Consider the following 72,089-nt stretch of genomic DNA (forward strand, 5'->3'; position numbering starts at 1 on the left):
TATAACTACACAGTTAAAGTGTTATTAATGCAGTATTAAATTAGTATTATTGCAGTGTTACATTAGTAGTTTTGCACTGTGTTGGTACCCTGCAGATATTAGGATAGTAGTACTTTAGTGCAAGTCAGATGTTATTGTAACATATTAGTAGTATCAGTATTAATGCAGCACGGTGGTTAGCACTGTTGCCGCACAGCAAGAAGGTCCTGAGTTCAATTCCACCATCAGGCCGGGGTCTTTCTGTGTGGAGTTTGCATGTTCTCCCCGTGTTTGCGTGGGTTCCCTCCGGGTACTCCAGCTTCCTCCCACCGTCCAAAGACATGCAACTTGTGGGGATAGGTTAATTGGATAATCCAAATTGCCACTAGGTGTGAATGTGCGAGTGAAAGTGAGTGCGAATGGTTGTCTGTCTCTGTGTGTTGGCCCTGTGACAGACTGGCGACCTGTCCAGGGTGTACCCCGCCTCTCGCCCTATGACAGCTGGGATAGGCTCCAGCGCCCCCTGCGACCCTGAAAAGGATAAGCGGAAGTGAATGGATGGACAGTATTAATGTAGTATTATGGTGGTAGTATTGTAGTTTTTACAGCCCACTAAACTGAGTGTGTTAACTGAAACAGTCAAATGTAATTGGACGTCTGCAGAGATGCTCTTTATTTCAGGCGACGTTCAGGATAAAAGTGTTGAAGGACTGACTTACACTGTCTTTGTGTCTTTGTTTAGAAGCAGAGCGACACAGATGGATCCAGTTCTCAACCCTGTCATCACTGTGGTGGTGGGAAAAACTTCCTCTGTGACCTTTGTGGAAAAACTTTCAGCCATAGAAAAAACCTAAAAACACATCAACGTAAACACACTGGAGACAAACTGGAACACTGCAAAGAATGTGGGGGAAGTTTCACCACATCAAGTAGATTAAAACGCCATGAACTCATTCACAGTGGGGTTAAAGAGCACCTCTGTGATCAGTGTGGGTCATCCTTCATCACTGCAGTCAACCTTAAAGAACACAAACGAGTCCACACAGGAGAGAAACCATACAAGTGCAGACACTGTGACAAAAGCTTTTCACGCTCATGTCATTGTAACAAGCATGAACGTACACACATGGAAGGAAACTACAGCTGTGACCAGTGTGACAAGAGCTTCAGGAATCTCAGTTCATACACCACACACAAACGATCCCACGTTACTAAAAAACAGTTTCACTGTTATCAATGTCCCAAAACATTCACTAAATTATCTGCTCTGTGCAAACATCAGCGTGATCACTCAGGGCTGAAATCACTCCCATCACAGTGAATCTGCAGAGACAGAAAGATCCTCTTCTGCTTTCAGGGTCAGACTCAAAACTCCTGAGATCAGGCTCCACAGAGTTCAGATGGAATCTCCTGTAAAGATCTGATGAGGCAACTATGAATGAAAATGGTTCCCTAGTTCCATTTTAAGCTTTCTAAACTGTTCTACTTCAGTGTTCATGTTGAGTGGTTTGCTTTGCTTCAGCAGTTGGATGAAAAAATCTGTTTTCATGTTATCAGTGACCTCCTGACCCAGTATGAACCTTCCAGATCCCTCAGGTCATCTGGATCCGGTCTTTTATCAGTTCCCAGAGTCAGAACCAGATACGGAGAAGCTGCATTCAGCTTTTATGCTCCATATATCTGGAACAAACTCCCAGAAAGCCTCACATCAGCTGAAACACTGAGTTTATTTAAATCCAGGTTGAAGATTCACCTGTTCTCAGCTGCATTTGAATAAAACACCAAATCCACACTTTTAAGCTTAAATTTCAAAACTTACATTTTAACTACTGATTTTATCTATTGTTCTGATTTTATCTACTGTTTTTTTTAAATCCATTTTAAATCATGCTTTTCATTTTATTTTATTTTTTTAATGTCTCTGTAAAGCACTTTGAATCACCTTGTTGTTGAATTGTGCTATATAAATAATCTTACCTTATCAAGTTTTTATTGAATGTATTTTGATCCATGAGATCTGCAGATGTTATTTTGTTCATGTTGTTTGTGAACAACGTGAAGTCTTGAAAATGTTAAATAAACATTTAAAATGTTAAACAAAGAAATAGTTTGAGCTGTGATTTCGCTTCCTGTTTTTCAGAGTAAAGACTGAAGTGACAAATGGAAACATGTTTACAGTCACAGTCAGATGAACTGTTTTCAGTGGCACAGATGGAGGTTTATCAGAGGAGGAGACTTGGCTGTTCTCCACTCACACTGAACAGGGTTCCTGCAGCTTATTAAAAATCTGACCTGAAATGTAAGAAAAAAAAAAAATTCAAAACCTTTTTTTCCTAATCTTTTTATTTAGTGTTAGACAATAAAACATAAAAGGTAATGCACATACACACCCAACACATACACAAAACTCGTTTGGCTCTCGGCGAAGGCGGTCGCACTTTTTCTCCTCTCCTCTCCCTTATCTTCCCTGCTTAGCTTCTTATGTCCTTTTCTTGTCTGGTGTTTTTACTTTTCCCTGGAACACTCTCTCACAGTCTATTTCTAAACTCAAGGCTGGAGCTGAACAACAACACTCTGATAATGGACTGTGTTTAGACTGTTCTTCCCATTCCATGCAAGGCCACCTGGGTTGTCTGGTAGACTGTTTACTTGGTCTAGCAGGGTGAAGGACACTATCTTAGCTGAACTGTGGACACGCACACACATACATATACACTGATAAGCACACACTCATCCCCCCTCCCTTTCCAAACGCCTTCAATGCTTGTTCCCTCCTGGGGAACACAGCCAGCGGTGAGCCCGCGCTGGAATGGTAGCGCTGGGCAGGATGGCTGCTGTGTTTGCTTCGGATTACTCCTCACCCCCTACCCAACCCTGTGGCTTGTCACGTGTTCCATAATGTTGTGCTGTGGACATTTATGTGCTTTTCTGTGCAGAGGATTTTTTTTCCTGTTCTCATGCTGTCCCCCCAGGAGCCCAGCATGAGTAGAGGTCTCTGCTTTTCCTCTTATACCCTCCCATTGTAGTGTATATTTCAGTGTTTTTTCTGTAACGCTACCGATCTCCAACCTGTATCCCTATGTGATGGGGGGGTGTCCCATTTCACTGCAGGGCAACCTGCACGTGTCGAATTGATTGATTGATCGACTGACAAAGAAGAAAAACTAAAGCAGACAAACTTTCAGTAAGTCACATAGTTAATCCCTCATATAACGGCTACACATACGTATATATATATGGAAGCCCGTTTCCGCCACTAAATAAAAACCAAAAAAATAGTATCCATAACTCAAAATTTTGAGAAATATAACTCAAAATTTCGAGTTACTTTTCTCAAAATTTCAAGTTACTTTTCTCAAAATTTCAAGTTACTTTTCTCAAAATTTCGAGTTAGCTCTGCCAATCAAAAATCTACGTGAATGAGGTCGCTTCCTTGTTACCCGGAAGCATATGGCGCAGAGGAACGCGCACTCAAAAACGGATCCCAACAAATTGGTGCTTTCGCGAGTACGTTTGCTGATAGTAACACCATGTGATTCAGCTAATAACACAGGGATTTTATCATTTGTGAAGCCAGGCTGAAAACACTCAGCAATCTGTGCATTCACGACTGGATGTAATACTGGTAGCTTAGCTGTAGCATTTGTAGCTGAGGGCTTCAGCTTCCGGGTAACAAGGAAATGACGTCATTCACGTAGATTACTGATTGGCAGCGCTTTATTGTTTTTGCAACTGACCTGTAATGTTGTAAAGTATAGGAAAGTAAAATTTAATTTATAGCACCTTTCAAGATAAAAATCACAAAGTGCTTCACAGAAGCAGAAATGGACATACAACCTCAAACAAAATCAACCAAAAGCAAGTATAAACAGATACATTTTTAACTGCTTTTTAAAAGAAATGACTGAGTCCACAGATCTCAAACTCAAAGGGAGCGAGTTCCAGTGTCTGGGAGCCACTGATACAAACGCTCGGTCACCTTTTGTTTTTAAACTTGTATGCTGGACAACCAGCAAGCCCTGATCACAAGACCTCAGGGACCTGCTGGGGCAATAAGGAAGAAGAAGATAACTGATGTAAGTTGGAGCTACACCGTGCCAGGCCCTATAGGCCATGATTATAATCAGTACCAGTACCAGTAACAATGATTTATCTTTACTTTATTTTATTTTTTGCGGGGGAGATGAATACCTAAAAAGAAAATCACACATGGTATGTTAGTGGCCAGAAAGGCAATTTAATGACCAAATAACCATTGAAATGACCACTAAAATGATCAAAATTTATATTCCAGTGTGTGCTTCTGTGTGTATGCTCATTAGCAGCATGATGTGCTAACCACAGTAGAGTGGTTTTTGTAGGCACACTTTCTACACCTGGTGCATGGGGCTGCTGTTCCAATCCTGGAGGTGCGCCTTTTGCACCTTCTTCTCATTTCGTTGGTGGGGTGTGGATCACACTCTGGTTCAGACTACTGTATCTTGAGATCAATGGCAGAAGTGGCTGAGAATCAGGGACAATGTTGTCTTGCAGTTGTTGAGGTCACCAGCATGTGTCCCAGCTCTCCCAGGATCACTCTTCATTTGTAGGCTGTAGAGGACTCCCCCACTTCAGTGAAGTTGTTTCCAGCTGGACAAAGGCATCGTATCCCAAGACATCCAGGAGATTGGAGAAAAGAGCCATCAGCCATCAGTTAGTTTTCCTTCTACAACTCGGGGTGCCAACATCCTCTCTAAGTTATCCAATGTGTATTTGTGCCTATTGTAATCCAGGATTGCTTCTTGCTTTCACGCATCCTTTATTCCCCATCACTGACTGGTTCCTTGTGTGCTGCTGTCAAAAGAAGCACATTCCTCCGTTGCTTTGGCATGTGGGATATCGCCGTGGCAGTTTCGGTGAAGCCAAAGACAGACAACAAAATCTTCCTCTGTTGCAACTGGAGGAGCTGGGGAGGAAGCTCTGGGTTGTTTCCCCTGTGCCAGTTTTCATGTAAAGAGTTCCTCTTCCAAAGTGACCGAAGTAAAGACATTGTCCTCAGAGCTCCTCCGTCAGTTGGAGTCTGAACCCTATGCCATTTGTTACTTCCTGAGAACTTCCAGTGTTGTCATCCAACATGCTATGTATTGGTTTCTTCTGGTGTAGTCTCCACTTCATCTATAATCCTCCAATCCTCGCACCTTCGCCCCCTGTGCAGGTTTGTGAGGGTGCACAGCAGCTAAATCTCCTTTATTATAAAAAGTTCAAAAGTAGATCTCAGGTGATCCACTCAGTCACCGGCTCCTCGGTCTCAGAAAATGCTCCTATGTTCTTTTCCATCAGCTGCTCAGCCTCCACCTCCATGCCCCCCAACCCCAATCCTCCCCCAAAGAAGAGGATTCGGGCACTGGCTAGTACTCATCATCAGTGGTGAATGATGCAGTCAGCCTCTTTGCAGATTCTCCCCTCATCTTCTGGAGAGGAAGTTTCTTCATCTTGGGCAGATGTCTTTTCTTCAAGGGCAGAGGACTGCTTGCTGTCCTTGCTCTCTGACCAGCTCATATAGGCAGTGCTTGAAGCAGTGATGACCTTCTTGCTGTATTGTCAGAATAAATGATCTGGAAGCTGTTAGGCTTATAAAAAGTGTTTGCTGTCATTTGCGCTGCAGCTGCACATTTGAACTCTGTAAAATGTCCTGTGATTGTTGTTTTTTGAGAGTTAATATTTTGGGTATGGTCTCCTTTTTTGAAAAATACACAAGTAGAAGTGCTTTTAGCATGTGCTTCAAAGCTAGGTTTGACTGGGATCCTCAAAGCTCAATACCCTGCACCAACAGAAATTCACTGCAGCCTATGTAATATTTGATGCATCATTATTTATTCCAGTCTATCTTGCAAAAACATGTGCCGCAATGTCATGCACAAACACAAACAATTAGATCCTTAAGATCAAACCTATATCAAAATTGTTTCATTATTTTGGTCCATTGGAGTGTGGTAAGCCATCAAATGCTGCTACTAGAAATTTTCATGTGTTGAGTTTAGAATGAAAGCATGATAGAATGATAGAGTGTTAAAACATTCCTTACTGCAAAAGGACTCAAGAAGTGAAAGTTATCAGGCCTTATTCTGGGTTTTAAAAGAGAGTAAATTGTTTGTGAGGATTTGAGCAGGTGGTGGCGGTAATGCACCATTTTGTTGTTTGACAACTGCCAATAAAACCTAGAAGGCAAGGCAAGGCAAATTTATTTGTATAGCACAATTCAACAACAAGGTGATTCAAAGTGCTTTACAGAGACATTAGAAACAAAAACAAATAAAAAGCATGATTTAAAATTGATTAAAACAAGCAAACAAACAAACTAACTAAACACACACATTTCACACCTGTTCGCGCGATCTGAACCCTTATCGTAAGGGGAGCTACCAGTCCAGAAGTAAAAGAAGAAGAAGGGCGGAGCAAAGTGTGGACACTTCAAGAGAGGTGTTTGCGCAAAAGGAGCTGGATTTTCATTCAAAGCGAATAAAGTAGTACCAACGTTTGGATCGATATCTGCATCGATCTGCCCACCCTTGTCTCCTGCATCGTAGCTGAGATCAGCGTGAACCACGTGGGTCTCTGCTCCCTGATCTGTTTCCTGTGTTTGGAAAGAGTTCCAGCTTCATCGCGATTCAGCTTCATACATGATTCAAAGGAGAGGAGGAGAAATGAGAAGCACAAGAAGGAGAGGAAAAGAGAGGAGGTGGTCATATCTAGAATAAGATTTGGATATACTGGTTTGAACTCTACACTATTCATGACAGGGAAATATAATACAGGTAAATGTGATTCCTGTGGAGAAAAGGAAACTATAGAACATGATATATTATACGGATCCAAAAACTCAGTAACATAAAAATGGAACTGGATCTTATTGATTTACTGCAAAAAGACTCAAGAAGTGAAAGTGATCAGGCCTTATTCCAGGTTTTAAAAGAGAGTAAACTGTTGCTAGTCGACGTTTCAATTCAATCTCCATACCAGTTGGTGGCGGTAATGCACCATTTTGTTATTTGCCAACCATATAAAGAAGAAGAAGCATGCTCGGTGGTGACATGCCGTGCGCAGTTTGCACAGACGGAGCTACTTTTTCATCCAAAGCGAGTAAAGTAGTGAACTTAGAGGAGAAAACAAACCAAAGTATCGATCATAAACCACTACCAACGTTTGGATCGATATCTGCATCGATCTGCCCACCCTTGTCTCCTGGATCGTAGCTGAGATCAGCGTGAACCACGTGGGTCTCTGCTCCCTGATCTGTTTCCTGTGTTTGGAAAGAGTTGCAGCTTCATCGCGGAGTTTCTCTCGGTTTGTGGGCTCATCTAAAGGTAAGCACCGAGCTAACTTTACTGTGAGTTCAGTTCATGTTGAGTTTAGCTCCTGAATGAGGTCTTCTGCTGCTCTCCTCGGTGTCTGTTCACAGTTTATTGTGAACACGTTGAGAGAAGAGTGAGAGAGTGTTTGGAGAAAAACACCAACTAATCATTAGCTCAGCATGCTGGGAGAAGTTGGAGCAGAAAAGTCTTTTCATTGTCCCTGCAGCTGTTTTTCTGCCTGCACCAAACCTCTACAGCCTCGTTTCTATTTGAAGTGATAACAGGAAATGGATGAGAGCGATCTGCTGCAGTATCAGGGTCACAATAAACTTTATTGTCCAGCTGCTGTGGATGAACACATGAGAGGAAGTGAATTCCTACAAAGTCTCATTTTAATGAGTGTGGCTGCTGTAAAGTGATGCACAGGAAGATGTTAACAAAAACTAATGAAACAGAGATGAAAGTAAACAGTGTTTATATTTGAAAGCACAGAGAATAAAAATATATTGTGGTGGTGTTAATTTCTCCCAATTCTTTCGATCTTTGGGCTGAAGGAAAGACAATACTCGGTGTATAAATGCTCAATCAACAATTACTTCATTTCATACAATTCAACACCTTTGAGCACAAACCATCCGGATGGGGAGACATGCATGCAGAGGGTCACAGCAAATCTCCAACTGGTGGAGGGTTACTCAAGCTCATATAGCCTCTAGTGGCCCCCACCAAGTCGTAAAAGCCTAAACATTCACATTCCTTCTCTCTCTCAGTGAGTTATGACCTGGTTATCTGCTTCCAACAAGGGGTGAAGCTCCTGTGGAATGTGCTTTGTGCTCTCTGCACACAGTATTCTCTTCTTAACTCAGCAGTATGAAATGTCATGAGACAGTGTAACTCATTCACAGTAAATCAACAGTATAGGATAATACAAACCTATCTGATAAATCTAGTGATTCTAACATTATTTTTGATTCACCAGTATAATGCAAACTAGAACTACAGCTACATACTAATTATACTCTCTATAATAAGAAGTATGATGCGGCTTACAGCAGTATAATGATTCACTCATTTAGATTACAGGCATAGGATAACATATGATAGAATAATAATCTCACAGTGGTTAATGTGCAGCTCTTGGTGATTTGGAAGAATCATGTTTTTAATCATGTTGTGGATTGAATGTTGGTTTTTATTTTATTTTGTCTACAGAAGTTTTTCTCACCTGTGATCGTTCAGATTGATTTGTTGGGTTGACTTGAATCATGTGAAGGTTTAAAGCTGCACTTCCCCCAGAAAGAATAAAGTATAATCGTGAAGAATGTAATAATGTCTTCCTGTGTCAAACACAGCTGCAGTCAAAGCAGGAAGGAAACCACTGATTAAAGCTCATTAATCAATGGCCATGATTACCGTTCACAGTGAGTGAGTCGCTGCAATCACAGCATTTGATCAATGAGCTTTAATCATTGGTTGTCGGGGAATAGTGGAAGTGGTGGGACTGGGGGGCTGAAGGTGTGGAAAGTGTGGGGTGGGGGAGTAACAGGTCTGTCCCTGTTTGTGGAAACCACAGGAGGAGCTGTTCAGGCTGTTGCTGGGTGTGAATTGTTGATGGAGTCTTTAAACTTGTAGTTGCTGTTTTCCAGACTGAAGCAGAGTCGTTAGCTGAAAACTGGTTTTAGAGGTTCATTCAGGACACCTTCTCAGGCTCTTACAGCCTCACAAGATTTCTACAAGCAATCAGAGTGAAATTTGTACTTTGTGTTGTCAGATGAACATATGAGACACTTTGACTCTTCAGTGCAGTGTGGAGCCTAACAAAGATCTGTTTTGTGTCCCAGCTGATCAGCAGGAGGAGAAGAGTCTGACGGAGCAGCAGAGGAACATTTTCAGCCATCTGGACTCAGCTGAGTCACTACAGAGGAAACGATGAGCTCAACACAGGAGGTGAGGAAAATATCACAGTTTCACCAAATAATCAGTCACGTCTAAAACTCTCATCCTCCCAACCTGTTATATGACTGTGTTGCATATTATGTTGTTTTTTAGAGACCACAGCACATGTGTAAGGCTCATTCATCGAAATTATTTATTAATCAAATGGACATAACATTTTGTTCTTCACCCCAAAAATACACATTCAAAGCATCACAACAGCAGCCCGAATGAAGGAAAATGAAGGAAAATAAAACATGTGTGTATTTTCTGTTGCCTACATTGTAGAGGGTGACTTTGCCTCTAAACAGGAACATGAGCAGGGAAGAGGTTAAAGTGGGATTGAGCAGGTGGGAACCCTAAAATCAGCTGTAGTGGCTCAGCGTGGGGAAAAGAATCACAGCTCACAATAATTTCTGTTGAGAGCTCCAGTAGATTTTCTTAAAATACAGGCTGTGATCAGCTGACCTGCTGCTCTCTGTGGATGTACACAACTGAATTCAACCAGATGTCAGCAGATGTTTCATGAGCTGTCCTGGCTGGTTTCCATCCTCTACACTGACAGTACACTGTCTTTATATTAGACACTATACTGTTGGTATGAAGGTGGAACTCAGTGAATGAATGTCAGCATCATGAGCTTCAGTTTAAATGAATCTCTGCTACACTTGATGTAATCTAACTGTGACATGAGCACCACAGTCACTGTGCACCAGTCACACACTGTTCTTTACTTTAAATCCATCACAGTTCAGCAAACGAACCTGTTTATCCTGCACTAACCTGCAGAGGATCTTCATGCAGTCTTTAAATAACACAGTTAATCTGCCTCAGATTGTTTTGCAGCATCTTTCACAACCTGAAAAAACATAATGTCACATGTACAGACCCAATATCTGATTTCAACACATGAGGACTTACATGTAAGCTTTAATCTCCAGTTGATCAAATCCCACTGAGCAGTCCTTCCCTTTAAATCTAACCTCTCTTCTTCCTCTCCTGTCCTGTGTGTCTTATCTTTCTCCATCTCTGAGTGAAGTTAGCTCTCTTTCTTTTCTCTCCCTGTGATGTACAGCAGCTGGACCTTTAGCCAGCAACACACTGTGAGACAAACTGCACACAAACAGTTTGTGTGTTTGCTGATGTTTGTTGATAGAAACGCTGCATTTGAAATTACCTGTTTGTTCAGGTGCTGTGCAAAAAAGAAAGAAGAACAACGTCTCACTTTAACTCCTGACTATGACTCACAGTTTTGCCTCTTTCATCTCTTTTTATGTTTCATACCCTGGTGATTAGTACACGATCAGGATTGTCTTTCATGTGTTACTTTTCAGGCTCAGATCAGTTTGATGTTTGATGCCCTTAGTAATGAAATGACTCCTCTCAAATTTCTCAAACCAAAAGTAAAAAATCTGTTTTGTAAATACAATGAGTAGAAAGTCCTTTTTTTCTGTGGGGAGTAAAAGTAAAGAAAATAAGGAAAAAAAGGAAAAATATTTTAGAGTGTTTGAACAGTCATGAATTATTTTTAAGACCAGGTTGGATGTAATGTGTTAGAACTGCCAGCAGGTGGGGATAAGATGACCTTTAAGGTGTTTGGTGCCACACTCCACCTTCAGGTTTAAAACTAGTGTTAATGGAGGGAGTTTGAAGGTTGAGTTTGTTCCACGACTGCATTTCACTCACTGCCTCTGTTTGTATCTCTGTCACTGCAGGACCAACATGGAGCGAGAAGTCAGCGCTCTCAGGAGGCCGACAAACCTCACAGAAGAAAGGGAGAGAAAACACACACCTGTGACGAGTGTGGGAAGAAGTTTACTGAGAAGGGTAATCTAAAACAGCATCAGGTCATCCACACTGGAGTTAAAGCGTACAGCTGTGACTTGTGTGGAAAGTCTTTTTTCTGGAAGAGTGCTCTAAAAAGACACCAACTCATGCACACTGGAGTTAAAGTATACTGCTGTGATCAGTGTGGCAAACAGTTTATAACCAACAGGCAGTTACAACAACACATGTTTACCCACACTGAGGGGAGACCTTACAAATGCGACCTGTGTGAGAAGACTTTTAAAGCTCCACGTTACCTGAGAGAACACCAACAGATCCACACCAGAAAGAGACTCTACAAGTGCAGTTACTGTGAGGTATGTATTTATATTGTTATCTTGTCATTTTAGCCTGACTGTTTGGAACAACTCTGCTCATTAAACTGTGTTAGCATGTTAGCAATTCTACTGCATGGAAAAGCAGCTCTGAGTCATTATTCAGATTTTCATTTCAGTTGTGATTTTTGTTTACAGGATCATGAAAAACTAAAAGTGCTGAAAATTAATATGATGGTGTTATTTAATGTTCAGGCAGTTTCCTGGTATATAATGACATTGTTATTATTTCCACATAAATGGCCTTTTGTTTACAGAGCCTGATTCCTCTGTTAGGAGTACATGGAATAAAATAAAACACTAATGAAAATAAGTACAAAACCAAACATTCAGTAATCTTCTATTATGGTTAACAAAGTTGTGTTGTTACGTAATAGTATTGTAGTATAGTAGTAGTGTTAAAATACTCATTTAATATTATAATTGCAGTGTCATGGGGGTAGTAGTGTTTTTCTTGTGTCCCATTCAGCTGAGTGTTATAACTACACAGTTAAAGTGTTATTAATGCAGTATTAAATTAGTATTATTGCAGTGTTACATTAGTAGTTTTGCACTGTGTTGGTACCCTGCAGATATTAGGATAGTAGTACTTTAGTGCAAGTCAGATGTTATTGTAACATATTAGTAGTATCAGTATTAATGTAGTATTATGGTGGTAGTATTGTAGTTTTTACAGCCCACTAAACTGAGTGTGTTAACTGAAACAGTCAAATGTAATTGGACGTCTGCAGAGATGCTCTTTATTTCAGGCGACGTTCAGGATAAAAGTGTTGAAGGACTGACTTACACTGTCTTTGTGTCTTTGTTTAGAAGCAGAGCGACACAGATGGATCCAGTTCTCAACCCTGTCATCACCGTGGTGGTGGGAAAGACTTTCGTTGTGACCTTTGTGGAAAAACTTTCAGCCATAGAAAAAACCTAAAAACACATCAACGTGAACACACTGGAGACAAACTGGAACACTGCAAAGAATGTGGGGGAAGTTTCACCACATCAAGTAGATTAAAACAACATGAACTGATTCACAGTGGGGTTAAAAAGCACCTCTGTGATCAGTGTGGGTCTTCCTTCACCACTGCAGATGGGCTTAAAACACACAAACGAGTCCACACAGGAGAGAAACCATACAAGTGCAGACACTGTGACAAAAGCTTTTCACGCTCATGTCATTGTAACAAGCATGAACGTACACACATGGAAGGAAACTACAGCTGTGACCAGTGTGACAAGAGCTTCAGGAATCTCAGTTCATACACCGAACACAAACGATCCCACGTTACTAATAAACTGTTTCACTGTTACCAATGTCCCAAAACATTCACTACATTATCTGCTCTGTGCAAACATCACCTTGATCACTCAGGGCTGAAATCACTCCCATCACAGTGAATCTTCAGAGACAGAAAGATCCTCTTCTGCTTTCAGGGTCAGACTCAAAACTCCTGAGATCAGGCTCCACAGAGTTCAGAGTGAATCTCCTGTAAAGATCTGATGAGGCAACTATGAATGAAAATGGTTCCCTAGTTCCATTTTAAGCTTTCTAAACTGTTCTACTTCAGTGTTCATGTTGAGTGGTTTGCTTTGCTTCAGCAGTTGGATGAAAAAATCTGTTTTCATGTTATCAGTGACCTCCTGACCCAGTATGAACCATCCAGATCCCTCAGGTCATCTGGATCCGGTCTTTTATCAGTTCCCAGAGTCAGAACCAGATACGGAGAAGCTGCATTCAGCTTTTATGCTCCTTATATCTGGAACAAACTCCCAGAAAGCCTCACATCAGCTGAAACACTGAGTTTATTTAAATCCAGGTTGAAGATTCACCTGTTCTCAGCTGCATTTGAATAAAACACCAAATCCACACTTGTAAGTTTTGAAATTTAAGCTTAAATTTTAAGTACTGATTTTATCTCCTGTTTTTTTAATCCATTTTAAATCATGCTTTTTATTTTATTTTTTTAATGTCTCTGTAAAGCACTTTGAATCACCTTGTTGTTGAATTGTGCTATATAAATAATCTTACCTTATCAAGTTTTTATTGAATGTATTTTGATCCATGAGATCTGCAGATGTTATTTTGTTCATGTTGTTTGTGAACAACGTGAAGTCTTGAAAATGTTAAATAAACATTTAAAATGTTAAACAAAGAAATAGTTTGAGCTGTGATTTCGCTTCCTGTTTTTCAGAGTAAAGACTGAAGTGACAAATGGAAACATGTTTACAGTCACAGTCAGATGAACTGTTTTCAGTGGCACAGATGGAGGTTTATCAGAGGAGGAGACTTGGCTGTTCTCCACTCACACTGAACAGTAGTGATGGGCAGATGAAGCTTCATGAAGCACTGAAACTTTTCATCCAATTGGTTCACCCCAGCACAAAGCTTCTTGAAGCTTCATTTGCTCTAGTAGGACACCTACTGGACGTAAAAATATTAGTTGGCAAGAATTTGAAGTGTGGCCTTTTGCACACAGTCAACAACAAAAGGAGTGTGTAAAACATCTATATTGTAGTGATGGCAGTATACTGTGTATATTTATACTGGCAGTATGGAAAATGATTATTTGGAAATGCTTAAAATGGAAATGATCATTTACTGTGAGGTGAGGTGTGGACAGTGGTTGTGCTTTTGTAACGTTGAGGTATGGACAGCTACACACTGAGGCCTCAGTCCTGCCTGTTCACATTTTATTCTGTAAAAACTAATTTTTTTTATGACCTTTTTAGTGGGGAGAACATAGCTAGGATTTAATGATTTAACAAATCTTTTGAATCCTTTGTCCTCCACAATGCTAAATGGCTGGGAGTCCTCAATCACCATGCTGACCAGGTCTTCATCTATTTGAGATTGTTCTCCTGAGGAAAGACAATAAAGACAAAGCACAGATATAAATATCACACACGTAACTTATTACAGTTGTATAATATTGTTATATCATTTAGTAACATTACTGCATGCTATATTATCATTGCATTTGATGGCTCACCTCTTGCTTCACAATCGGTGTCCCCCTTATTCTCATGCAAAGCTCTGTAGTGCCTAAGCATGGATGAGGTGTTGTTGTTATATCCCAGCTCCCTGGCACATAGCAAACACTTCACCTTGTACAAAAGTCAAGACAGCTTAACATAGGTTTTATTGCACCATCAGTATCATGAAAATAAATCTTCTGTAGAAATTTACATACCTTGTTGGGAGTAATAAGATCAAAATGTTACCACACAGGGGAGGACATCCTCCTCTTCTTAGCTGGCTCCATTCTCTCCTGACTTTCTCTCCTCACTCTCATAAACCTCCAAACTGTCTCCAAACTCTCACTAACCGCAACTCTCCATCAAACACCCACATTTTTGAATGAAGTCTGAGGGGTTTATATCGCTGTCATATCTCGCGGCAAAGTTCGAACCAGTTCATGAACCAGTCACGTGGTACAGCCGGGCATCGAGGCTTCGGACGTCATCATTTTCAGCTCCTCCCATAAATGAAGCAAGCCTCGATACGCGCATCGCGGAAACGCCCCCTCCATTACTCGGCACAAGCTTCGAAGCCTCGATACAGAACGTCACATCACTACTGAACAGGGTTCCTGCAACTTACAGTGGGGCAAAAAAGTATTTAGTCAGCCACCGATTGTGCAAGTTCCCCCACTTAAAATGATGACAGAGGTCAGTAATTTGCACCAGAGGTACACTTCAACTGTGAGAGACAGAATGTGAAAAAAAAATCCATGAATCCACATGGTAGGATTTGTAAAGAATTTATTCGTAAATTAGGGTGGAAAATAAGTATTTGGTCACCTCAAACAAGGAAAATCTCTGGCTCTCACAGACCTGTAACGTCTTCTGTAAGAAGCTTTTCTATCCCCCACTCGTTACCTGTATGAATGGCACCTGTTTGAACTCATCATCTGTATAAAAGACACCTGTCCACAGCCTCAAACAGTCAGACTCCAAACTCCGCCATGGCCAAGACCAAAGAGCTTTCGAAGGACACCAGGAAAAGTATTGTAGACCTGCACCAGACTGGGAAGAGTGATTCTACAATAGGCAAGCAGCTTGGTGTGAAAAAATCAACTGTGGGAGCAATCATCAGAAAATGGAAGACATACAAGACCACTGATAATCTCCCTCGATCCGGGGCTCCACGCAAGATCTCATCCCGTGGGGTCAAAATGATCATGAGAACGGTGAGCAAAGATCCCAGAACCACACGGGGGGACCTGGTGAATGACCTGCAGAGAGCTGGGACCAAAGTAACAAAGGTCACCATCAGTAACACACTACAACGGCAGGGAATCAAATCCCGCAGTGCCAGACGTGTTCCGCTGCTGAAGCCAGTGCATGTCCAGGCCCGTCTGAAGTTTGCCAGAGAGCACATGGATGATACAGCAGAGGATTGGGAGAATGTCATGTGGTCAGATGAAACCAAAGTAGAACTTTTTGGTATAAACTCAACTCGTCGTGTTTGGAGGAAGACGAATACTGAGTTGCATCCCAAGAACACCATACCTACTGTGAAGCATGGGGGTGGAAACATCATGCTATGGGGCTGTTTTTCTGCCAAGGGGACAGGACGACTGATCCGTGTTAAGGACAGAATGAATGGGGCCATGTATCGTGAGATTTTGAGCCAAAACCTCCTTCCATCAGTGAGAACTTTGAAGATGAAACGAGGCTGGGTCTTCCAACATGACAATGATCCAAAACACACCGCCCGGGCAACAAAGGAGTGGCTCCGTAAGAAGCATTTGAAAGTCCTGGAGTGGCCTAGCCAGTCTCCAGACCTCAACCCCATAGAAAATCTGTGGCGGGAGTTGAAAGTCCGTGTTGCTTGGCGACAGCCCCAAAACATCACTGCTCTCGAGAAGATCTGCATGGAGGAATGGACCAAAATACCAGCTACTGTGTGTGCAAACCTGGTAAAGACCTATAGTAAACGTTTGACCTTATTGCCAACAAAGGTTATGTTACAAAGTATTGAGTTGTATTTTTGTTATTGACCAAATACTTATTTTCCACCCTGATTTACGAATAAATTCTTTACAAATCCTACCATGTGGATTCATGGATTTTTTTTTTCACATTCTGTCTCTCACAGTTGACGTGTACCTCTGGTGCAAATTACTGACCTCTGTCATCATTTTAGGTGGGGGAACTTGCACAATCGGTGGCTGACTAAATACTTTTTTGCCCCACTGTATTAAAAATCTGACCTGAAATGTAAGAAAAATAAAATATTCAAAACCTTTTTTTCCTAATCTTTTTATTTAGTGTTAGACAATAAAACATAAAAGGTAATGCACATACACACCCAACACATACACAAAACTTGTTTGGCTCTCGGCGAAGGCGGTCGCACTTTTTCTCCTCTCCTCTCCCTTATCTTCCCTGCTTAGCTTCTTATGTCCTTTTCTTGTCTGGTGTTTTTACTTTTCCCTGGAACACTCTCTCACAGTCTGTTTCTAAACTCAAGGCTGGAGCTGAACAACAACACTCTGATAATGGACTGTGTTTAGACTGTTCTTCCCATTCCATGCAAGGCCACCTGGGTTGTCTGGTAGACTGTTTACTTAGCCTAGCAGGGTGAAGGACACTATCTTAGCTGAACTCTGGACACGCACACACATACATATACACTGATAAGCACACACTCATCCCCCCTCCCTTTCCAAACGCCTTCAATGCTTGTTCCCTCCTGGGGAACACGGCCAGCGGTGAGCCCGCGCTGGAATGGTAGCGCTGGGCAGGATGGCTGCTGTGTTTGCTTCGGATTACTCCTCACCCCCTACCCAACCCTGTGGCTTGTCACGTGTTCCATAATGTTGTGCTGTGGACATTTATGTGCTTTTCTGTGCAGAGGATTTTTTTTGTTTCCTGTTCTCATGCTGTCCCCCCAGGAGCCCAGCATGAGTAGAGGTCTCTGCTTTTCCTCTTATACCCTCCCATTGTAGTGTATATTTCAGTGTTTTTTCTGTAACGCTACCGATCTCCAACCTGTATCCCTATGTGATGGGGGGTGTGTGTGTGTCTCATTTCACTGCAGGGCAACCTGCACATGTCGAATTGATTGATTGATCGACTGACAATGAAGAAAAACTAAAGCAGACAAACTTTCAGTAAGTCACATAGTTAATCCCTCATATAACGGCTACACATACGTATATATATATGGAAGCCCGTTTCCGCCACTAAATAAAAACCAAAAAAATAGTATCCATAACTCAAAATCTCGAGTTACTTTTCTCAAAATTTCGAGTTAGCTCTGCCAATCAAAAATCTACGTGAATGAGGTCGCTTCCTTGTTACCCGGAAGCATATGGCGCAGAGGAACGCGCACTCAAAAACGGATCCCAACAAATTGGTGCTTTCGCGAGTACGTTTGCTGATAGTAACACCATGTGATTCAGCTAATAACACAGGGAGTTTATCATTTGTGAAGCCAGGCTGAAAACACTCAGCAATCTGTGCATTCACGACTGGATGTAATACTGGTAGCTTAGCTGTAGCATTTGTAGCTGAGGGCTTCAGCTTCCGGGTAACAAGGAAATGACGTCATTCACGTAGATTACTGATTGGCAGCGCTAACTCGAAATTTTGAGTTACTTTTCTCAAATTTTTGAGTTAATAAATCAAACGGGTGCGCACTCAAAACTAGATTATGTCGTGAGCTACTGTATAACAACAAATGGCGCCAGGCTCTTCAGCTTTGAATACCTTCCTACAAATGATAACTGGATAAAAGGTATACAAAACAGTGTGACAGCGATTGTTACATACAAAGTTGAATAGAATGCAATGTGAAGGTTAACCAAAGGTACCTATAAGGTTTCTGTTACACGCTAATGACACCTGTTACGTCTGATGAAACAGACGTTTTGCTGAAAACATACGTAATAAGTGTACAGCACTGTATAAAACAAAATCACAAATCACCCAAAACAGGGAATATGACTGAAAACTATATAAATAAGGAACAAAACCAATAAAAATGTAACCAGGCAAATGGGAAAAGGTGGGATTGACTGTATTGTGATGCTGATTGTAGTTACAGTGCAAATGGACACTTAAAAATGCCATTCCCACTTCCCCACCATAGTCAGAGCTCATAATGTAGGTAGGCACAGATACTTTGATGATAATATGGTGACTTTATAATAGGTAATTTTAATTTACATCCTTCCTTACAGCATGGGAGACTTGACTGAATTCTTGAAACAAAGAGAAGTCTCTGAGGAATTTATACAGACCTTGGAGAATGAGAAGGTACTTAATTCCAACAAGATACTGGTTGAAATGCAACTTTTCCTCATCGTTCTTAAGTTAAAAATAGGATTGTATTTTCAAGGCTGGTTGTTTTAATAAATTAAATTATTTTTCCATCTTTAGATTGATGCCAGTGTCATAAGTCTAATGACAGATGAGGAGCTGAAGACTTATTTGCCATCATACGGTGATTGTCTAGCAGTATTTGGATTTTGCAGACGGAGGGGCAGCAGCCGCAAGTCAGCGCTTTTTGAATGGCTGAAATCCAAACTGTCCAAAAGAAAATTATCTGAAGAGGATGGCAGTAGCACACGGCAAAAAGAACATTTCCAAACAACCCATAAAAGAAATGCTCTGAAGAGAAATAGAAAAATAGAAATAGGATGGATGCATTATGATGAAGACACTGAGGTTTTCAAGCAGGTTAGAGCTAGACGAGGAGGAGGAACAAGAAAAACAGACATTTGCAAGGATGCCAAGAAAAAGGACATATTACAGGTTGCAACAGGCCTGTTCTTTCCAGGTGGAGAAAATCATTCAGGGGCCCTTAAGAGCTGGTTTTCACTTCATGACGAGGAAGTGGTTCGGTGTTAATGCTTGGAGGTCATTTGTGTCCTGTGATAGCTTTTCTGATGGTGCATTAATGCATGAGTCAGTATCTAAAAAGTAATCCCCTTCGAGGTGCACGGCTCTGCTTGTTATGCAAGTGAACGCTACTACATACCATCTTACAATACTGCGCCCTCTTTTCACAACAAGTGGACCAAAATAATCTAGACCAACGTTTCTGAAAGGTTGCAGATCTGGAACCACTCTTTCCTCTGGCAGGTCTGCCATCTGTTGTTGGCTGGGTTTTCCTCCATTCAGTTTACAGAATAAACATTTTGCACAGCTTAAACTCCATTTGTTATCCGAAACTTTCTTTCTAAAACAATATCTGGGAAACATGCTCTTTGGCCATTCTTCTCGAGAATCTCATTTGCCTTTGTTCTCTATTTTTCTCTCAGTTTAAATGAAAAAATTTGAATCAGAAGTTTAATGTTAGCTGGCATGATTAACTCCTGCAAATACTGCAGTTCCTCCATAGCATTGCAACACTCCTGAATATATAGTCAAGTCCAGTCAAGTCAAATTTATTTATATAGCACATGGAAAACAGCAACTGTTGACCAAGGTGATGGACATTTAAGATCATAAAAAGAGATAAAAGAGATAAAACATAAGAAGACATGAAAGAATCATAAAATTAGAAGATTTGAGTAAGAAGTAAGATAAAAGTAGTACAAACTCATCCTGATTTAAAAGCCAAGAAATATAAGTGGATTTTTTAGACGGGTTTTGAAAGTGTCCAATGTTGGAGAGGTCTTCGTGTGACAGTTTGTTCCACAATTTAAGAGCAGTCACAGCAAAGGCCCGGTCTCCTCTGTCTTTAACCTGGACCTCGGGACAGCTGAGAGCATCCACAGACCTCAGTGATCTTACAGGAGTGTACCAATTTAGAAGATCAGAAAGGTTGTTTTTTCCTGCCTTGCTTTGTATCATTGTTTGTAGCTCAACCTCACGTGTCTGAATTTATCTGTTTTTTCATTGACACACTGTATTAACACAAGATTCCTGAAATCATGCAAAAGACTACCCTAGTAGTATTTTTTTACTGTAAAAACCACAGACATGTTAAATAAATTATTTTATAATTTGAAATGGTAAATGGACTGGTTCTTATATAGTGCTTTTCTACTCTTCTGAGCACTCAAAGCGCTTTACACAACTTGTGCATTCACCCCCATTCGCACAAGCGCATTGTTCTAGGTGCTTTCTAAGTAACATTCACACTCCGATGGATGCATCGGAGAGCAATTTGGGGTTAATATCTTGCCCAAGGATATTTGGCATGCAGACTGGGGAAAGCCAGGAATCGAACCACCAACCTTCCGATCAGTAGATGACCTGCTCTACCACCTGAACTACAGCCACTCACATGCAAACCTACAGCCATGCAAATATAAATTGTGTATTTTGAAAACTTATGCACACATTGTGTAAATATATACAATTATTTATCAAAAAATGGAGCCAATACACCAGGGTTTCTTTGTTTTTGCTTTTGTTTTGTTTTTTTGGCCACAACTAAGGACCTTACACACCTGCAGCTGATCTGACTTGTCAGGGGAGTAACATAGGAGTGTAGCTTAGAGCTCCTCGACGCTGGATCGTTGAGTTACACTCCATAGTTAGTTTGTGTCTAAGTGTAGTGTCATGCTGGTCATGTATGCCCGCGGGAGTTAGTGTTTCCCTGTAGGAGGAGCGTGGACGAAAAAGGAAAGCACACACAGGGAGTTCGGGAAGAAGACGAGAGCAGAGAGCACGAACGTTTGGGTGAAGACATGACATGGGAGTCTAGGGAGCTCACAGGGATTTGTGTTCTTGGTATTTGCTCCACTGTATATAAAATGCACTGTCTTCATCAAAGAGTCCAGCATTTGGGTTCTTCTTCCCCACAGTTGGCCAGCGCTAACCATGAGAAATTATGGTAAATTGCCACATGGGAAGGACAATGTATCAAAAGGAGGGATTTCAGGTTTACTCTAAAACTGTCTGGTGATTTTTCTACAGTTTTCTACAATTTTCAGTGATTTTTCTATGATTTGTGTGACTAACAATTAATGTACAGGTATTAAACCCCTACAGGTGCTATTAGATAAGTTGTTGATAACCTACAAGTTCACTGAACAGAAAGTGGAATGCTGATTGATGATGACTGATATGTTTTCAAAACGGTTAGAAGTTTTTCCTTCAAGTAAGGAAATACAGGTGCAGTATCCAGAGTATTGCTGGGAGAAATCATCCCAAGGGTGGAAGCTCCAGACTGAAACTGGGTGCTGATCAGAAATCTTCAGAGAGCGGGAAGCAGGGACCAGTCCAGGCACAGCCGACAGCCCAGACAGCAGTCAAGGGCCCGAGTCATGTCATTTGGGGTCCTGCTGCTCATCACAAGAAGATTCCAGAGTCACAGCAAAAACCGCAAAGGTTAAGAAAGATCCCTGCGTTAAGACGCTGAGGAAGACAACAAGGGTGTACAACGTGCTCTGCCCTTTCAACCCACAGCTGCGTTACAACGAGAGAGTGAGGGGTGAAAAAGCGCCCTCCTCCAACAAGAGTGTGCCAAGCGCCAACTTAGTGACGTGCAGGTTGAGGCTCTGTGTCACTGATGAGGGATCAGCGATGGAACGCAGACAACACCTGATAAAACCGCCAGGCAGTTTTGCCTGAAAAGTTCAGTGTGTGTTCGATAAGGTGGTCATTGGTGTGACTTTTTAATTGCATCACAAAATATTTAAATTTACATGACTCTCCAATTATCAAAAACACAGGAAAGGTGTATATGAATTGCTTGGTTTCAAACTTTTCTCTAGTTCTGATGTGATTAAAAATAATATGCAAATTTCACAGCCATTTGACTAACAATGACTTGTGCACGCTCTGCATGGCAGGTAGACTGCTTTGTGGGCTGTGCATTAGATCCTAACTTCCACAGTAAATATATCAACAACGGTTTGTTAAACAGTAAGCTCCTTTGAGATATCTAAGTAGTCCTGACACATTATCTGACACCCTAAATAGGATTTTGGAGTCATTATACTTTATTAAGGGATTTTACGAGACCTGAAACATGCGCTGAGCCTGGTTCTGCCAGAGGTTTCTTCCTGTTAAAAGGGAATTTTTCCTTCCCACGGTCACCAAAGTGCTGCTCATAGGGGATCATATGATTGTTGGGTTTTTCTCTGTATCTATGAAGCGCCTTGAGGCGACTTATGTTGTGATTTGGCGCTATATAAATAAAATTGAATTGAATTGAATTGGGGGGTCCGAAGATCCGCTCCAGCCTCCTGCTTTCGCTGGGGGGTCTGAGGAGCCTGTCCGGCCATCACAGTCGCCTGCAGCTCCTTTGCCACCACCCTCATCCTCGCCTGCAGCAGCAGCTTCATGCTCCTCTGCGCCTAGCCCTGCAGCAGCTTAATGCTCCTCTGTGCCTGCAGCAGCTTCATGCTCCTCTGTGCCTGCAGCTTCAGCTTCAGCATCAGCTTCGCCTGCAGCGTCAGCATCCTCATCCACACCTGCAGCGTCAGCATCAGTCTCGCCTGGTCCAGCCTCTGCGTCCTCATCCTCACCTGGTCCAGCCTCTGCGTCCTCATCCTCTCCTTCAGCGTCAGCTTCAGTGTCGCCTGGTCCCGCATCTGGTGCCTCTACATCGTTGGCCACTTTCCAGGCTGCTGGCTGGACATCAGCAGCATCGCAGGCAACCTCCTGGACACCACTGCTGCCTACTGCGCTGCCAGCCTTCGGACTTTTGTCGCTGCCACTGCCTTCTGCGTGGTCAGCCCCCAGATATGGTTCGTCGACGCCGCCGCTGCTGTCCGCATGGCCAGCCGCCTGAACTATTTCATAACTGCCACAACCCTCTGCGTGGTCGACCTCCTGAACCGTTTTACTCTGGGCTCCTGTGTTGGCAACCTTCAGGCCGGCCACCAGAACTAAGTGAACTGTTGGGCTGTCAGCCCCTGGCCAGCCCCCTGTCCTATGTTTTGGACTCTGTTTCGCAGGCCCCGGTCTGTGTTTTGTGAACTGTGTTTTGAGGCTGCCAGGAGCCAGCCCTTGAGGGGTGGGGGAGTGGGGGGGGGGGGGGGGGGTACTGTCATGATCCTGGGTCACTGACCCAGCGTTTTGTGTTCATTTTGGTATCATCTTATGTTTTGTGTTAATTCTTATTTTGTATTAGTCCTTAGGGTATGGTTATTCAGCTTAGTGTTTTATCAGCCCTGTTTTCTCTTTTCTCTCCACCACACGACTGCTGCCCCAGCCGTGACATTTCTGTTTTCAGTCTGTGCAATAAGTTGCAAGAACTTTTTCTGTAATTTTGCACATTTCTTCCCACTTTGGTTCAGAGTCATGCTGACAGCAGCTTTTTCATCATATAGAAAAACAGTTAATTATTTAACTTCTTTACACTGATGGAAAGTGGAGTTTCATTATTCACAAATTCAAGCCTATGAGACTCATTTAGACACTGATGGACAATGAGTTTGACACCCCTGCTTCACACTGTTCATAGGGAGATGCTCTCTCTTTTCACATGTTAGATATAATCGTGTACTTCAAAGTTTTCTCGCACCTTTTTGTAACCTGAAGAATGTTTTGGAAATCATGAAAAATCATCAATACGAACAACAAACACAATCTTAAGATGGAATAAATACTGTGTGTAAAATGTATTTTTACCTGATTAGACCAGCCATCCAGCCAAAAGTCACTGATGCACCATTTAATTTGATCATTTAAAGTAATTTGTGAACATGTCCTTGTTGTGTAGAAACATTTCATCCAGTAACTGTATGGAAGACATATGGATCCTCTGTTATTCAGTGCTCTTTAAACCATCATTGTTTCTCCTCCTCCTCCTCCAGGATATATATATATGTATATATATATATATATAGTAGACAAACAGAAGAAGACGGCCGTAGTGATCGATGTAGCGGTTCCGAATGACAGCAATATCAGGAAGAAGGAACACGAGAAGCTGGAGAAATACCAAGGGCTCAGAGAAGAGCTCGAGAGGATGTGGAGGGTGAAGGTAATGGTGGTCCCCGTGGTAATCGGAGCACTAGGTGCGGTGACTCCCAAGCTAGGCGAGTGGCTCCAGCAGATCCCGGGAATAACATCGGAGATCTCTGTCCAGAAGAGCGCAGTCCTGGGAACAGCTAAGATACTGCGCAGGACCCTCAAGCTCCCAGGCCTCTGGTAGAGGACCCGAGCTTGAAGGATAAACCGCCCGCAGGGGCGTGCTGGGTGTAAAAAGTATATATATATATATATATATATATATAAACGGAGCTATTTTTTCATCCAAAGCAAGGGCGTAGATTTGGTTTTGGCATTGGTGGGGACGGATGATTCAACCACTGAACTTTAAAAGAAAAGGAGAAATATACTTGCCTACATATGCTATTCCACGTGTTTTTAAACCATTTAAAAATACAGTCATGACAATAAAAGAATATGACTTTAAGGACTTAACAACATTACTTCAGTTATAGGACACCAACATCTCTGAATGACCTGCTGTTTTTTGTCCATAAAACTACTCATCTAAGATTACCACAAAGTAACAGATCTCTTAGCAAAATTATGCAACATTTTAGGCACTATTGCCCCTATCTGTCAGGGTCCTGGGTCTCTTGACCCAGCGTTTTTAGTTCTTTGTGATTTTTGTATTATTGTACTTGTGTGTGTGATTTATTCTATGTCTGTGAAGGTTCTCAGTCATCCAGGTCATCGTAGTCAAAGGAGCTTGCAAAGAAAAGCGTCTGGACTTCTTTAAGTTACTTGAAGACGTTTCACCTCTCATCCGAGAAGCTTCTTCAGTTCTAAGGTCAAATGGTGGAGAGTCCCAGATATAAACATAGTGGGAGTTTCCCCCCACAGAGGGACAAAAGGACCCCCTGATGATCCTCTAATCGCCTGAGCCAAGGTGTGAAACTGGGTGTGGGTCCCAATCAGCCAGAGTTTCGGGTGAGTTCATTGTGAAACCTGGCCCCACCTTATCATGCGAATTCCTGAGGTCAGATGGCCCAGGATGTGAGTGGGCGTTAAGGCGTCTGGGAAGGGATCTCAAAACTGGATTATAGATGGCAGAGAGTTGGTGTCGTAAACCCCCGCCTCTGTTCAAAGATGGTCGCTCACAGTGGACATAGATGGCTTCTTTCACTCCTCTTTCAAACCATCTGTCCTCTCTGTCCAAAATGTGAACATTGGCATCCTCGAAAGAGTGACCTTTATCCTTAAGATGCAGATGGACTGCTGAGTCTTGTCCTGTGGAGGTGATTTATTCTATGGTTTCTAGTTTTGATCCCTTGCCCTTCATGTCTCTCTGTGTCCCCTCTGTTCTGTGTAAGTCTGTGTCAGCATGTTTGAGTTTCCCTCTGTGTCTTTTGGTTCATCGAGTCCTCTGCCTTACTGGTTATGTCTCTGTGTTTCTTAGTTTCTGTCTCCACCGTGTCAAGTTCGCGTCTCTGTGTCATACTTCCTGTTTTACTTTGAAGGTCCGTGTCTTATGTGAATGTGTTCAGTTTACGCTTCCTTATCTCGTCAGTTCTTATTTCCCCCAGCTGTGCTCTCCTTCTGTGTCTCATTCCCCTCGTTACTTCCCAGTGTATTTGTTTTTCATATTTATATCCTGTTCATATCCTGTACATAGCTTGTACTCACTACAGCCTGTACATACTTATAGTTATAGAATATTCACAACATACTTCATACCGTGTACATTATAACATACCATAATAGACCCATTTCTGTAATATACTCACATATCTATATTATTGCTAATATATATTGTAATATATCTATATCACTAAAGCACTTCTGGATGGATGCAAACTGCATTTCGTTGCCCTGTACCTGTGCATGTGCAATGACAATAAAGTTGAATTCTAATTCTAATTCTATTTAAACCCTGTGTTTCTCTGAGTCAGTTTCGCGTCGTACTGTCGACAAGCTGTGTTGTTTCCCCTCGGTCTCCCTGCGTCTCTCCGTATGTATTTCCCTGGACCTCCCTGCATCTTGGTTTCTGGTTTGTTTTGTTAGTTTTACCCAGTTTAGCTTCTAGTTTTATGTTCCCAGTGCCATTGTTGTTTGTATTTCCTTTTGGTTTAATAAATACTCACCTGCACCTGAGCTGCCGCATTTTGGGTCCTAATATATTCCACACGTCTGCCACACCGGACGTGACACTATCAAGTCAGTGAGCTGGGATGTTTTACTCTAAACATGAACTACTGTCACAGCAACAGACATGCACTACTGGTGTCCCACACAACAACTCAATGTCCACTATGTGAAGCAGCCAAACACATGCCTTCTTCTCTCATTAACTAAGATAAACTGCTGGCATATTTGTTTTACATCTATACTGTCCAGTCTCTCCTGGTGGACATGGCAACACGTTATTCGTGGTTACATACAATTTTAGACTGATGTGAGCCAAAGCCTAAAACGATGTGCCAGGAGTTTGCTGTTCTCCCCGGTTCAGATATTTGAAGTTTGCACAGCTACATTCTCGCCTGAAATTTTTTTAAAAAGTTTATTTTGCAATCCAGAAAGAGTAATAAGAGAGGCACTGAAATTCGGGATTGTCCGAGAAATCGGGAGGGTTGGCATGTATTGCCTTGCATAGCCTGTAACGTTATTATGATGGACAGATTTTATGAGTGAACTTAACTTTAAATGAATTACAGGTTTCTTTGAAAAATACTAGTGATGGGTCCAGCAACACTGACGCACCGACGCATGTATCAAGCTCACCTAGCGATGCCTGTATCGATGCGTGCGTCGCTTTAAGAAAAAGTCACGTGATCGACACAGCCGCTGTATCGTTCATTGCCAACGACCCAATCTGTGTTTAAAAGGTTCCGCATCTGCCAACGGAATGAGTCGCCACCAAAAAACACAAAATTACTCTCGCAAAGATTAAAAAAAATAATAATAATACACATCTCTCTCCATAACAAAATGGAGCCCGAAAGAAAAAGAAATGTTTCTGCTGTGTGGGATCATTTTGATCTTTTAACTGCAAATAAGGTAATAGTTTGTCTGTCTTTGTTTCAGTGTAATCTATCATAATAGGAAAAAAAAACAGCAATGTGACTTTAAGTGTAAATTATTTATTTCATTTTATGCAGGTTAAATGTCGCATCTGTTCTGCGGAGCTTTCTTACACAAACAAAAGCACCTCCTCAGTGTTTAAGTATCACAGAGCCAAACATGAAAATGAGGAGACAAACACGCCGAGAATGAACACTGGTAGGCCTATATAGACACTGAACAGCTTTATCATCATTTTTTTTTAATTAATGTTTTATTATTTTCATCTAGGAAGACTATTCTGGACCAGGCAGTCCTGAATTTTATTATAAAGGACTGCCAACCCCTTAGTATTGTGGAGATTGAGTGTAACGTACTGAGGGAATAGGAAGACATATTATCAGAACCTTATCCACCTGGCTTTACAGCTTTTGTGTACCCCAGCTTCATCTGTTCCTGTGAGTTTTCCAAAGCTGGGGAAATGGTGTAAAAAACAAAACAAAAAACGCAATAGACTGAATTCAAAAACATTGGATAAACCTAATTTTCTGAATAGAAATTTATAATAAACTCTGAGTCAAATGGGTAATATTACATTCACAATACTTTCATTTTAATTTTCACTTAATGTCATTCATAATATATTTTAAAGATGTCTACAATATTTGTAATATAGAAGATATAAAATGATTCCATGGAAAGTACAATACCTTACAGTGTATATAAGTAAGATAAGATAAGATAAGATAAGATAAGATAGAACTTTATTAATCCCTCGGGTGGGTTCCTCTGGGAAATTCGGTTTCCAAAAGCACAGCACCGACAGAAGTTACAGTTACAGAATATTATATATACATATATACACACACACACGCACACATATATAAATACAGAGACAAATATAAATAAAATATACGAAGGGGATAAATAGAATAAATAGGAATAAAAATAAAAATACAAGTGAATTGCACATTTCAAGTATTGAGGTCTATTGCACCACTGACTATTTACAAAAGTATTGCACAAAGGTATTGCACGGTGAGGTGAAGAGGCACTACAGCTTAGTTGTTCCCCCCTCCTTTGTCCTCCTGTTTCCCCTCCCTCTCCCCTCCAGAGAGGAGTTAAACAGTCTGATGGCGTGTGGGACAAAGGAGTTTTTAAGTCTGTTAGTTCTTGTCTTGGGGAGAAGCAACCTGTCACTGAACAGACTCTTCTGGTTGTTAATGGCCGTGTGCAGAGGATGCCCAGCATTGTTGATTATGTCCAGCAGTTTTTTTAGTGTCCTTTTCTCTGCCACTGTCACCAGAGTGTCCAGCTTCATGCCGACCACAGAGCCAGCCTTCCTGATCAGTTTCTCCAGCCTGCATGAGTCCTTCTTTGCAGTGCTGCTCCCCCAGCACACCACAGCATAGAAAAGTACTCCAGCCACCACTGACTGATAAAACATCCTCAGGAGCTTCCTGCAGATGTTAAAAGACCTCAGCCTCCTGAGGAAGTACAGTCGGCTTTGGGCTTTTTTATACAGGTGCTCTGTGTTGCATGACCAGTCCAGTTTATTGTCCACCCACAGCCTGAGGTACTTGTACTTGTTGACCACCTCCACCTCCTCCCCCTCTATCTGAACCGGCAGTGGACCTTCTCTGGACCTCCCGAAGTCCACAACCAGTTCCTTAGTCTTTGAGGTGTTGAGTTGCAGGTGGTTTGTGTGACTCCATGCGACAAAGTATGACTAGGTCATTGAATCAGTGTCTGTTGTGAGTCTCAAGTAAGTTGCCTGCAATGATATTTAAGGTCCAGCAGGTGTCAGTATGGAGCAAAACAGCAAAACTGTGTCGACACAGCATGGATACAGTTTGTGCTGAAACGCTTCATGAGGCCTCATCTACCCATCATTAAAAAAAATACTTTCTTATATCCAGGATCTTTTTGCTGCCATCCTCCTCTCCTCCTCACAGCGCAGGCTTGCCGCTGCTAAAACTAAACAGACCTCCCTGAAAGGCTCAGCCAATCACATTGGCCATATTTGTCACATGACGTAGGACTCCAGTAGAGAACGTAATTGAACTCTTTCTGCACCGCTGGGTGAATGAGACGCTGACAGATCGTTTTTGGTTTTTTTTTTTTATTTCTATCGGTTTTGTTTTTCTTTACTAGAAGAGATCAAATTATTGGTGGGGACATGTCCCTTCCGTCCATGCCAAATCTACGCCCTTGATCCAAAGTGAGTAAAATAGTGAATTTGGATGATAAAACAAACTAAACCAACGTTTGGATCGATATCTGCATCGATCTGCCCACCCTTGTCTCCTGGATCGTAGCTGAGATCAGCGTGAACCACGTGGGTCTCTGCTCCCTGATCTGTTTCCTGTGTTTGGAAAGAGTTCCAGCTTCATCGCGGAGTTTCTCTCGGTTTGTGGGCTCATCTAAAGGTAAGCACCGAGCTAACTTTACTGTGAGTTCAGTTCATGTTGAGTTTAGCTCCTGAATGAGGTCTTCTGCTGCTCTCCTCGGTGTCTGTTCACAGTTTATTGTGAACACGTTGAGAGAAGAGTGAGAGAGTGTTTGGAGAAAAACACCAACTAATCATTAGCTCAGCATGCTGGGAGAAGTTGGAGCAGAAAAGTCTTTTCATTGTCCCTGCAGCTGTTTTTCTGCCTGCACCAAACCTCTACAGCCTCGTTTCTATTTGAAGTGATAACAGGAAATGGATGAGAGCGATCTGCTGCAGTATCAGGGTCACAATAAACTTTATTGTCCAGCTGCTGTGGATGAACACATGAGAGGAAGTGAAGCTTTTTTTTTTTTTAATTAGCAAAAGAAAAACACCAACTAATCATTAGCTCAACATGCTACTGGTGTCAACCCAGCCTCCAGTTTGAGAATTAAAGTCAAGTCAGCGTCCACCATGCTTTGTGTTTCCTTTGTATTCTAAGTATTACGGCAGGATGCGCGGACACCTGATTTCAAAATAGAGACCAGCTTCGACTGAATTAACAGATATGTCAAGAACATAAAAAATATTATTTAGTCTTTAGTCAGCTGCTGTGGATGAACAGGATGTACTCAGGATGTGTCATATACGATCATGGGGCCTCACAACGAGAAACAGGAAACAGATGGAGGTGAGAGAGTGCTGAAACCGTTAGTGAGGAACAAACATCAATACTATAAAAGGAGTTGCAGACAACTGCCGCGCATGTTATGTTATCTGCTTCCGCATGAAGGGGCGTGAACCCTGACATGTAAAACTGTGTATCAAAGTGCTTCCTCTTTGAGATCTACTGGACTACGCTGAGGGTGGTGTCGTGTACATCTCCCACATATGTGCTTAATAAATAATTGTTGTTGACTGGACAAGATCTGAGTAATGTTTTTTTTTTTTGTTCTCAGCCCAACATCAAAGAATCAGGACAGTACCGTTCAGAGAGTTGGGGAATGGCTGCACAGAATCAAACTTTTAGGAGTGGTGGAGGTGGTGGGACTGGGGGGCTGAAGGAGTTGAAAGTGTGGGGTGGGGGAGTGACAGGTCTGTCCCTGTTTGTGGAAACCACAGGAGGAGCTGTTCAGGCTGTTGCTGGGTGTGAATTGTTGATGGAGTCTTTAAACTTGTAGTTGCTGTTTTCCAGACTGAAGCAGAGTCGTTAGCTGAAAACTGGTTTTAGAGGTTCATTCAGGACACCTTCTCAGGCTCTTACAGCCTTACCTGTATCATAACAAAGTGTATAAACCCCAATCCACCTTTAACATGGTCCTTCTCCCAAACCTTCAAATAGGACTTTCTGGCCCTGTCATAGTAAAGGGCTGCTTAGAATATTAGAGCCAATGTCACAAAGTTCCTCCTGAAGTATAAGTGAGTGAGAGAGTTTCCTCACTTTGCAGCACAACACGTCTCACAAGATTTCTACAAGCAATCAGAGTGAAATTTGTACTTTGTGCTGTCAGATGAACATATGAGACACTTTGACTCTTGAGTGCAGTGTGGAGCCTAACAAAGATCTGTTTTGTGTCCCAGCTGATCAGCAGGAGGAGAAGAGTCTGACGGAGCAGCAGAGGAACATTTTCAGCCATCTGGACTCAGCTGAGTCACTACAGAGGAAACAATGAGCTCAACACAGGAGGTGAGGAAAATATCACAGTTTCACCAAATAATCAGTCACGTCTAAAACTCTCATCCTCCCAACCTGTTATATGACTGTGTTGTATATTATGTTGTTTTTTAGAGACCACAGCACATGTTAAAATCAGGAAGGTTTATTCATCAACATTATTAATAATCAAATGGACATTTGTCAGAGTTTTACCCCTGATACTGCTGGATAAACAGAAACTCACTCAGGATCGAGGTCACACAGAGCTCAAGTTTTCACTCGCGAGGGGGAAGCAGTTGTCTCCAACCCACTTCAACTTGCTTTCCCCCTGCAGGTTGTTTTATTGGTTACACACATGAATATTCATAAAGCTTGTTTCTGTATTACCTATGAGAAACTACTATAACTGGTTATAAAGTGATTGTGCTGTGCAAGCGTGATTATACATTGTGTGTGGTTATATGATGGGAGTGCAGCTCTCCCAGATTGTTGTTGGTAGAATCTGTTCTTCTCAAGGCTGCTTTTTCCCCTTATCAATGTCATGCATGTAGTCATATGCGTAGGTTACCTAGATAGCAAACAGAAGCATTCTAGCTTTCTAAATGGCATTGTGTAGCTTTTTAAATGGCAACCTACAACACATACATTAAACCTAACAGTTTTTTCATCACCCCAAAAAATACACGTTCAAAGCACCACAACAGCAGCCTGATATTAAACAGAAGCTGTCAGCTGAGCTCTGTAGAGTGGGCAATTATAATGAAGCTCTATATTATAATTTGTAGATTCAAGCTGCTCTTCATATTTTTGGCCAGCAGATGTCACCAAAGAGGACTGTGTTGAAAAGCTTTGAGTAATGAACCTTTTTCAATACAAGCTTCAGTGTTTCAGAAAGCTTCATTTGGCCATCACTGATATAAATAATATAGAAATGATCAGAGGAGGCAAAAGTACATTTACTCTATACTTAAGTAGAAGTACAGATATTAGTGTTATAAATACTTCAGTAAAAGTATTCATTCACCTTCTTTACTTAAGTAACAGTGAAAAAGTACAGGCTCTGAAATGTAATCAGAGTAAAAAAGTAAAAGTAGCTTCTTGAAGAACATTTTAACCACATGTTTTTATCCAGAGTTAACTGAACCTTGTGCTTTATTAATGTAATAATAAAATAAGATTAGTAAATGAAGTACAAACTATTTATTTCTAATAAAGGTTCTCTGTTTGAATCAGTTAATTAGAAAATGAAGGAAAATAAAACATGTGTGTATTTTCTGTTGCCTACATTGTAGAGGGTGACTTTGCCTCTAAACAGGAACATGAGCAGGGAAGAGGTTAAAGTGGGATTGAGCAGGTGGGAACCCTAAAATCAGCTGTAGTGGCTCAGCGTGGGGAAAAGAATCACAGCTCACAATAATTTCTGTTGAGAGCTCCAGTAGATTTTCTTAAAGTACAGGCTGTGATCAGCTGACCTGCTGCTCTCTGTGGATGTACACAACTGAATTCAACCAGATGTCAGCAGATGTTTCATGAGCTGTCCTGGCTGGTTTCCATCCTCTACACTGACAGTACACTGTCTTTATATTAGACACTATATTGTTGGTATGAAGGTGGAACTCAGTAATAATAATAATAATAATGGATTGGATTTATATAGCGCTTTTCTAGGCACCCAAAGCGCTTTACAATACCACTATTCATTCACTCTCACATTCACACACTGGTGGAGGCAAGCTACAGTTGTAGCCACAGCTGCCCTGGGGCAGACTGACAGAAGCGAGGCTGCCATATCGCGCCATCGGCCCCTCTGGCCAACACCAGTAGGCAAGTAGGGTAAAGTGTCTTGCCCAAGGACACAACGACCAGGACAGAAAGCCCAGGGATCGAACCGGCGACCTTCCGGTTGCAGATGCGATTCCCAACCCCCTGAGCCACGGTCACCCAGTGAATGGATGTCAGCATCATGAGCTTCAGTTTAAATTAATCTCTGCTACACTTGATGTAATCTAACTGTGACATGAGCACCACAGTCACTGTGCACCAGTCACACACTGTTCTTTACTTTAAATCCATCACAGTTCAGCAAACGAACCTGTTTATCCTGCACTAACCTGCAGAGGATCTTCATGCAGTCTTTAAATAACACAGTTAGTCTGCCTCAGATTGTTTTGCAGCATCTTTCACTATCTGAAAAAACATAATGTCACATGTACAGACCCAATATCTGATTTCAACACATGAGGACTTACATGTAAGCTTTAATGTCCAGTTGATCAAATCCCACTGAGCAGTCCTTCCCTTTGAGGAATTATGGATTTGATCAACTGGTCTGTGAATGCAATTGACACCCCTTCTCAACAAGAAGTCTGGGCTCGGGTGAGCCTGAGTGCTGAAGATATCTACCTATTCGGAACCATGATAACAGGGTTCTTGCTGATCGGAGCTGGCTTGGTCCTGGCTTATCGCAGAATTAAGGAAGTGGAACTGGCTGTTCAAACCCCCACAAGGCTGCCCGCTGGGATTGAAATGATGGGACGAGGCGTGAGTTTCTCAAAATGGGCTCATTGAGTGCAGCACGGAGAAGATCTTGGAGAACGCATGGCTGCCGTGAATACTCAGAACAAGACCTCTGAGTGAAAAACTGGATTACATCTGGAGGGGCTAGCTCGAATAACACCTTTGAGCGCAAATTGGATCAAATCTTGGGAAGTGCACTGCGGTCGTGAGTTCTCAGAACCTGCTCTTTGACCACAAGAATGACAACATCACGGAGCGTAAGTTTGGATAACATCATGGAGAAGCTCACGGCTCTCCAACGGGAGATTGAGAGACCAGTGTTGGAACAGCTTTGAAATACATATGAGTTGTTCGCACTAAAGTAAAAACCATCATCACTTCATGTGGCTACCCCTTCGGTGCCAGCTGCGGCCTCAAGGCTGGAGCTGAACAAAACACCCTGATAACGACTGTGTTTAGTCTGTTCCTTCCCATTCCATGCAAGGCCACCTGGGTTGGCTGGAAGACTGTTTACTTAGCCTGATAGGGCGGAGGACACTGTCTCAGCTGAACTATGGACACGCACACACATACACTTACACTGATAAGCACACACTCATCCCCCTCCCTTTCCAAACGCCTTCGATGCTTGTTTCCTGCGGGGGAACACGGCGGGTCTGTGTGCCGCGCTGGAATGGTAGCGCTGTGCAGGGCGGCTGCTGTGTTCGCTTCGGATTACTCCTCACCCCCCACCCAATCCTGTGGCTTGTCATGTCTTTCACAAAGTTGTGCTGTGGACATTTATGTGCTTTTTGTACAGAGGAGTTTTTTGTTTCCTGTTCTCATGCTGTCCTACCATGGAAGCACAGCATGAGTAGAGGTCTCTGTTTTTCCTCTTGTACTTTCCCATTGTAGTGTACATTTAAGTGTTTTTCTGTAACGCTACCGATCTCCAACTTGTATCCCCGTGTAATGTCTGTGTTGTGTGTGTAAGGTCGGGGGGGGTCCCATTTCACTCCAAGGCAACCTGCATGTGGTGAATAAAGCTTTGATTGATTGATTAAATCTAACCTCTCTTCTTCCTCTCCTGTCCTGTGTGTCTTATCTTTCTCCATCTCTTAGTGAAGTTAGCTCTCTTTCTTTTCTCTCCCTGTGATGTACAGCAGCTGGACCTTTAGCCAGCAACACACTCTGAGACAAACTGCACACAAACAGTTTGTGTGTTTGCTGATGTTTGTTGATAGAAACGCTGCATTTGAAATTACCTGTTTGTTCAGGTGCTGTGCAAAAAAGAAAGAAGAACAACGTCTCACTTTAACTCCTGACTATGACTCACAGTTTTGCCTCTTTCATCTCTTTTTATGTTTCACACCCTGGTGATTAGTACACGATCAGGATTGTCTTTCATGTGTTACTTTTCAGGCTCAAATCAGTTTGATGCCCTTAGTGATGAAATAACTCCCCTCAAATTCCTCAAACCAAAAGTAAAAAGTCTGTTTTGAAAATGTAATGAGTAGAAAGTCCTTTTTTTTTTAATGTGGGGAGTAAAAGTAAGGAAAATAAGGAAAAATGATTTTAGAGTGTTTGAACAGTCATGAATTATTTTTAACACCAGGTTGGATGTAATGTGTTAGAACTACCAGCAGGTGGGGATAAGAGACCTTTAAGGTGTTTGGTGCCACACTCCACCTTCAGGTTTAAAACTAGTGTTAATGGAGGGAGTTTGAAGGTTGAGTTTGTTCCACGACTGCATTTCACTCACTGCCTCTGTTTGTATCTCTGTCACAGCAGGACCAACATAGAGCGAGAAGTCAGCGCTCTCAGGAGGCCGACAAACCTCACAGAAGAAAGAGAGAGAAAACATACACCTGTGACGAGTGTGGGAAGGATTTTACTGGGAAGGGTTCACTAAAACATCATCAGGTCATCCACACTGGAGAAAAACCGTACAGCTGTGACTTGTGTGGAAAGACTTTTTCCTGGAAGGATGCTCTGAAACAGCACCAACTCATCCACAGTGGAGTTAAAGCGTACAGCTGTGATCAGTGTGGCAGAGCTTTTACTCACAGTAGCAGCTTACAGAGGCATCTAGTTACCCACTCTGGAATTAAGGCATACAGCTGTGACATCTGTGGGAAAACCTTCAGTTGGATAGGGTACCGAAATATACACCTACGCATTCACACCGGACATGATGTGTACTGCTGTGAAAAGTGTGGCAAACGGTTTACAACCAACACGCAGTTCCAACAACACATGTTTACCCACTCTGAGGAGAGACCTTATAAATGTGACCTGTGTGAGAAGACTTTTAAATCTCCACATTGCCTGAGACTACACCAAAAGATCCACACCAGAAAGAGACTCTACAAGTGCAGTTACTGTGAGGTATGTATTTATATTTTTATCTTGTCATTTTAGCCTGACTGTTTGGAACAACTCTGCTCATTAAACTGTCTTAGCTAGGGTTGGGTTTTGATAATCGATTTACCGATTAAAATCGATTCTGGCATGGATAACGTGACATCAATTCATTAAAATCCTGAATCGATTTTTTATTATAATTTTATTTTTTCCCGAAACGCCCGAATCTCTGGTAAAACCTCACATAATTTCGACAACCACCAAACAGTAAATGAGAGCAGGAACACGGATTCTGCACAAAGACGTAAACACAAAGCGCCGACCCGCAGATCAGAATCAGTGAGATGTCGCCTTTCTCACCTGACGGCACGGACACGGTCGGGGCTGAAAGTTTGCAGCTCACTGATTGTGATGTTTCGGCAATTCTACTGCATGAAAAAGCAGCTCTGAGTGATTATTCAGATTTTCATTTCAGTTATGATTTTTGTTTGTTTTTTATTTGCTCTTTATTTCAGGCGACGTTCAGGATAAAAATGTTGAAGGACTGACTTACACTGTCTTTGTGTCTTTGTTTAGAAGCAGAGCGACACAGATGGATCCAGTTCTCAACCCTGTCATCACTGTGGTGGTGGGAAAGACTTTCATTGTGACCTTTGTCACAAAGCTTTCAGTCGGCAAGAAACCCTGAAAATACATCAACGTAAACACACTGGAGACAAACTGAAATACTGCAAAGAATGTGGGAGAAGCTTCAGCACATCAAATGGATTAAAACGACATGAACTCATTCACAGTGGGACAAAAAAGCACATCTGTGATCAGTGTGGGTCATCTTTCATTACTGCAGGTGGGCTTAAAACACACAAACGAGTCCACACAGGAGAGAAACCATACAAGTGCAGACACTGTGACCAAAGCTTCTCACAACCAGCTAATCGTAACTATCATGAACGTACACACATGGAAGGAAACTACAGCTGTGACCAGTGTGACAAGAGCTTCAGGAATCTCAGTTCATACTCCAGACACAAACGATCCCACGTTACTAATAAACTGTTTCACTGTTACCAATGTGCCCAAACATTCACTAAATTATCTGCTCTGTGCAAACATCAGTGTCATCACTCGGGGCTGGAATCACTCCCATCACAGTAAATCTGAAGAGACAGAAAGATCCTCTTCTGCTTTCAGGGTCAGACTCAAAACTCTTGAGATCAGGCTCCACAGAGTTCAGAGTGAATCTCCTGTAAAGATCTGATGAGGCAACTATGAATGAAAATGGTTCCCTAGTCTCATTTTAAGCTTTCTAAACTGTTCTGCTTCAGTGTTCATGTCGAGTGGTTCGCTTTGTTCCAGCAGTTGGATGAAGAATTTTGAGCTGTGATTTCATTTCCTGTATTTCAGAGTAAAGACTGAAGTGACAAATGGAAACATGTTTACAGTCACAGTCAGATGAATGGTTTTCAGTGGCACAGATGGAGGTTTATCAGAGGAGGAGACTTGGCTGCTCTCCATTCACACTGAACAGGGTTCCTGCAGCTTATTAAAAATCTGACCTGAAAGTTATGAAGTTTCCTTGTAACACTGAGTTACAGTAGGGGGGCTGCTCCGTAATCCAGTTCAATAACACATCTCCTGACATTAAACATAAGTTTATTTAATAATGTGGATCTCTTTTTGTCCAGATTTTTATTCAGAGGCAGCAACTGTGGTAAGAATTGACCCGGATCTTTACAGATCTTACAGTTTAGTATCAAGTTCATTTTCTTGTTGATGCACAGCCAGAATTTAGATATTTTTAGACAATTCCATAAAAGATGCATGTAAGTTCCATCTGCTGTTTTATATTTGAGAAAAAAAGGTTGAAAGATCTTTAAAATCTTTTATTTTTCCTTAAACTTGCTGTAGGTATTAAAACTTATGATTTTGTGTTTAAGATGTCGAAACAATTAATTTTGTGAATTCATTTTTTAAAGTTGTGGTTTCATTTGCTCAGAGTTCAACAATGTTTTCCTGATACAAGGTGGGATGGATCCATGCTTTTATGCTGTTTAAGACAAATTCTGAAAGCTGAACGTTGCAGAGATTGAGACCCATTAGACCAGGCAGCATTTTTCAATCTTCTATTGTCCTGAGCTGTGGCCTCAGTTTCACTGGAAGTAGAACCCAAGTACGGTGTTCAGCTGTGGACTGGTCCATGGACCCGCCTGTCCTCCAGGAACACAGGTACACATCCTGGACAGGGAGGAACGCCTGTTTGAGACCAGAGTCAAGGAGACCATTTACATGACAAGGGAAAGACTCTGAATCAAGGAGGGGGCTTAAAGGTGCATTTATTTCCTTTGCAACGTCCATTTAAATTTCCATTTAAACACAGACAACAAGTAACTAGGCTAAGCACAGTAGGAAATGGTTTGCCCCTTCTCATCAGCAACACCTGGACAGAATTACCCTTGACCTTAAATAACCCCGTACCTACCTCTGTCATAACCAGCAAGGTGTTCAAATAGCGCACAACTTCAGTTTTTTTATTATATGATGACTTCTGCATTATTAAGTGATAAGAACAAGTAGTCTGATGTCCTGTAATCATGATGATGCTAAAATTGGAGATACAATAGAAGATACAATAAATAAAATAATTTTTTGTACAAAGTATCAGTATCGGTTCAGTATCATCGATACCAGCCTGAATTTTACTTGGTATCGAATCAGAAATGAAATCAGTGGTATCCCACATTACTAGTCATGATACATCTTTACAATATGCATAAGAGGGCAAACCATGTTTCATTTATAGGCAAGGCAAGTTTATTTATATAGCACAATTCCACAACAAGGTCATTCAAAGTGCTTTACAGAGACATTCAAAAACAAAAACAAATAAAAAGCACGATTTAAAATTGATTAAAAAACAGTCGATAAAATCAGTAGTTAAAATGTAAGTTTTGAAATTTAAGCTTAAAAGTGTGGATTTGGTGTTTTATTCAAATGCAGCTGAGAACAGGTGAGTCTTCAACCTGGATTTAAATAAACTGAGTGTTTCAGCTGATCTGAGGCTTTCTGGGAGTTTGTTCCAGATATAAGGAGCATAAAAACTGAATGCAGCTTCTCCGTGTCTGGTTCTGACTCTGGGAACTGATTTAAAAAAAATGGATCCAGATGACCGAAGGGATCTGGAAGGTTCATACTGGGTCACTGATGTATTTTGGTCCTAAACCATTCAGAGCTTTATAGACCAGCATCAGGACTTTAAAGTCTATCCTCTGACGGACAGGCAGCCAGTGTAAAGACCTCAGAGCTGGACTGATGTGGTCCACTTTTTTGGTCTTAGTGAGGACTCGAGCAGCAGAGTTCTGAATGAGCTGTAGTTGTCTGACTGATTTTTTCGGTAGACCTGTAAAGATGCTGTTACAGTAATCAAGCCTACTAAAGATGAATGCATGGACTAGTTTTTCCAGGTCCTGTTGAGACATCAGATCTTTTATCCTTGAAATATTCTTGAGGTGATAGTAAGCTGATTTTGTTATTGTCTTAATGTGTTTTTCTAAGTTTAGGTCTGCATCCATCACTACACCCAAATTTCTCGCCTGGTTGGTGGTTTTTAGGTGTATAGATTGAAGTTCTCTGGTGACCTGTAATCGTTTTTCTTTGGCGCCAAAGACTATTACTTCAGTTTTGTTTCTGTTTAGCTGGAGAAAATTGTGGCACAACCAGTCATTAATTTCCTCAATGCATTTACCAAGAGCCTGTACAGGGCCTCGGTCTCCTGGTGACATTGTGATATATATTTGTGTGTCATCTGCATAGCTATGATAGTTTATTTTGTTGTGCTTTATAATCTGTGCCAGTGGGAGCATGTAAATGTTAAACAGAAGGGGTCCCAAGATGGAACCTTGGGGAACTCCACATGTGATACTTGTCTGCTCAGATGTGAAGTTACCTATTGATACAAAGTATTTCCTGTTTTCTAAGTATGTTTTGAACCAGTTTAGTACAGTTCCTGAAAGACCTGCCCAGTTCTCCAGTCGTTTGAGTAATATGTTGTGGTCAACTGTATCAAATGCTGCACTGAGATCCAGTAAAACTAAGACTGACATTTTTCCACTGTCTGTATTCAGACATATGTCATTGAACACTTTGGTCAGAGCGGTTTCAGCGCTGTGGTTCTGTCTAAAACCTGACTGGAAGGCATCATAGCAGTTATTCTGTTTTAAGAAGTAATTGAGCTGTTGAGAAACTGCTTTTCAATGATCTTACTTAAAAATGGGAGATTTGAGATCGGCCTGTAGTTGTTCATTTGTGTCTTGTCAAGATTGTCCTTTTTAGGTTTAATTACAGCAGCTTTTAGTGGTTCTGGAAACACATCTGACATTAAAGAAAAGTTGACGATCTGTAACAGGTCTGACTCCAAAGTCTTTGAGACCTTTTTGAAAAAACCTGTTGGCAGGACATCTAAACAGCAAGAGGAGGAGTTCAGTTGACCTAAGATGTCCTCCAGGTCTTTGCTGTTAATCGGGTGAAACTGTTTCATGGTGTTTAAACAGTTTTTCGGTGGACACAGTACATATCCTGGATCTGCTGTTGATGTACCAATTGCTTGTCTAATCTTTTGGATTTTTTCTGTGAAGAATTTGGCAAAGTCATTGCAGGCCATGGTCGAATGAAGTTTAGCTGCCACTGACACAGGAGGGTTTGTTAGCCTGTCAACTGTAGAAAAAAACATCATTCTAAATCATTCTATACATCATTCTACCAGTAATCTAGTTCATCAGTTTGTAGCTTCACAAAACAAAACGAAAATGGATTTTTGCAACAGGTTTTTCAATGAATTTTGTTAATTTTGTTTCCAGATAAGAGAGGCCAGAGCTTTCTTATCCTCTGTGTTTAATCTGGACCTTGGGACAGCTAAGAGCATCTGATCCACAGACTTCAGTGATCTTACAGGAGCGAACCAATTTAAAAGATCAGAAAGGTTTGAGGGTCCTAACCCATGTAACGCCTTAAAAACACATAATAAAATGTTAAAATTAATTCAAAACCTAACTCGCAGCCAGTGTAAGGTTGCCAGTACGGGAGATATGTAGTCTTGGTTGCATAAAATAAGATAACCTTTATTAATCCTACGTGTGGGAAATTTTTGTTACAGCAATGGACAGTGCAAAGTTGCATAGAAAATTTTGAGAAAAAACACTGGAATAATATATCCATGAGATACTGTACACAATAGAATAGAATGAAATAAAATACTACATACAATCGAATAAAATAGACTACAAATGCTATATAGAATTGAGTATAATACAACGATGCCAGAAAGAGTATTGCACATGTGTGGATGTGTGTGCTTGGTCAGTTGAAGTCTTTGTTGTGGAGTCTGACAGCAGTGGGGAGGAAAGACCTGCGAAATCTCTCCGTCCCACATCGTAGGTGCCGCAGCCACTGAAGGAGCTGCTCAGAGCTGTCAGAGTCTCCTGCATGGGGTGGGAGATGTTGTCCAACAGGGATGACAGCTTAGCCACCATTCTCCTGTCACTCACCACCTCTAGGTCCAGAGGGCATCCTAGAACAGAACTGAAAGTAGAGATAGTGTCTGTCTCCCAAATCCAACCTGGAAGCTGGTTCCACAGAAGAGGGACCTGAAAACTGAAGGCTCTCCCTCCCATTCTACTTTTAAATACTCTAGGAACAACAAGTAAGCCTGCAGTGCGAGAGCAAAGTGCCCTAATAAGGTGATATGGTACTACAAGGTCATTAAGATAAGATGGGGCCTGATTATTTAAGACCTTGTATGTGAGGAGCAGAATTTTGAATTCATGCCAGTACATGACATCCCCTCATCTCATCTATCACTCTCCACTTGGTGTCCATCTGAGAACAAGGCACAACTTGCTATTGCAATAAACTATTATGTAATTATCCACACCTAACAACTCCTGCACTTAATCTATAATAAAAATTATGACAGCAGCAAAACATTCCAGTTGTGCTTATTATTATTTTTATACTGGAATACCTCTCCAACAACTGGTCCATGTGTTAATGTTACCTGTGCTCTTTGTAATCCAGCTGCTGAGGAATCCACTGCCTTTAGTAGCCTCACACAGCTCTGTTTCCTTCCCATGTCCTTACCAGCCATGTCTGGACATGTTATATCATGAATAATAATTTTAAAAATCTATATACATAAAACACACACAGTGACATTTTAGACCTTCTTCAGAATACTGGATATACTGTGGGCATCATGGTGCTGATCCAGAATCCTTCCCTTATTATTTATTACTAGAGCTACAATAATAAGGCAATGAGGGGGAGAAAGTAATAAATATGAAATATTGTATTCATGATGTATTCGTTTCACTATTCACTCTGTGAAGGCAGAAAGTTTATTACATGTTTAAACTGTAGAGATACAATAATTTTACTGCTGTAAAATCAGCATTTTGTCTTATTTAAAATATAAATCTAATATGATCTGCTTCTTAATGTATGTTCTTTAAAATACAGCATGTGTTTTTTAAATATTAATTATATATAATATTAATTATAATCATCCATAATTATGTGGACATGAATATTAGATAGTTTTTAGTGAAATACAAGCCCTCGCGGAAAGGCAGGAGAAGCCCTGTAACTTACTTTAAAACTAAATATGTTCCATAAAACGGTGACAGAGCTACAGACCCATGACAGCCTTACACAGGTAGCCAGCAGCTACGACCAGCACTACTTGTACAGTTAATAAAAGGACAGGTAATGTGTGTCGCGCTGTTGCACACACAGCACGCTCAATTGTTTCAATTCGTCAGTTGCCACAAGACAGCTTACCAACGTGTACGTAATAAGCTAATACTGTGTGCTGTAGACTACAGTGTGCACTGTACACCTACTTACTCGTTTTGTCGCATCAGTCTGTGGCTACGTCCACACGTATACGGGTATTTTTGAAAACGGAGATTTTCCGTTTTCGTTTTAAAAAATAATCCCGTCCACACGTAAAGGCAGAAATGAAGGAAAACGCTGCTATGAACATGCCAAAGCAACAGTGCAACAATATTCCTAACCGTGCAGAAATGTTGGCCAATCAGAAGTCTAGAAGCCTCAGTGGGAAAAAGTAAACAAAGCTGGGGCATAGAAGCAGAACTGAGTCGTATGTGTGGAGGGACAGTAACTGTGTGTGTGTATGTAAGCATTTAAACACTGCAGAGAGTAGAATTAACAGTAATAGTATTGTAGAAATTCATTTCACCGAAACAATAACGTGGCGCACAGTGTGACGTCAAAAAAGGCGCAAATCTTTGACGCTGCGTTTTCTCCGTTTTTCTCGTCCACACGTAAATGCAAAAACGGAGTTTTCAAAAATATCCACCCTGGCCGGAGTTTTTAAAAATCTCCGTTTTCAGTGACCAAAAACGCCGTTTTCGTGTGGACGAAAGGTGCAAACACATAGAAAAATCTGCGTTTTCAAAAATACCCATTGGTTAATGGCGATCATGTGACTGATGCAAGTCATTTCCTTTTATTTAGCAAAAACTAGGATTGATAGTTAAATATTATTTTTGAGGGGCACAGACAGGACTCCACAAGTACACAAACATAAAAAAAATGCCTCAATAAACGGGCACTTTGGGCTCCCATCAGGAAAGGGACGGGTGCTCAAGCCCCTTCCGCCCCACACCCAACCAATCCTTGAAATCTGTGGAAAAGTAGGACACGTTCGTCACCACATTTGGAGGACTCTTCGACTTTGAAAAGCCTTCATCGCATCACTGTGACATAATTGCCTACAAATACGGCATTTGAAGTATCAATCCCCTGAATTTGGACACAGTCTTCCTCTCCTGGTGCATGCTCACTTTTTTTTCGTGGTTTGCAAATAAGGAGGTGGGGCATTGCCGCCACTAACTAGTGTGGACCAGAATTCACTCTTGCCTGTGTGTGCGCGTACCCGTGTGTATGTGTGTGCACGTGAGTGAGTGTGCATGTGGGTGCGTAACAGTTAAAGCACTGTGTGTGTGTGTCTCTGTGACTTCCTGCCGGTCAAAAGTAATCTCCTCACCAAGCTACATCAGATTACTTTAGACAACACACAAAACAGAGTTAACATATTACAAACACTGAGACCCCCACTCTGCATCCACTGGGCCAGTGGCCTCTTGTTGTCTTACATTTACAGATAAGCATGTGGAGAGTCTCCTGCAAACCTACTTCTAACTTATAACAATTATGAGTTTTTATTAAAGGTACAAGCATCAGCATCAGCAACCCCACACTGTAGCTTCCTGCCTCCATTTATGACAGCAGACCCCCAGTGTCCATAAATTCCTTTCTCTCTAAACAATTACACACTCTCAGGCTACAGCTAAGCCAAACTAAAACACAGACAAATCCTTCCTTATTCCTATAATCTAAACAAGTTTAACACATCATATTATAATAATTTTTTTTCTTGTACTCACTCTTAACAAATAATAAAAAATAGATGTTAAAAAAAAAAAACAACCAGACAGAAAGATGATAAATTCCCCTCTCGCCCGTGCAGGTGGTTTATCATTCAAGCTCAGGTCCTCTAACAGAGGCCTGGGGGCTTGAGGGTCCTGTGCATCCTAGCTGTTCCTAGGACTGCGCTCTGATCTCCAATGTTGTTCCTGGGATCAGCTGGAGCCAAATATTCTGATGTCACAGTAGATTTCACATTACACGAAAAGAAGAACAAGAATAGGGAATTTAATTTAAACTTACATACAGTACAGACTTACATTGATCAGTATTATAATTATGTACAAATATATACAGATGCATCAAAGAATTTTCAAAGAAATTTGTGGTCCCTGAAAAGGATCAATGGTGGACCGTCAGTACACACTGGAGAAATGCTTCCAGTACTGTCAGCTGTTCAGTGGGTAGAAGACATGTGACCGTTACAATCAGGCATTTGTTCGGACTGAAGCTCTTCATTGGCCAGTTTACAGTGTAGCCACTCAGAAAGTAGAGCAGATGTACTAACAGAGGTTCAGCAAACATTTTACAAAATACACATGATGGGACTTATAGTTGGCTTTTTATGGATTCCAGCTCACTATGGAGTCAGAGGAAATGAAACGACAGAGTTGTGAAGAAAGCCACAAAACATGGGTTAACTGAACTGGCTTTTAACTTCTGTCAGACAGAGATAACGAGTATAATAAGGCAAGAAATAAAGGAAACATGACAAAAACAGTGGGAGGGAAAAAGAAATTTAAGGAGGGTAGGAGAAATGAGAAGCACAGGAAGGAGTAGGAGAGAGGAGGTGGTCATATCTGGAATAAGATTTGGACATACTGGTTTGATCACTGCTATTGGTGACTGTCAAACCTTTGAGTCGCCGAGAAGCTGAATAGGGGGATAATGTTGACGCGCCCGCTGTTCAAAACTTAAGTTTACTGCAAAAGGGTTCAAGAAGTGAAAGTTGTCAGGCCTTATTCCAGTTTTTAAAACAGAGTATACATTGAGGGAGGATTCTGGTGTCGACGTTTCACTCCACACCAGTTGGTGGCGGTAATGCTCCATTTTGGTGTTTGACAACCGCCAATAAACAATACAAAGAAGAAGAAGTCTGTTCCGGGATCACATGCGGGACACAGTTTACGCAGACGGAGCTACCGTTTCATCCTAAGCGAGTAAAATCCTGAATTTGGATGATAAAACAAACTAAATCAACGTTTGGATCGATATCTGCATCGATCTGCCCACCCTTGTCTCCTGGATCGTAGCTGAGATCAGCGTGAACCACGTGGGTCTCTGCTCCCTGATCTGTTTCCTGTGTTTGGAAAGAGTTGCAGCTTCATCGCGGAGTTTCTCTCGGTTTGTGGGCTCATCTAAAGGTAAGCACCGAGCTAACTTTACTGTGAGTTCAGTTCATGTTGAGTTTAGCTCCTGAATGAGGTCTTCTGCTGCTCTCCTCGGTGTCTGTTCACAGTTTATTGTGAACACGTTGAGAGAAGAGTGAGAGAGTGTTTGGAGAAAAACACCAACTAATCATTAGCTCAGCATGCTGGGAGATGTTGGAGCAGAAAAGTCTTTTCATTGTCCCTGCAGCTGTTTTTCTGCCTGCACCAAACCTCTACAGCCTCGTTTCTATTTGAAGTGATAACAGGAAATGGATGAGAGCGATCTGCTGCAGTATCAGGGTCGCAATAAACTTTATTGTCCAGCTGCTGTGGATGAACACATGAGAGGAAGTGAACTCCTACAAAGTCTCATTTTAATGAGTGTGGCTGCTGTAAAGTGATGCACAGGAAGATGTTAACAAAAACTAATGAAACAGAGATGAAAGTAAACAGTGTTCATATTTGAAAGCACAGAGAATAAAAATATATTGTGGTGGTTAATGTGCAGCTCTTGGTGATTTGGGAGAATCATGTTTTTAATCATGTTGTGGATTGAATGTTGGGTTTTATTTCATTTTATCTATACATATTTTGTCCACTTGTGATCCTTCTGATTGATTTTTTTTTTTGGTTGACTTGAACCATGTGAAGGTTTAAAGCTGCACTTCCCCCAAAAAGTATAATCAAGAAAAATGTAATAATGTCTTCCTGTGTCAAACACAGCTGCAGTCAAAGCAGGAAGGAAAGCACTGAAACCACTGATCAAAGCTCATTGATCAATGGCCATGATTACCGTTCACAGAGAGTGAGTCGCTGCAATCACAGCATTTGATCAATGAGCTTTAATCATTGGTTGTCGGGGAATGGTGGAGGTGGTGGGACTGGGGGGCTGAAGGAGTTGAAAGTGTGGGGTGGGGGAGTAACAGGTCTGTCCCTGTTTGTGGAAACCACAGGAGGAGCTGTTCAGGCTGTTGCTGGGTGTGAATTGTTGATGGAGTCTTTAAACTTGTAGTTGCTGTTTTCCAGACTGAAGCAGAGTTGTTAGCTGAAAACTGGTTTTAGAGGTTCATTCAGGACACCTTCTCAGGCTCTTACAGCCTTACCTGTATCATAACAAAGTGTATAAACCCCAATCCACCTTTAACATGGTCCTTCTCCCAAACCTTCAAATAGGACTTTCTGGCCCTGTCATAGTAAAGGGCTGCTTAGAATATTAGAGCCAATGTCACAAAGTTCCTCCTGAAGTATAAGTGAGTGAGAGAGTTTCCTCACTTTGCAGCACAACACGTCTCACAAGATTTCTACAAGCAATCAGAGTGAAATTTGTACTTTGTGCTGTCAGATGAACATATGAGACACTTTGACTCTTCAGTGCAGTGTGGAGCCTAACAAAGATCTGTTTTGTGTCCCAGCTGATCAGCAGGAGGAGAAGAGTCTGACGGAGCAGCAGAGGAACATTTTCAGCCATCTGGACTCAGCTGAGTCACTACAGAGGAAACAATGAGCTCAACACAGAAGGTGAGGAAAATATCACAGTTTCACCAAATAATCAGTCACGTCTAAGACTCTCATCCTCCCAACCTGTTATATGACTGTGTTGTATATTATGTTGTTTTTTAGAGACCACAGCACATGTTAAAATCAGGAAGGTTTATTCATAAAAAATATTTATTAATCAAACAGACAAAACATTTTTTCATCACCCCAAAGAATACACGTTCAAAGCACCACAACAGCAGCCTGATATTAAACAGAAGCTGTCAGCTGAGCTCTGTAGAGTGGGAAATTATAATGAAACTCTATATTATAATTTGTAGATTCAAGCTGCTCTTCATATTTTTGGCCAGCAGATGTCACCAAAGAGGACTGTGTTGAAAAGCTTTGAGTAATGAACCTTTTTCAATACAAGCTTCAGTGTTTCAGAAAGCTTCATTTGGCCATCACTGATATAAATAATATTATAGAAATGATCAGAGGAGGCAAAAGTACATTTACTCTATACTTAAGTAGAAGTACAGATATTAGTGTTATAAATACTTCAGTAAAAGTATTCATTCAACTTCTTTACTTAAGTAACAGTGAAAAAGTACAGGCTCTGCAATGTAATCAGAGTAAAAAAGTAAAAGTAGCTCCTTGAAGAACTTTTTAACCACATGTTTTTATCCAAAGCTAACTGAACCTTGTGCTTTATTAATGTAATAATAAATTAAGATTAGTAGATGAAATAAGAACTATTTATTTCTAATAAAGGAACTCAGTTTGAATCAATTAAGTAGAAAATGAAGGAAAATAAAACATGTGTGTATTTTCTGTTGCCTACATTGTAGAGGGTGACTTTGCCTCTAAACAGGAACATGAGCAGGGAAGAGGTTAAAGTGGGATTGAGCAGGTGGGAACCCTAAAATCAGCTGTAGTGGCTCAGCGTGGGGAAAAGAATCACAGCTCACAATAATTTCTGTTGAGAGCTCCAGTAGATTTTCTTAAAGTACAGGCTGTGATCAGCTGACCTGCTGCTCTCTGTGGATGTACACAACTGAATTCAACCAGATGTCAGCAGATGTTTCATGAGCTGTCCTGGCTGATTTCCATCCTCTACACTGACAGTACACTGTCTTTATATTAGACACTATACTGTTGGTATGAAGGTGGAACTCAGTGAATGAATGTCAGCATCATGAGCTTCAGTTTAAATTAATCTCTGCTACACTTGATGTAATCTAACTGTGACATGAGCACCACAGTCACTGTGCACCAGTCACACACTGTTCTTTACTTTAAATCCATCACAGTTCAGCAAACGAACCTGTTTATCCTGCACTAACCTGCAGAGGATCTTCATGCAGTCTTTAAATAACACAGTTAATCTGCCTCAGATTGTTTTGCAGCAGCTTTCATAATCTGAAAAAACATAATGTCACATGTACAGACCCAATATCTGATTTCAACACATGAGGACTTACATGTAAGCTTTAATCTGCAGTTGATCAAATCCCACTGAGCAGTCCTTCCCTTTAAATCTAACCTCTCTTCTTCCTCTCCTGTCCTGTGTGTCTTATCTTTCTCCATCTCTGAGTGAAGTTAGCTCTCTTTCTTTTCTCTCCCTGTGATGTACAGCAGCTGGACCTTTAGCCAGCAACACACTGTGAGACAAACTGCACACAAACAGTTTGTGTGTTTGCTGATGTTTGTTGATAGAAACGCTGCATTTGAAATTACCTGTTTGTTCAGGTGCTGTGCAAAAAAGAAAGAAGAACAACGTCTCACTTTAACTCCTGTCTATGACTCACAGTTTTGCCTCTTTCATCTCTTTTTATGTTTCATACCCTGGTAATTAGTACACGATCAGGATTGTCTTTCATGTGTTACTTTTCAGGCTCAAATCAGTTTGATACCAAAAGTGAAAAGTCATTTTTGATAATATAATGAGTAGAAAGTCTTTTTTTATGTGGGGAGTCAAACTAAGGAAAATAAGGAAAAAATATTTTAGAGTGTTTAAACAGTCATTAATTATTTTTAACACCATGTTGGATGTAATGTGTCAAAACTACCAGCAGGTGGGGATAAGAGACCTTTAAGGTGTTTGGTGCCACACTCCACCTTCAGGTTTAAAACTAGTGTTAATGGAGGGAGTTTGAAGGTTGAGTTTGTTCCACGACTGCATTTCACTCACTGCCTCTGTTTGTATCTCTGTCACTGCAGGACCAACATGGAGCAAGAAGTCAGCGCTCTCAGGAGGCCGACAAACCTCACAGAAGAAAGAGAGAGAAAACATACACCTGTGACGAGTGTGGGAAGGAGTTTACTCTGAAGGATAAACTGAAGCAGCATCAGGTCATCCACACTGGAGTCAAAGCGTTCAGCTGTGATTTGTGTGGAAAGAGTTTTCCCAGGAAGGATTCCCTAAAAAGACACAAAGTCATCCACAGTGGAGTTAAAGCGTACAGCTGTGATCAGTGTGGCAGAGCTTTTACTCACAGAGACAGCTTACAGAATCATCTAGTTACCCACTCTGGAATTAAGGCATACAGCTGTGACATCTGTGGCAAAACTTTCAGCCTGAAACAGAGCCGAAATACACACCTACGCATTCACACCGGACATGATGTGTACTGCTGTGAACAGTGTGGCAAACAGTTTATAACAAACCAAAAGTTACAATACCACATGTTTACCCACACTGAGGAGAGACCTCATAAATGTGACCTGTGTGAGAAGACTTTTAAATCTCCACATGACCTGAGACGACACCAACAGATCCACACCAGAAAGAGACTCTACAAGCGCAGTTACTGTGAGGTATGTATTTATGTTTTTATCTTGTCATTTTAGCCTGACTGTTTGGAACAACTCTGCAGATTAAACTGTGTTAGCATGTTAGCAATTCTACTGCATGGAAAAGGCTGCATCTGAGGCGGCACAGTTAATCTGCCTCAGATTGTTTTGCAGCAAGTTTCATAATCTGAAAAAAAGACATAAAATCATATGTACAGACTAGAGATGGACCAGTCCGATATTATGTATCGGTATCTGTCTTATACTGACGTAAATTACTGGATCGGATATCGGAGAGAAATAAAAAATGTAATCTGATCCATTAAATATCAAAAAAGCACCTCACAAAACTTGCGACATGGCGTAACTCGGCTCATAACCATAGCACGTGGCAACTGTATGCATCATGTTATAGAGCGGCTGTGGCGTGCAGGACCTGTCTGCAGTCTGTTTGAGCATTTGGAGCCTCGCTACCAATCCGGCATTTCATCTCTGAGGAAGTTATCCCAGAGAGAAGTAAAGCAAGTGTGTAAGTTCATCTCTGAATGTTTGTAAAGCATTCCAGCGTTAAGCTTAACAACCGATATATGGAGCGACTGCCTCTTCTCCCTCTCTCTCCCTCTCCTGCTGCTACTTCAATCATGAAACTGATTAATGATCAGCTGATCGGCTTTTCTGTCGCTCTTCTAGAGCAGGGCGATATTGCCAAAAATATTTATCACGATATATATTTGAAAATTTGCGATAACGATATAACTGACGATATAATTGATGCGAGACAAAATACAACTCCACAACATTACTAGCACAAAAAGACAACCTTCCATTTATTTTCACTTAAACAAGAAGCTGGTTTTTATGTACATTAAAGCTTTATAAAAATGTAACCGTGCAAATGCAAATTCCTTGCTGAAAGTTTAACCAAAAGGCATTTCCAGTAGAAATGTGCTGACATATCCTGAGCATAACCATGTATAATATCCACTGAAGTTAAAAAGAGGTGCTTTGCAACATTAAACTGCAGTGTGCAGTACGCATTTTTCGGACCATAAGGTGCACGGGATTATAAGGCACATTAAGCGAAACAAAGCAGTCAGATAAATCAAACTTTATTAAATTCATTCTTCTTGCTTCCTCCACTTCTGTACCATTGATTCATTAATGTTGAATTCTCTGGCAGCTGCTGTACTCCCATGTTGTTGCAGTATATTAATGACTAACCTCGTATTGTGGATGGATTATCTCAGTTGTTCTCCTGACTTTAGTTTGGTCCGTTTACAGCATCCTGCCATGCGATTGCATTTGTCTCTAACCATGAGGAACCTTCACGTTAACTTTTATAAGTGGAAAAGTGTTAGTGTTCGTCCTCCAGCTTCACTGTTTATGTTATGCTAACATAGCTGTGTCGCTAGCTATCACGTAGCACATCATTATATACCAGCTAGCCCAACTTCAGTAACCCTACAAACGTCACTGCTGTTTAGTTTCCTGTCTTCATTTATGTTGGAAGTGATAGCAGAGCTGTACGTTTGAATTTTTTCAGAAATCTCTCAGTCAGAACATGCTATATCATGCTTAGGTAACTAGCGAAACTAGCGAGCTAACTTCCGCTAGCTTCCTGCTAACTTCTAACTCCGTTAAATGTAATAAATTTTGTTTTCATGGATGCCTGGAAGTTAAACTTCATAGTTACACCTGGTAAAGCAGCAATGGTGATCGTTTTATTAAAGATGAAAGAATTTAGACAGTTTTTAACTCTCAGTGATGCTGCAGTGTTCGTTTGACTTGAAGCAGACGGAGTTTAGGACCAGTGTTGCCAACTCCTCAGTAAGGAAAATCGCTATTGGTTGTCCTAAAAGTCGCTAGAAGTCGCTAAATGACGTCATCGCCTAATTTGTATAATTGGTCATGCTAATCTAATTGTAACCTATGTTGTTGGAGAGAGAAATAACATCGTGGAAGAGACATAAAGTGAGTAAAAAACGTCCTAAATGCATTTAGAGTTTATTTAGAACTACAAATTAAATTTCTTTTAGCAATTATTGTTTTTGTTTTTTTATGTCACAATTCCAACCCTACTCCTTTACCCGGGCTTGGACCGGCAAAAGTGACCCGAAATAGGCACTCTGGTGGAGTTACTGTGTGTGTGTGTGTGTGTGTGTGTGTGTGTTTATAAATAGTTTTAAACCTTGTGATCCACAAAACAGCATAAGAGTAAAAGAAGAACTGACTGCGTTACAGCACCCGCTGCTTGTTGAGAGTAAAAGCGATACGCGCTTTCACGTCTTTTTTTAGCCACTTTCTTTTAGAAAAAAAGTCGCTAAGGGCTCTGAAAACTCGCTAAATATAGCGACAAAGTCGCTAAGTTGGCAACACTGTTCAGGACCCAGATTACTCCCAGATTTAAGAACATCTTAGTCCGACAAATACGACAATAACGACGGCCGCTTGCATGTTCTGCAAAAAAAATGTGCTTTGTCGTGTATCTGACGGACAAACACCAAACCAGTTCCACATCACTGAAGTTGCACCATTTTACAAACCAATTCTGGTTCATCTGTTTCACTCAACAATCGGCCATGTGCGTATGAAAACAAAGGCACTGCGCATGCGCGTTTTACTCATATTCTATCGCGATATTTCATTTTCCTATCGTTGCCTAACATTATACCAGTATTACCGTGAACGGTATAATATGGCCCAGCCCTACTCTCTTCTTTGTTTATCGCCCGCTTCGCGCCAGAAAGAGGAAACCAGCGGCTGAACAACTGCAGCACATTTAAGCTTGATAAGCTGTTGTTGGAATTTATTTAACATTACTTTCTACACCAGGATCTTTTTCTACGTAGCTGACGGCTGTAACTGTGCAGGGGCGGATCTAGCAAAGTTTAGCCAGGGGGGCCGATAGGGCATGAACAGGGAAAAGGGGGCTCAAAGACATACTGTTCTTTCTTATTCTCATTTAAAATGTCTATCTTTTAATAAATAATTATACGAAGCTTACACCCAAAGTTTTAATCTGATGTAGAATGTATAGAAGTTCATTACTGTATATAGTAACTATTAAGTCTAATATACCCTAGTAAGCTATAGTACTTTTTCCTTTGGGAAGGTACCATCTGTGCAGTCTGCAAATCTGTTGAAGATGTTGAATCTATTTAAATGTTCTTGAAAAATAATTGATTTCCTTGCAAGTATCATGCCTTCATCTTTAGTAGGCTTGATTACTGTAACAGCATCTTTACAGGTCTACCTAAAAAATCAGTCAGACAACTACAGCTCATTCAGAACTCTGCTGCTCGAGTCCTCACTAAGACCAAAAAAGTGGACTACATCAGTCCAGCTCTGAGGTCTTTACACTGGCTGCCTGTCCGTCACAGGATAGACTTTAAAGTTCTGATGCTGGTCTATAAAGCTCTGAATGGTTTAGGACAAAATACATCAGTGACCTCCTGACCCAGTATGAACCTTCCAGATCCCTCAGGTCATCTGGATCTGGTCTTTTATCAGTTCCCAGAGTCAGAACCAGACACGGAGAAGCTGCATTCAGCTTTTATGCTCCTTATATCTGGAACAAACTCCCAGAAAGCCTCAGATCAGCTGAAACACTCAGTTTATTTAAATCCAGGTCGAAGACTCAGCTGCATTTGAATAAAGCACCAAATCCACACTTTTAAGCTTAAATTTCAAAACTTACATTTTAACTACTGATTTTATCGACTGTTTTGATTTTATATACTGTTTTGTTTGTTTGTTAATTAGTTTGTTTGTTTGCTTGTTTTAATCAATTTTAAATCATGCTTTTTATTTGTTTTTGTTTCTAATGTCTCTGTAAAGCACTTTGAATCACCTTGTTGTTGAATTGTGCTATACAAATAAACTTGCCTTGCCTTGCAGTGTATTTTTACATACAGGTATAACAGAATAGGTTTAGTGTTTTTTTTTTTTTTTGTTTGTTTGTTTTTGTTTTGTTTTTTTTTACTTGAGCATGAACTTATACAAAAAGCAGCAAGATATTAAAAAACAGTTTTATTGATTAAAAACACACAGTATCAGATTCATATCGGTATTGGTAGATATCCAAATTTATGATATCGGTATCAGACATAACAAAGTGGTATCGTGCCATCTCTAGTACAGACCCAATATCTGATTTCAACACATGAGGACTTACATGTAAGCTTTAATCTCCAGTTGATCAAATCCCACTGAGCAGTCCTTCCCTTTAAATCTAACCTCTCTTCTTCCTCTCCTGTCCTGTGTGTCTTATCTTTCTCCATCTCTGAGTGAAGTTAGCTCTCTTTCTTTTCTCTCCCTGTGATGTACAGCAGCTGGACCTTTAGCCAGCAACACACTGTGAGACAAACTGCACACAAACAGTTTGTGTGTTTGCTGATGTTTGTTGATAGAAACGCTGCATTTGAAATTACCTGTTTGTTCAGGTGCTGTGCAAAAAAGAAAGAAGAACAACGTCTCACTTTAACTCCTGACTATGACTCACAGTTTTGCGTCTTTCATCTCTTTTTATGTTTCATACCCTGGTGATTAGTACACGATCAGGATTGTCTTTCATGTGTTACTTTTCAGGCTCAGATCAGTTTGATGTTTGAAACCAAAAGTGAAAAGTCTGTTTTGAAAATATAATGAGTAGAAAGTCTTTTTTTTTTTAATGTGAGGAGTAAAAGTAAGGAAAATAAGGAAAAAATGATTTTAGTGTTTAAACAGTCATAAATTATTTTTAACACCAGGTTGGATGTAATGTGTTTCTACTACCAGTAGGTGGGGATAAGAGACCTTTAGGGTGTTTGGTGCCACACTCCACCTTCAGGTTTAAAACTAGTGTTAATGGAGGGAGTTTGAAGGTTGAGTTTGTTCCACGACTGCATTTCACTCACTGCCTCTGTTTGTATCTCTGTCACTGCAGGACCAACATGGAGCGAGAAGTCAGCGCTCTCAGGAGGCCAACAAACCTCAACCAAGAAAGAGAGAGAAAACATACACCTGTGACGAGTGTGGGATGGGTTTTACTTTGAAGGCTAAACTAAAACAGCATCAGGTCATCCACACTGGAGAGAAACCGTTCAGCTGTGACTTGTGTGGAAAGTCTTTTTCCTGGAAGCGTTCCCTAAAAAGACACCAACTCATCCACAGTGGAGTTAAAGCGTACAGCTGTGATCAGTGTGGCATAGCTTTTACTGAGAGTAGGTACTTACGGAGTCATCTAGTTACCCACTCTGGAATTAAGGCATACAGCTGTGACATCTGTGGAAAAACTTTCAGCCTGAAACAGAACCAAAATAGACACCTGCGCATTCACACCAGACATGATGTGTACTGCTGTGATCAGTGTGGCAAACAGTTTATAACCAACACGCATTTACAACAACACATGTTTACGCACACTGAGGAGAGACCTCATAAATGTGACCTGTGTGAGAAGACTTTTAAATCTCCACATGACCTGAGACGACACCAACAGATCCACACCAGAAAGAGACTCTACAAGTGCAGTTACTGTGAGGTATGTATTTATATTGTTATCTTGTCATTTTAGCCTGACTGTTTGAAACAACTCTGCAGATTAAACTGTGTTAGCATGTTAGCAATTCTACTGCATGGAAAAGCAGCTCTGAGTGATTATTCAGATTTTCATTTCAGTTATGATTTTTGTTTTTTATTTGCTCTTTATTTCAGGTGACGTTCAGGATAAAAATGTTGAAGGACTGACTTACACTGTCTTTGTGTCTTTGTTTAGAAGCAGAGCGACACAGATGGATCCAGTTCTCAACCCTGTCATCACTGTGGTGGTGGGAAAGACTTTCATTGTGACCTTTGTGGAAAAACTTTCAGTTGGCAACAAACCCTGAAAACACATCAACGTAAACACACTGGAGACAAACTGAAATACTGCAAAGAATGTGGGAGAAGCTTCACCACATCAAATGGATTAAAACGACATGAACTCATTCACAGTGGGACAAAAAAGCACCTCTGTGATCAGTGTGGGTCATCTTTCATTACTGCAAGTGAGCTTAAAAGACACAAACGAGTCCACACAGGAGAGAAACCATACAAGTGCAGACACTGTGACAAAAGCTTCTCACAATCAGGTCATCAAAACAAGCATGAATGTACACACATGGAAGGAAACTACAGCTGTGACCAGTGTGACAAGAGCTTCAGGAATCTCAGTTCATACTCCAAACACAAACGATCCCACGTTACTAATAAACTGTTTCACTGTTACCAATGTGCCAAAACATTCACTAAATTATCTGCTCTGTGCAAACATCAGCGTGATCACTCAGGGCTGAAATCACTCCCATCACAGTGAATATGAAGAGACAGAAAGATCCTCTTGTGGTTTCAGGGTCAGACTCAAAACTCTTGAGATCAGGCTCCACAGAGTTCAGAGTGAATCTCCTATAAAGATCTGATGAGGCAACTATGAATGAAAATGGTTCCCTAGTCTCATTTTAAGCTTTCTAAACTGTTCTGCTTCAGTGTTCATGTCGAGTGGTTCGCTTTGTTCCAGCAGTTGGATGAAGACGTTTGAGCTGTGATTTCATTTCCTGTATTTCAGAGTAAAGGCTGAAGTGACAAATGGAAACATGTTTACAGTCACAGTCAGATGAACTATTTTCAGTGGCACAGATGGAGGTTTATCAGAGGAGGAGACTTGGCTGTTCTCCACTCACACTGAACAGGGTTCCTGCAGCTTATTTAAAATCTAACCTGAAAGTTATGAAAAATTTCCTTGTAACACTGAGTTACAGTAGGGGGGCTGCTCCGTAATCCAGTTCAATAACACATCTCCTGAAATTAAACATAAGCTTATTTAATAATGTGGATCCCTTTTTGTCCAGATTTTTATTCAGAGGCAGCAACTGTGGTAAGAATTGACCCGGATGTTTACAGATCTTATAATTTTGTGTCAAGTTCATTTCCTTGTTGATGCAGAGCCAGAATTTAGATATTTTTAGACAATCCCATCGAAGATGCATGTAAGTTCCATCTGCTGTTTTATATTTGAGAAAATTTTGAAAGATCTTTAAAATCTTTTATTTTTCCTTAAACTTGCTGTAGGTATTAAAACTTATGATTTTGTTTTTAAGATGTCGAAACAATTAATTTTGGGAGTCTTTTTTTTTAAAGTTGTGGTGTCATTTGTTCAGAGTTCATCAATGTTTTCCTCATACAAGGTGTGATGGATCCATGCTTTTATACTGTTTAAGACAAATTCTGAAAGCTGAACGTTGCAGAGATTGAGACCCATTAAGGTGTGTTCACACCGAACGCAATAGATGCGACCAGAGCGTCAGGTTTACGTGTAAAGTCAATGGAAAAGTTTGATGACGCGTGATTGTGGGTCCTGCGAAAATTCAGAAGCAGATTTGCATCATAAAAACGCATGAAACGCGCGTCAAATTAGCGCGATTGTATGGCAAGCCATAAGTGCCAAATATCGCCAATTTTCCAACCCGTTTGGTTAAGAAATGGCGTAAAAAAATTCCGTTTAATTAGTCCAAACGCCGTAAAAAACTGCGTTCTGTCTGGACAAATTCCACTTTTTTACCTTGAACGCCCCATCTGAGTGGCAGAAAAAATGCCGTTTATATCTGTCTTTGAACGCCGCTTTTTATGTCACTCGGCAGAAAACGCCGTTCAAAGAGACATAAAAATGGCGTTTTTTACGATGTACTGTGTCAGCTGTAATGGCATTTAAAACAGCGTTTTATTGAAATTATGCAGGGCACTCCCCATGGTTCCCTCATCCAATTACTTTCAACTCATTTCACCCAATCAAAAAGAGGAAGTGCAGACCACACTAATGCATCACCGATTCACCTTGCTGCTAAGTGATTGCCTATTCAGTACCAGTGCTTGTCACAGTATTCACTTGTATTATAATCCCACTATGCATTTGGATGTGTTTAAAGTATGATCAAGCAAACAAACGACAGAATGCTTTTTCTGAAACCTTAACTGTTGTTGAAGTTCGTTCGATTTGGGTAAGAGAAGAAAGCAGGCTGAGTCCGGGTAGGTGTCAAAAATAGTGATCTTTATTTTACACACTTTGCGCAGGAATGTGGGAAGAAAACTTGCAATACAATCCTTCTGCGAATGGACCGTTCCCCATCCTTATATTGCCGTGATGACGTCACAGTTAGATCTTTACTGGAAATGATAACAGTTCCCCACACTCAAAAAGTTCTCCTTATATGGACATCAAGTGCTACTTTTAGAAAAAAACAAGTGTGTATTATATTGTGCATTTTGTGAAAGTATATCTATCAGAAAAACTGTCCTCAGACGACCCTCCTATTCTTACTAAGTGTGTGTGTGAACGTGTGTGTTTTACATAAGTATGTGCATGTTGTTACAGGCCTGAGTACGTGCAGAACTGAATGTAGACAGCCCAGGGTCCAACAGGACCCACAAGTCCGAGCGGTTACAAGAATGTGCAACAGCCTAAGCAAATAGAAAGAATAATACAGAACAACAATAGACTGATTAAAGTGCTGATAATCTGTGTACATTAATATTTGCTCAAAGTAACATAGATGTGCTTCAAAGATTATTCTGTCAACTGATTCAACAATGGTAAATGATTAATCAATGATAATTCTGATTATAACTGTGACCATAAGAATACAAAATAAAATATCTCTTGCCCACACTCCTCCTCTTTGGCCTAAAAAAAAAAGGCCAACCTTTACCCAGAGTTTGTTTCACTCCTCCGTCCAGGCGGCCTCTCGCAACGGCATCATATACCCCGGACCAGCTGAACCAGAGTCTAGGGCCCTGCTTACCAGTTTTACCAACACCCGCCTTACCAGAGGAATGAGACAACACCCGATCATCAATATACCTAGAAAAACTATAAGAGAAAACATGGCAGACATAAACACACCCTTCCATTGCCCAAAGACAGACGTGATCCAATCTCCCAGCCCCGTGTTCACGCCTGATTGCTCATGCATGGTTCTAGATAACGTTTTCAGATTCTCAAGCGCCCTAGTGACCGTTCCGTCCGGAGCCGTATTGTTGGGAATAAAGGTGCAATACATGTTTCGTGTTACGGCAGCTCTGCTGATTTCTGAGCTTCTTTGTTATTTTCCTCTTTACTTCTCTTAACCTTTAACTTATGTCTTAGCAATCAGATTCTGCCATCATGCATTACCGCTTTGTGCTAGTTATGTTGACTTTTCTCTTCTTTTGTCTCCACTTTTTTCACCCCTATTTGGATACCCGGCGCATGGCTGCTTTGTTTATTTTAGGGATCAGCTGTTAGCGCTGCACCCTGCGGCTGCTCTACCGGCAGACAGACCCGACATCCCCAGTGAGCTGAGGGTGAAGAGACGGGGGTGATTAGGGTTGCCAACCGTCCCTTGAAAAACAGAATCGTCCCGTATTTAGAAACAAAAGTACACGTCCAGTATTGTGCTGAAAAGGGACGCACTTTGTCCCGTAATACAGTGAGAATCAAAAGTAGTCTATAACTTTTAATGGAATTAACGCTTTGTTTGAAAACATAATTCCCAGCCCCTCTCCTGCTTTGTGACCAATGAGCTGACAGCACACTTATGACAATTCAGATTACCGCTTATCTCATTGGTCGAGGAAAGGTCGCTTGCGGAGAAAATACCGGAAGACAACAGATGACCACAACAAGAACCATGGCCAACAGGGAAACAAACGCCGACACTGCCGGTGCAAGTCTCGGATGACAGTACACCTAAAGCTGGGCATACACTGTGTGATTTTTTTTTAGTCGCATTATTCAGCTTCTGCTCGAACTGCACGATTGACTCGCAGGGGTTAGAAGTTCGTAGGTCACGATGCAGAGTCTCACACTATACGGCCCGATGCTCTGATGCGACCTGAGTGCTCACACTGTGCGTCCATAAAATGAAGGTTATAACAGAAAATCTGTCGCTCGCTCTCCCTCTTTGTCTTTCACTCACACAGACACCACCACCACCATCAACTTTGCTAAATTGCTAATGAAAAACACTGATCAGGCAGCTGTGATTGAGCAGCAATGTAAATCCAACTATTTTCACTGTTGTTGTGGTCGTGATAATTTTGTGATGCCACATCGAAAAGGCTCGGATGAGCTTTCCCAAGTTCTACAAGTTGTGCCTCCATCGTTTGTGTCCAAATCACATGCTGCACAGCCGTGCTGCCCAGTCTTTTTCACCGACGTTTATGTGTTTGCGCGTGAGCAGTGTGAGCGGCTGCAGTGACACCCTCACGACGCTTGATGAATGGGAGCTGGTCGTGAGGTGTTAATTGCTTCTCATGACCCCACGCATACTACACGATGCACGACGCACAAGGAAGGCGAAAATCGGGCCAATCACCAAAACGGTCGCACGACTCAAAAATCGGCTCAAAATGGGCCAAAAATCGCACAGTGTAAGCCCAGCATTAGACCAGCATTAGACCAGCAATGTTTGTTCCCCTCCGAGAAAAAAAAAAAAAAGGCTGCAAAAGTACGGTGAGGAATGGGAAAAGGAAAACACCTGGCTGGAAAAAGTGCACGATAACACCAATAAAGTGCACTGCACTGTGTGCTGGCGCACTTTTCCATAGGCATGTTTCTAATGGTGGGCACATGAAGAAAATGAGGGTCGTGAAATTTCAGGGAACCCTTAACCAATTTTTTTGTCCACCAGGCCACGGCAGAAGCAGATATGGTATGTAAACATTGGTTTGTTTGTTTTTTAAACCCTCTGGTTAAGGTTAATATGGGCATGTGCAGTGAATATCAGCGCTATGTGGCCAGAAGTGTGATGATATAATTTATTTTGTGTAATAAACAACTGCAAGGATAGATGATTACAACAAATAGATGACTAATACATAAAAGTAATGCATAGATGAATAATGATGATGAGTTAAGATGCGTAATCATGGGAACAAGTGGGTTTACAAACAGGAGCAGCTGATTAGCATTAGAAAAGCTGAATTAATGCCTCAACTGAAGCCAATTGTACTAAATGCACTATATGTGCACTGTTACAAGAATGTTTTTCTTTCTATTGTTTTCTATTATTTTATATAATTTTAAGTTGAGCAGGACAGAGTTCTTTTAAAGAAAGATTTACTTATATTCTCAAAAGTTAAACATGGCAGGCTTCTGTTTAAGAAAGTGACCTGTTTTATTGTGTTAATGTTGTCATTTTGAGCTAAAAATAAATGGCCAAATGATCATTTGTTTCCCATGTGTTCATACCACAAAGAATATGCATCTACTTAAATCAGTCACGTGGTACAGCCGGGCAGCGAGGCTTCGGACGTCATCATTTTCAGCTCCTCCCATAAATGAAGCAAGCCTCGATACGCGCATCGCGGAAATGCCCCCTAAATTACTCTACACAAGCCTCGATACAGAACGTCACATCACTACCGATGACATTACTCTGTAAACTCTCAAAGCACTTTAATAAACAAGCAAACAATTCCACCTCTCGCATTATTGCGTAAAGTTGACAGCGCGTCAGGCAAATAGGCAGGCTCCATCCCCGGCCTCTAGCGACTGTGGAAGTCGCTACATCTTTAGTCAACATAAAACCGCATTCTGGAGAAGCAAGCCGCAAGCAGGATCAAAGAAATCAGATCAAAGAACCTGAAAGACGCCAAGTAAGTGCAGCGCATCTGAATGAGTGAGCCAGTGTAACAGCAGTCTGGCGAGGAAGGAGCGGCTAGCAGGTCCAGCGGGCATGTGGTGTAGAGGTTAGCCGGATAACTCGAAGCCAGTCAGTTAAATTAAACAACAGACCTTTATTCATTATCAGCAACATAAGTCCATACAAGCCAGGTCTCCACGGCTCTACTCTGTCCATACATACATGTGTGGGGTTCGGTAGTCACCGGCGCCAGGCCGTTACAATAGTAAGGTGTTTCCTCGGAGAATGGAACATGAACAGCATGGAATGGCTGCCGCTAACAACACCACACCCACTAGGAGACTCCCACAACTACTACAATAGTAGGGCAACCCCCCCTAGTGGTGCTATAACCCAAAAGGGTTGTTACATCACCCCCCCGGCAATTAGGAGGCTGTCCTCAGCCGGACCCAGGTAACCCTCCTCCCGCTACCCCCTTTCACTATACATAGCTACTTTAGGTAGTAAGCAGGCTGTGGAGGAATTGTTATACAGCATTGGTACAGTCAATACAATCAATAAACAAAATTAGTGCTTGCCGGCAATTGGAAGGCTGTCCTCAGCCAGACCCCAGGTGACCCTCCTCCCACTACCCCCTTTCACTATACAAAGCTACTTTAGGTAGTAAGCAGGTTGTGGAGGAATTGTTGTACACCCTTACGGCATTGGTACAGTCAATAAACAAAATTAGTGATTGAAGCAAACAATACAGAACATGCAGTGTTACTGGCTAGTCATCCTCTGGAGATGGTCCTAGACAAGGGAAAAACAGTCAAAAATACAACACATCCCGTTGCTTAAATCAGTACAACAGAAAACCAAACCAAAAGCCTCTCACGGGCTGCGGTGATGAGGGTTCAGTGTAACAGAACAAGTAATCATCCCTTGCGAACAGAATAATTACATCACATACATCTTGCATGAAATCAACCCTGAGTCAAACTCAAGATTGTCCGTATTATAACGGTTAGTCCACCTAGTACCCATCCAACCAGCGGTCATTACGGGGCACCGGCGGGGTTCGTTGGGGAGATGGCCGCTCTCCCGGCTCTCCCGTAGCTCCATGATCCAAACACTTCAGCAGGCTCTTCTGCAGCTCCAGCGAAGCCCATAAGCAAACTCGTGGCTTCTCGACCTCCCCTTCCAAGTTTACCACTACAAGGTTGAGGTAAAGAGGTGTAGAGTGAGGGATGATGTACTTTGTCAGGCCAGGCGTCTCAGCATCCGGGTCGCAGCCATCTTCCTCACTCCTCGTGTCTGCGTGGGACGCCATTTTAAAAGTGTGGAAACAACTCGCTCCCACAATAGTTATGGCGAAGTGAAAAGAGCGTTCACACACAGTACCTAAGCGCATATATCAGTCAGACCGAGACCGTCCATGCACACTCTGATGCTTCAATGCTTCACACAAAACCTCTGAATAAACACTGAGTCAAAGTCACTGCAGCATTAGCTTTAGTGCCGCAGATGTCGTAACGGTCCAACAGCACTGAGTTGGCGGTCCAACGGACCGTACAGTTACTCACGGAGTACTCTCCCTCGGCAGGCGAGCGTGTCAAGCGATGGGTCGGCGCTCTTCCGTGCCTGCAAATATCGCTGAAATCGTGGGGAGTCGGCTCCTTCACGGGGTTCTATCGGCTCGGCAAATACAGCCAGACGAAGAGAAAAAAAACACGCCACCTCAGCCGAAGTGTCGATCGTTGAAAAACACGGGAAAAATATCCAAGCCCACCGTCTGTCGGTCCGGATGACTATGAAGATCCAGAGAACAATGTACGGCCGCCACTTTGTAACAGCAGTCTGGCGAGGAAGGAGCGGCTAGCAGGTCCAGCGGGCATGTGGTGTAGAGGTTATTCTTTTATTCATTATCAGCAACATAAGACCATACAAGCCAGGTCTCCACGGCTCTACTCTGTCCATACATACATGTGCAGGGTTCAGTAGTCGCCGGCGCCAGGACGTTACAACAGTAAGGTGTTTCCTCGGAGAATGGAACATGAGCAGCATGGAATGGCTGCCACTAACAACACCACACCCACTAGGAGACTCCCACAACTAAAATGGTAAATGGCCTGTATTTATATAGCGCTTTACTAGTCCCTAAAGACCCCAAAGCGCTTTACATATCCAGTCATCCACCCATTCATTCACACACTGGTGATGGCAAGCTACATTGCAGCCACAGCCACCCTGGGGCGCACTGACAGAGGCGAGGCTGCCGGACACTGGCGCCACCGGGCCCTCTGACCACCACCAGTAGGCAACAGGTGAAGTGTCTTGCCCAAGGACACAACGACCGAGACTGTCCAAGCCGGGGCTCGAACCGGCAACCTTCCAATTACAAGGTGAACTCCTAACTCTTGAGCCACGATCGCCCCAACCAAGTTGCCCTACTACAATAGTAGGGCAACCCTCCCAGTGGTGCTATAACCCAAAAGGGTTGTTACACCAGCAGCACCGACACACCTGATGCAATTCTGAAGAGCGCAGGTAAGAATACCTGTGCATGTCTGGTTGTGGAAAAGGAAGCCACATTGCATTAGCGCTGAGATGTTTCAAGAGGAGACACTGAATGGAATGAATGTTGGTTAAACGTGCAACGTTTTTGCTTCGCTCTTGGATTGATGACTGCGCTGCGTCTTATTAATTATGCTGCTTGGATGACATTCAAATGGACAATTAAATTGCCGTTATGTTAAAAGGATTTTATGGTCAAAGTCTATTGTGGCTTCCAGTGGATATATGTTTTAATGGATGATCACTGAATTTTTAAATAAATTTAAAAAAAAATCGAACAAACGGGAAAATCATGAGTCAAACAGGTGGTGATGATTGTTCCTCTAATGATTTGGGGGGAAAGAGACCAAGAAAAATGACTGGAAAGGCATTGTTGAATAAAATCAAAAAATTACAAAATGAATGCAAAATATATATGTCAATAAAATGAAAGGACTAATACAAAAAATGAAAGAGCTCATGCAACACTGTTAGGTTTTGTATTGTTGATTGTCATTTATGCTTAGAAATATTTAACCATATATGCTTAGAGGTATATAATCAATTGTGTAGTGATAGGACTGTGATCTTTAGCAGGCTGTAAAGGCTTGGTGTGTATTCCACACTAGAATGCACACCCACAGTCTAGGAACATCAGAGAGGTCCTATCTTTTTATGTTAATGAGAGTGTGGGGAGTGAGTTGGAGGGTGGGGTGGGCTGCTTTTAACTATGTAAAGCACTTTGTGCTACATTTTTTTTGTATGAAAAGTGCTTTATAAATAAAGATTGATTGATTGATTGATCTTCTCTTTGTTGATATATGGTATAGCAAACACACGTATATCTCTTTAAGTATAAGAGCCTTTTGTTTAGATAGATCTGCTAGACGCCTGGCACCAGCTTTGGGGAGTCTTCACAGGGTCACATCTTGACCTCACACAAACCACACCACACACACACACACACACACACAGGCAAGGTACTCTTTGTGTGTATATAGACGTCATATGTTAATGAACCTATGCATATTCATGTAACCTCAATAAAAGACCAGTGTTACGGGAGAACGAACGAGAGCAACTGGGGTCAAGCGAAGGAACGGCGTTTGTCCGGTTCTCTCCCGTGCACGAGAAACATGAAGAACTTTGCCTACTTCGTGTCTTGCTTGCTGTGTAATTATATTGTCTTCAACGTTCCAGCGAATAGGTTCAAGCTACAAACCTATCAAACACAATGAAAATCTTTCTCAAATTAAGCAGTATGTGGTGGATTTACAGTTTTTTACAGACGCTAGGACACATTTCTCAATACTTAGGTCACGTTTGCAAAACTCCTCACACAGTGAGCACAACAGAAGTCTATGTGGGCTAAACTGAGGATCATTTATCATTGTTTTGGCACAAAATGCATTCAATGACTACATCTCTCAAATTTCATGAATTATCTTCTCACTCAGACACAACAACTGCCAAAAATCTTTGTACGTACAGGACATTTTGCATGTGCTTACATACTGTTTTCAAAACTGTTAAACTTACGGCCAAAACAATAACACAATGCAAAACTTAAAAAGACAGCAAAATCCAACAGCAATATTTTATTGATACATATTTTAAATCTAAAAATGCAGTTTAACCAGCCACAGCTGATCCTCATTGTAGATGAACATCTACACAGATGTTACTCCTTCAATTTTTCAACTCCTTCAATTCTGGCATGCCAGAAGATTCTTTCCTAGGTGTATTGCCCTAGATGACATAAGATGTGATGTGGATGAGAACCTGTGGCCAAATAGAGAAGACCGAGTAGAATAGCATTACTATTGTATGTGTATCAGTGGATGGTGTGTATACAAATTCTTGTACTTTGGGATTACTTAGTGCAAAAATAATAAAAATACAGAAACAAATATTAACGAATTCTGCATGATGTCTGATTCATTCCAGTAACATATATTGAAATTATAAACAGAGATGTGTCCTTGTTTTACACAAGAAAACGCTGTGTAATGCTACATGTTGTTAGTGTTTTTTAGGTCTTTGTTTTGTGGGTGACAAAGTGTGTTTGTCGGCTGTCAACCTTTGCTAGTGTTCTGGAAGAATGAGTTTATTTGAGACCTGAATAAAGTGTTTTGGTAGTTGTAGTGCATTTTGAATGTGAAATGAACTGCTTTGCCAAGCTGACGGTCAGTTAGGAGGATTGTGTGAAGAGTTTTGCAAAAGTGACCTAAGTATTGAGAAATGTGTCCTAGCGTCTGTAAAAAACTGTAAAAGCACTGTGTGAAAAGGCTTCAAGTTCACATGTTGAGGTGTTGCCTTTGGTGCCAGAGAAAGAAGTATTAAAACAAGAGGAATGGTTTTCAAGTATCATGAAATACACCAATGTGTTTTTAAATTAAATTCAAAAATGGATAAATCAAAGAGAACAAAAGCCTGTTGTTACGGCATTTGAAGTATCAATCCCCTGAATTTGGACACACTCTTCCTCTCCTGGTGCATGCTCACTTTTTTTGACGGTTGGCAAATAAGGAGGTGGGGCATTGCCACCACTAACTAGTGTGGACCAGAATTCACTCTTACCAAATAATAAAAAATAATGTTAAAAAACCCCAACCAGACAGAAAGATGATAAATTCCCCTCTCGCCCGTGCAGGTGGTTTATCCTTCAAGCTCAGGTCCTCTACCAGAGGCCTGGGGGCTTGAGGGTCCTGTGCATCCTAGCTGTTCCTAGGACTGCGCTCCGATCTCCACTGTTGTTCCTGGGATCTGCTTGAGCCAAATATACTGATGCCACAGTAGATTTCACATTACACGAAAAGAAGAACAGGAATGGGGAATTTAATTTAAACTTACATACAGTACAGACTTACATTGATCAGTATTATAATTATGTACAAATATATACAGATGCATCAAAGAATACAGCCAGTCAAACCAGGGTAACATTTGTGGTCCCTGAAAAGGATCAGTGGTGGACCATCAGTACACACTGGAGAAATGCTTCCAGTACTGTCAGCTGACAGCTGTGGAAGACATGTGACCGTTACAATCAGGCATTTGTTCAGATGGAAGCTCTTCATTGGCCAGTTTACAGTGTAGCCACTCAGAAAGTAGAGCAGATGTACTAACAGAGGTTCAGCAAACATTTTACAAAATACACATGATGGGACTTATAGTTGGCTTTTTATGGATTCCAGCTCACTATGGAGTCAGAGGAAATGAAACGACAGAGTTGTGAAGAAAGCCACAAAACATGGGTTAACTGAACTGGCTTTTAACTTCTGTCAGACAGAGATAACGAGTATAATAAGGCAAGAAATAAAGGAAACATGACAAAAACAGTGGGAGGGAGAAAGAAATTTAAGGAGGGTAGGAGAAATGAGAAGCACAGGAAGGAGTAGGAGAGAGGAGGTGGTCATATCTGGAATAAGATTTGGACATATTGATTTGAACAATACTATTGGTGACTGTCAAACCTTTGAGTCGCCGAGAAGCTGAATAGGGGGATAATGTTGACGCGCCCGCTGTTCAAAACGTAAGTTTACTGCAAAAGGGTTCAAGAAGTGAAAGTTGTCAGGCCTTATTCCAGTTTTTAAAACAGAGTATACATTTAGGGAGGATTCTGGTGTCGACGTTTCACTCCACACCAGTTGGTGGCGGTAATGCACCATTTTGTTGTTTAACAACCGCCAAACAACAAAATGGTGCAAACAATATAAAGAAGAAGCCTGTTCCGGGATCATATGCCGTACACAGTTTGCACAGACGGAGCTACCGTTTCGTCCTAAGCGAGTAAAGTAGTGAACTTAGAGGAGAGAAATAAACTAGTGATGGGCAGATGAAGCCCCATGAAGCACTGAAGCTTTTCATCCAATTGGTTCACCCCAACGCGAAGCTTCATGAAGCTTCATTTGCTCTAGTAGGACACCTACTGGACGTAAAAAATAATAGCTGGCATGAATTTGAAGAGTGTGGCATTTTGCACACAGCCTGTAAATGTCAACAACAAAAGGAGTGTGTAAAACATGTATATTGTAGTGATGGCAGTATACTGTGTATATTTATAGTGGCAGTATGGAAAATGATTATTTGGAAATGCTTGAAATGGAAATGATCATTTACTGTGAGGTGAGGTGTGGTTGGGGTGTGGACAGTGGTTGTTCTTTTGTAACGTTGAGGTATGGACAGCTACACACTGAGGCTTTGAGCCTCAGTCCTGCCTGTTCACATTTTATTCTGTAAAAACTAAATTTTCACTGCTTTTATGGCCTTTTTAGTGGGGAGAACATAGCTAGGATTTAATGATTTAACAAATCTTTTGAATCCTTTGTCCTCCACAATGCTAAATGGCTGGGAGTCCTCAATCACCATGCTGACCAGGTCTTCATCTATTTGAGATTGTTCTCCTGAGGAAAGACAATAAAGATAAAGCACAAATATAAATATCACACACGTAACTTATAACAGTTGTATAATATTGTTATATCATTTAGTAACATTACTGCATGCTATATTATCATTGCATTTGATGGCTCACCTGGTCTTGCTCCACAATCGGTGTCCCCCTTATTCTCATGCAAAGCTCTGTAGTGCCTAAGCATGGATGAGGTGTTGTTGTTGTTATATCCCAGCTCCCTGGCACATAGCAAACACTTCACCTTGTACAAAAGTCAAGACAGCTTAACATAAATTATATTGCACCATCAGTATCATGAAAATACATCTTCTGTAGAAATTTACATACCTTGTTGGGAGGAATAAGATCAAAATGTTCCCACACAGGGGAGGACATCCTCCTCTTCTTAGCTGGCTCCATTCTCTCCTGACTTTCTCTCCTCACTCTCATAAACCTCCAAACGGTCTCCAAACTCTCACTAACCGCAACTCTCCATCAAACACCCACATTTTTGAATGAAGTCTGAGGGGTTTATATCGCTGTCATATCTCGCGGCAAAGTTCGAACCACTTCATGAACCAGTCACGTGGTACAGCCGGGCAGCGAGGCTTCGGACGTCATCATTTTCAGCTCCTCCCATAAATGAAGCAAGCCTCGATACGCGCTTCGCGGAAACGCCCCCTCCATTACTCGACACACGCTCCGAAGCCTCGATACAGAACGCCCCATCACTAAAATAAACTAAAGTATCGATCATAAACCACTACCAGCGTTTGGATCGATATCTGCATCGATCTGCCCACCCTTGTCTCCTGGATCGTAGCTGAGATCAGCGTGAACCACGTGGGTCTCTGCTCCCTGATCTGTTTCCTGTGTTTGGAAAGAGTTGCAGCTTCATCGCGGAGTTTCTCTCGGTTTGTGGGCTCATCTAAAGGTAAGCACCGAGCTAACTTTACTGTGAGTTCAGTTCATGTTGAGTTTAGCTCCTGAATGAGGTCTTCTGCTGCTCTCCTCGGTGTCTGTTCACAGTTTATTGTGAACACGTTGAGAGAAGAGTGAGAGAGTGTTTGGAGAAAAACACCAACTAATCATTAGCTCAGCATGCTGGGAGAAGTTGAGTGTTTGCTGTGATGCACAGGAAGATGTTAACAAAAACTAATGAAACAGAGATGAAAGTAAACAGTGTTCATATTTGAAAGCACAGAGAATAAAAATATATTGTGGTGGTTAATGTGCAGCTCCTGGTGATTTGGTGAAATCATGTTTTTAATCATGTTGTGGATTAAATTTTGGGTTTGATTTCATTTTGTCTACAGAAGTTTTTCCCACCTGTGATCGTTCAGATTGATTTGTTGGGTTGACTTGAATCATGTGAAGGTTTAAAGCTGCACTTCCCCCAAAAAGAATAAAGTATAATCATGAAGAATGTAAAAATGTCTTCCTGTGTCAAACACAGCTGCAGTCAAAGCAGGAAGGAAAGCACTGAAACCACTGATCAAAGCTCATTAATCAAAGACTGCTGATCAATGACCACGAGTACTGTGGGAAATATAAATGTTGTAATTTTAAATAAGTGCCATATTAATCAAGAGGTTATAGAAGGTTTAAACTGGAAGACATTTAAAGTAGTGTTTTGCTTGTAACTGCATACGTGCCTGCGCAGATTAGAAGAGGATGGACTCAGGATGTGTCATATACGATCATGGGGCCTCACAACGAGAAACAGGAAACAGATGGAGGTGAGAGAGTGCTGAAACCGTTAGTGAGGAACAAACATCAATACTATAACAGGAGTTGCAGACAACTATCGTGCATGTTATGTTATCTGCTTCCGCATGAAGGGGCGTGAACCCTGACATGTAAAACTGTGTATCAAAGTGCTTCCTCTTTGAGATCTACTGGACTACGCTGAGGGTGGTGTCGTGTACATCTCCCACATATGTGCTTAATAAATAATTGTTGTTGACTGGACAAGATCTGAGTAATGTTTTTTTTTGTTCTCAGCCCAACATCAAAGAATCAGGACAGTACCGTTCAGAGAGTTGGGGAATGGCTGCACAGAATCAAACTTTTAGGAGTGGTGGAGGTGGTGGGACTGGGGGGCTGAAGGTGTGGAAAGTGTGGGGTGGGGGAGTAACAGGTCTGTCCCTGTTTGTGGAAACCACAGGAGGAGCTGTTCAGGCTGTTGCTGGGTGTGAATTGTTGATGGAGTCTTTAAACTTGTAGTTGCTGTTTTCCAGACTGAAGCAGAGTCGTTAGCTGAAAACTGGTTTTAGAGGTTCATTCAGGACACCTTCTCAGGCTCTTACAGCCTTACCTGTATCATAACAAAGTGTATAAACCCCAATCCACCTTTAACATGGTCCCTCTCCCAAACCTTCAAATAGGACTTTCTGGCCCTGTCATAGTAAAGGGCTGCTTAGAATATTAGAGCCAATGTCACAAAGTTCCTCCTGAAGTATAAGTGAGTGAGAGAGTTTCCTCACTTTGCAGCACAACACGTCTCACAAGATTTCTACAAGCAATCAGAGTGAAATTTGTACTTTGTGTTGTCAGATGAACATATGAGACACTTTGACTCTTCAGTGCAGTGTGGAGCCTAACAAAGATCTGTTTTGTGTCCCAGCTGATCAGCAGGAGGAGAAGAGTCTGACGGAGCAGCAGAGGAACATTTTCAGCCATCTGGACTCAGCTGAGTCACTACAGAGGAAACAATGAGCTCAACACAGAAGGTGAGGAAAATATCACAGTTTCACCAAATAATCAGTCACGTCTCAAACTCTCATCCTCCCAACCTGTTATATGACTGTGTTGTATATTATGTTGTTTTTTACAGACCACAGCACATGTTAAAATAAGGAAGGTTTATTCATAAAAAATATTTATTAATCAAATAGACAAAACATTTTTTCATCATCCCCAAAAAATATACGTTCATAGCACCACAACAGCAGCCCGATATCAGACAGAAGCTGTCAGCTGAGCTCTGTAGAGTGGGCAATTATAATGAAACTCTTCAGTTTCATTTGTAGATTCAAGCTGCTCTTCATATTTTTGGCCAGCAGATGTCACCAAAGAGGACTGTGTTGAAAAGCTTTGAGTAATGAACCTTTTTCAATACAAGCT

General features: G+C 41.4%; 3 long non-coding RNA genes across 3 annotated transcripts; 2 read left to right on the plus strand and 1 right to left on the minus strand.

The window, feature by feature from the left end:
• Positions 1-8,876: 8,876 nt before the first annotated feature.
• Positions 8,877-31,248, minus strand: LOC120746909. The gene is made up of 2 exons (XR_005698972.1): positions 30,984-31,248; positions 8,877-9,009 (listed from the first exon to the last, which is right to left on the minus strand). It is a non-coding gene; the product is annotated as an uncharacterized LOC120746909 (long non-coding RNA).
• Positions 31,249-35,680: 4,432 nt separating this feature from the next.
• LOC120746916 lies at positions 35,681-37,920 on the plus strand. The gene is made up of 2 exons (XR_005698977.1): positions 35,681-36,276; positions 36,829-37,920. It is a non-coding gene; the product is annotated as an uncharacterized LOC120746916 (long non-coding RNA).
• Positions 37,921-46,873: 8,953 nt separating this feature from the next.
• LOC120746917 lies at positions 46,874-47,286 on the plus strand. Its single transcript, XR_005698978.1, has 2 exons — positions 46,874-46,918; positions 47,051-47,286. It is a non-coding gene; the product is annotated as an uncharacterized LOC120746917 (long non-coding RNA).
• Positions 47,287-72,089: the final 24,803 nt, after the last annotated feature.

Source organism: Simochromis diagramma, unplaced genomic scaffold, assembly GCF_900408965.1.
Source record: "Simochromis diagramma unplaced genomic scaffold, fSimDia1.1 OVJJ01000606.1, whole genome shotgun sequence".
Classification (NCBI taxonomy): domain Eukaryota; kingdom Metazoa; phylum Chordata; class Actinopteri; order Cichliformes; family Cichlidae; genus Simochromis; species Simochromis diagramma.